We start from the raw sequence: 60,940 nt of genomic DNA, 5'->3' as shown, positions 1-60,940 counted from the left end.
CATTTATCGTAGATTATATACGTTTACATTACTTGGCATCACATTGCAGAGGAGTGAATCTATCTATGTTGATTCACGGATGAGTGTGAAGACCCCTGATTATTCTTTTTCATTAGCTTTTTATTACTTTTGCATGAAAACTCATTTAACTTGAAGTGAGGTTTCATTCAATTGATTTTGTAGGAATTATGGAGCAAATCGCATTTTCCCATTTTCACGAGCCACGCAGCATGGGCTTCTGGCCCACCTCTATTCTTTTTCATCTTCTTTATTTAGGGCCAATCGGTCCACAGTGATAATAAAATCATTTACACGAAGCTTTCAGGATGTGGTCTACATTTGCTTTACCCTCACAATAATTCTCTGATGTGTGAGTTTTACTGATGAGCATCGCACATAGTTCATTTTTATTAAACACACCATGCCTTTGTGAAGAATCTGTTCATAAGAATGATTTACATCAAAGACAGTCGTAAATAATATAAACACAACACATTGTTCCATGAGGGACTGGAGCTGTCAAGCCAACAGTGCAAGGAAGGACTTTCCTTTTTCTGCTCTTCTTGTCAAGACATTTTTTCAACATATTATGTCTGATATCCAGAGCATAGACCATATAGGCAGAGAAAATATATATCATAAAATAGTTATAATATAGTAAACAATAGTTGCTATAGAGAGAGTGCGTGGATATTCAGACGTGTCAAATTTAATAATCTGTAATGTCAGTGTTATGTTTATATTACCATATTTATTAGAAGTTACAATTATTTATTATATATGCAGTCTTTTTTTTTGCAAGTCTTACTTGCAGCACTGACAAACATACTATATTGTGTTCTATGTTATTCACATGTTGTTCTGACATTCTGATACAGTCTGAGGATTTACTTAAAAACTTGCTTCTATAAACCACTGTGGGGTTAGTGTGGGCACCAGATCCTAGGGCAGCAAAATGCATAGGCCCGGCCCTGACTATTATCTACCATCCATCCCGCTGCTCTCTGCACACTATCTATGCCATCTTTAGTCATTACATCAACCTCAGGTCACACGGTGATAAATTAAGCCACATAAACAGGTAGACTGTATTTAAATACATGTGAATGACTTACATTTCTCAGGCACACACACAGACGCACACACTTGTCAGTCACGCCCCACCCAGGGTGTCTGCACAGTTCCGGGCCGTGGGACAATTAGCAGTAATGGCAGGAAGCTAGTTAGTGTTATCTGCTGCCATGGCGGCCTCCACTGGCACTGACAGACTCTGGAGCAGGCACGTAGGGAGACAGACAGCCAGACACAGATCCTGGGAGGAAGGAGGAGGAGGTAGAGACTCCCAGACACACATTCATGTACATTCATGTTATTCACCTGCTGGGCTCCATCTTAGAAATAGTACTTCTGTACAGAGCATGCTTGAATAAATTCACATTTGTTTTTTCTTTATTTGATCATCTGAATTGTAGTAATGGTGCTATTGACTTTGCAGCAAGAAGACCCAGGATCGAGCCCCGGTTGTAACAGGGGCCTTTCTGCATAGTGTTTGCATGTTCTCCCTGTGTGTGTGTGGGTTTTCTCTGGTTTCTCCGGCTTCCTCCCTCAGTCCAAAAACATGCAGATTTGGGAATTAGGTGAATCAGTCTTTTTAAATTGACCGTAGGTGTGAGAGTGTGAGTGAATGGTTGTTTGTCTCTATATGTGGACCTGCGATGGACTGGGCGAACTGTCCAGGGTGTCCCCCGCCTATCGCCCTATGTCAGCTGAGATGGGCACAGCACCTCCCGTGACCCCTCCAGTGGAGGATAAAGCGGTGGATTATGGATGGATGGATTGTTGTAATCCATTAAAAACTATGTATGTATTTACGCCACAGTTCCTGGCTGCAGCTGAGACCCCTCTCCATTGTTTCAGCAGCATGTCGCACTTCCTGTATGCATGACACTACACATGCTTCGGAGTGTGTGGCTGGGTGGGTGTGTTCTTGGGGGGGCGCGACAACGATGACGGTATGAGTTGGGCTTGGGAGTGCTAAAGGATGTGGTTAGGGAGGCCCAAAAAAGACAAAACGAAATAAACAACAGAAACCCCTGAATGAGGCTCAGACACAACAGTCACGTAGGTTTAACCAGGTCCAGGTCACATCGTCAGACTGGCAGGCGCACAGATCTGGCAACGCTCTCTGTAATTGTATTTACATCAACATCCGGCATTGTGTAGTTAGACAGCACGCTGGGACAAACAATAGGTGATAATATTAAGCTGATTATGCATAACTCTATATTGGTTTTTAGCACTAATTACAATGATTTATTATTAGGTTTTACATTTTCTACATAGTTTAAGTTGACATTATTTCCATACAGCAGAGACTGAAGATAAAATAAGTAAAAGAATCACCCAATTGTGTGAATGGTTGTTTTTCCATGACCTCAGGCCAGTCTTTTAGCTGGGTCAGCTAGTTTTGGGCCACCTTGTTCTTACAATAGCCCACAATTTACAAAACTAAACATCTTTTGAAGGCTAACACACTTAGAAGGGAAGGGTGTGGTGAGGAACATTCAGCTGCCACAAGCAACTTCACTGATAAATGTTGGTAAAATGCACAAACAACAAATATGTCCTTGTTTTGAAGTGTCTGAAAAAGAGGATATTTTATTTGTGTAAAGTAATTTTTGGGCATCAAAATACAGTCGGTCTATCAGCTGATCTTCTTCAACAAATATAAATAACATTCATTCATTCTTTGTCTCCTACATTGACACAGGGCAAAATGTGGAGGATGCCCCTGAACAACCAATTCAGAGTGCCCAATTAACCTCTGCATGTTCTTTGGACAGCGGTATACGGAGAAAACCCATGCACACACGAAGAGAACATGAAAACTCTACACAGAAAGGTCAGTCACTCAGTCTGAACTCCTGTTCCGTTGATGGTTATGGTTCTGTTTGGTTCAATATCCGTAACTTTTCTAGACATCATTTTTATACAATAATAATAATAATTATTATTATAATACCTTTATTTGCATAGCACCTTTAAAAACAACAGTTTACAAAGTGCCAGTCTATAAAAATAAGTTTTAAGAAGTGATTTAAAAGAAGACACTGATTCAACAAGCCTTATCTCTAAAGTGCCTTGGGTGCCGTTCTTTTGGACTTCCACTTATACTTTGTACACTTTCTCTTAAGATGAAAAGGGCAGTCAGTTTTTTTTTATCAATTAGACTGAGAATCAGGAATGTAACGGCTTAACCACTACAACAGTAAAAGTTGTACGTGTGTGTGTGTGTGTGTCTGAGAAAGAGAGAGATGATGAAACCACGGTTTACCGTATGTGTTGAATGAGGTTTTCCCCTTTCCCCTCATCAAAGTCCCCAAGGCAAGAGCTCAGCTAAAGAAAAGGCCTCAGTCAACAGTGGAAACCGAGATAAGACCCTCCACCAAATCACTTAGAGCATGGCTGCATGGCAGCAAGATACGTGTGAGTTTACCCACGTTTTTTGTTTTTTTTACAGGAAGGTAAACATGTTGTACATTAAATGTGGTTGTTTTTGTTGTATTGGCAGCAATGTGGTGGACGGAGACAATAAGTGTTTTTTTGGAGCAGTGGAATTAACTTCCTTTACTTTTTTTTGGAGGGACTCTTTGTGTTTTCAGCTGTTGCCTTTATCTGAAAAACAAATATCTGACCGTGTACAGTGTCGAAATTTCCCAGGGTGAACTTATAAATATCGTGACCTACAGACTTTATCTTTTTGTAAGGTTTACTGGCAAAACAAAGAAGAAGAAACCAAAACAGAGGCAGAAGTTTACTTCATCAAAAAACAGGCAGGGAGGCAACCAAATCCAATAAACACTAGACTAGAAACCAGAGGTCAGATCAGGTAAAATATACAACCAGGAATGGTGGGGAGATAATCTGACAGAGGTAACGTGATACGGAGCTGGTACAAATAGAGAGGCACTAATGAGCTGCAGGTGAGGTGTGGAACAACAGGTGTGAGGAGTGAGCTCACTGCATAAGAGGTCACGACAGAGGCATAAAAAGAATCGGGGAAAAAAAATCACAACAAGAGCAAATTAATACAATATTATAACTAGAACTATTTCTGACTATTTTACTGTGAGTTTTTAAGTTGTTAGAGAAATGGTACGTGCTACATTTTTAAAAGATGTTTTTTTTATTATATAATAAATCTTAAGTAAAAATAATAATCATAATACTATTAATAATAGTAATCAGCAAATTCATGTGTTGCCACAGAATACATGCCCTTTAGCTGTTGACTGTTATGACTCCTTCCTCTCTCCCCTTCTCTCCTCCAACTCTCCACGCTCTTATGCAATGAACAAAACAAATAGTCACCTGTCTCAACTGAATATAATGGACCCATGTGTATATTTATATGTACCTTGACACAAATCTTCTTAACTTTTATCTAAAATCACTGACTGAAAATCCAGAGCTCGGCAGACATTCATGGCTGTTTGTTTTAACAACTGTCGGCTGAATGAAACGCCGCATGTGTTTAGAGGGAAACATCCTTGCAAAGGAAACACTAGTGAAACATCAGCGGCTGGCAAAGCGCTCTCAGCCTCCTGCAGTGTTTGGACATGGATTCATTCACTCATGTCATGACATGCACAATCATCTTGAACTCAAATAAACACTTTTTCATTCTGGTAAAATATGGTTTGAATTGCTCAGCCTGGGACGGCGTGGTCAACAACTTCCTCTTTATTTCAAAATGTCAACACAAATCTTGACTGAAGTGGCCCATTGTTACAGAAGCTGACTTGTTAAAAATGACATAAATTACACGTCATTTTCAGCTGATTCTCAGTGGAGGAGATGAATGTATAGAAGTAAACCTTCCACGCTTGAGCGCAGAATTTCAGACACAGCACGTGTCGTACAGTTAATTACTTAAATGTTTAGTATGTAGACAAGCTGACTGCGGTGCAGCCAACCATCTGTCTTCCTATTATTGTTGCTCCTGATTGTATTTTGTATTTCAGATGATGAGCTGAATGAGTGATGAGCCTAGTAATAAAATAAGAATAATACTACATTTTATTTATAGGCACCTTTCAGGTCACTTAAGGTCACCGTACAAAGTATAAAGACAGTATCAAATGCAAATGTCAAATATAATACAAGAAACAACATAAAATCACAGCAAAATGTTAAAAGAAGACAATATAAAGTATATGAAATGTAAAGTTGCTCCGTCAAAAAACAAGTTTGCTATAACTAACCAGAAATAAAACAGGACACTCAGTGACAATATCCACCACATTTATGTCACTAAAAGAATGCTAATGTCACATAAGCGCAAATAAAGGATAAAAACTATGGTAAAAAGCCATATATACATAATAAAAACACATACTTAGGGATAAAATATGACAAAAATTAATCTGTAATGAAAAAAAAAGATCCCACTTTTAACCTTTTACCTCACACAGCCACTGTGAATATTACAGGTTCAGGTGAGACAGAAGACGTCTTTAAACATTTGCAGTTAACTTTTACAAACATCAATAAGCTGGATGCAAGAAAGAAAGAATTGATGTTGTTGCACCACTTGAACTGCACAGCATCCTTTCCTCGATGAAGCAACTTCTTTTTAAATGGCATCACAAAGCTACAAATACTTTTCTGATCTTATTCACGCATTGTCAGCTCACTACACTGTCTCTCAAATGTTTCACATGATTCACATGATGCATGCAAAATGCTGTAAATCTATTTTAACTAGCACTCTGCTATAGTTGCTGCTGGATGTATCTTAGTCAAAGTAATGTAACATCAACAATCTGCAGCTGGATCTGTCAGAGTGGATTTAAATGCCCCTGATGCTCAGATTAAAGATCTGATGAGAGACTGAATGGTGACACCCAGGATTGTTTAGATTACCAGCTTTTAGATGAGGGATGTGGCCTAAAAAAAAACACCAAACAAACTTCTCTGAAGCTGTTTTTAAACATGCGCTGTGTTACTGTAAATCCAGGCGCCGGGGAAAACCTTGGCACAACATGGACAAACAGACTCCCAATAAACCACCACAGAAACACACTAAACAAACCATTTAACCATTTTGTTTGTTTGTTTGTTTTTAATAAAACCATTTTATTAAAAACAAACACCCAAGTTGTCTGCTGACTTTCTGCTTGTGAGTGTTTCAAGGGAAGGGAAGTCGACGGCAGGTTGAAACTCCAATGCAGGACCAAAAAGGGAAAATGGATCATTTCCTAAATTTCAAAAAGTCTTTTAAATTATTCCTTAAGAGGTTTGCAAACATTTTCAACAGATCCTTGTTCAGGGCGATGATCGGAAATGATGGGAAATTTCAAGTCATTCCGAGATACTTTTTGTTTTTGAGACTAAAGTCAGCTCACTGTCAAAGTGCATCAGGGCAAATGAATCATTTCCTGAAATTCAAAAATTCATTAATTCTTAAGAGGTTTGCAAATACTTTCAACGGATCCTTGTTCAGGGCAATGCAGACTATTATGATGGTAAATTTCAAGTCATTCCGAGATACTTTTTGTTTTTTTGAAGAAAGTCAGCTCACTGTCAAAGTACTGCACTGTGTGGGAGTCCAAGAACATCGGCAGGAGAGTTACGACTCACTCAAAGACACCAGGTTTCTCAATCCAGCCAATCCTGTAGTAGCAGCGGTGAAAACATCTACTGCATCTGCAATATCAGAGAAATGTGTCAAAAAAAATCCAAATCCAAATGAACAGGCAATTGCACAATGCAACATGGAAAAACAGGCAAAGTTACAGCAAAGCAAATATTCTTCAGTATTAAATGTGTGATACAATAATTATCTTGAAAATAAACTTTCCTTTATTTGAATCTGCCCTATCACACACAATAATTATGCCTGTCTTTAAAGTGTTGTCAAAAATTAAATAATTAATTCACTGAAAAAATGCAGGTGTCAACAAATGTTAACTTTGTAGAAATGAAAATGTGCTTCTTGTGTTGTTTGACTACTTTGGAAATGTAGCTAGCTAAAATCATTCTCGCATGTGCATATGCTGTAATCATCAAAGCAAACAAAACTAATCAAAACTATCAAACAATCAAACAATAATATTATATGTTATATGAATCAATTAAATAAAGTTGCTACTCACCATATAAGTTGTAAGATGGAGATGGATCAGGAATGGCAGGTAAATAGCTTCACATGTGCAGCTCAGGCAATGCTCTTCCCAGAATGCCAAAAATAATGCACGCTACTGTAATCTAATACATTTTAACGGTAAAGTGCTGTAAAATAGGAATACATTAGAGTTCTGTAAAAAAAAAAACAGTAAATGAGCTGTAAATGTTCTGTAATATTAACAGTAAAGCACTGTTTATTATAAAAACACCATAATACTGTTGAAATTCTACCATAAATTCACTGAAATGATTTACAGTGCAATTACTAGACTATAGGTCTCATGTGGGAGGACAGATGTTGGGGGGAACATGTCTTTCACTTGTGCGTGAGTCCTCTGCTATTTCACTATGAGTTTCCTGTACTGTACAAGAAGCCAGGAAAAGCAGAAAGCTGCTTCCACTCCTGTTATTAGTCGACCACATGTGGAGGCGCTGGACTTTGGCTCAGAATAGACACGACGCGGTGAAAACGCACACAATGCGACATAAGGGACGACAGCGCGCCGCATTGTTTGTTTTTTCACTTGTTTATGTGACAACAATGGCTGGCGTACACGACGGTTTTGGACGAGCTCAAGGCCTCACCTCACTCGCGTCTTGTCTGTGTATAAATATTAGCAAAGTTAAACATAGCGAGGAGCTGCGTCGCTGTCACTTTCACAGAAAACAATAGACAGAAGAGAGGAGAAGGGAAGTATTAGTTTTGTTTGGAGCCCAGTCTGATGTTATTTCAGTCACATAGATTATTTCACTAATGTGAGCATAAACATTGGGTTACTATTGTCATAATACTGACTGCACTGTAACAACATTCAGAGACCACAATGCCAGTTGCAGTATCTTGTCGATTGAGTTGTATTTATTTCGTTAAAATGTTTAAGTGATAACAAAAAAAATCAGCAGTACTTGCTAAATATGTGCCTGTTTGAATGGACAGGCTACCTGTCCAGAGTGTTACACCGCCTTTGACCCTGAGTCCTGTAAATATTCTACTCAGGTAAAAGTACTACTATTTTGATCAAATTTTTACTTAAGAACAAGTAAAATTACTTGTTTAAAATGTACTCAGACAAACCTGATTCAAATCAGCTCACCAGTGAGCTCTGCTGAAGCCTGATAATGAGCCATTTATTTGAATGGGGTGTGTTGGAGCAGGGAAACACCTAAAACATGCAGGACTAGGAGTGAGAAACCCTGCTTTAAATTGGCCGTAGGTGCATGTGATTGTGAGAGTGAATGGTGGTTTGTCTCTTATGTTTGTCCTGTGATGGACTGACTACCTGTCCAGGGTGTACCCCGTCCCCCAAGACCGTCATATGGAGGATGAAACTGAAGATAGTGAATGAAAGCGTCAACGAAACACTATCTCTAACCGTAACTTAGGCATTATCTATAACCAGTTAATGCCTAAGCCTACAACCGTAACCTATAAAACCAATTCAAATCTTAGCCTCTTTCGGGCCAGGTTTTGGTCTCTATCAGGACTACTGGTCCTGACAAGGTCAGTGTTTATGCCAGAGAAGATCCTAAAGAGGTAAAAATACATGTAGACAGACACACGACGATTGTTTTGTTCAGACAAATGGGGAGCGTGAGGGTGTGTCTTCTCCAGTCACGAGAGTCCCTGTCTGTCTCTCACTCCTTCCTGCCTGCCTCGTCCTAATGTCTTCAACTGCCTCTGTTTCTTTCAGCCTGCGTTACGTATGGATGTGCTTTTGTGCGCATAAAATAAGGTAAAATATATTATGTTATGCAGTTCACTGTAGTGTCTTATCTGTGAAAACAGGCACGCAAGAACACAGAGAATCTAAAAGGAAACAACCTTGCCGACTCCTTAGCTGCCACATCACTGACATATAAGCTTATATACACAGTGTGACATAAGCTTCTACACGTATAGCGTCAGTGTCACAAATGTTTATCTCTGTGCATGAGAGAGGGAACGTTATATGTTGTCTATTATATGAATAGTGTGGAGGTTTGGCTCAGACAGAGTGTCCTCAAAATTGTGTTTATTTATTGCACACAAAGACAAAGAGAGGAACACTGAACGTTTCTTTGTGTGTTTTTGCATTTGTTTCCTATTAAGGACCTTTTCTGGTATAAACACTGACCTTGTCAGGACCAGTCGACATCGAAAGAGACCGAATACGTGAGGGATACGGCCTTCGGTGGACTGAATGGAAGTCTTAAAACAGAAAATCTTCCCTGTCGTAAAAATGTAAAACCTAAATATTTATCAACTTTTCACAATTTTTAAATTTAAAATAAAAATAATAAAACAAAGAAATCACCCTTTCATACCCAAAAAGTGTATGAGCTGGTTCAGTCAGAATTTAATCAAGCATAATGTTCAACCACTAAAACTATTTTTATAATAATTTAAAGGTGCCATATGTAAGAATGTGGCCAAAAACAGTTACTACATTCAAATTCAAAATACGGAGGTCTTTTAAGTTTTCGTTTTCTGACGTAACTGGCAACCCGTGGTTGCTCGGCAGCTGAGACTCTACTGACTGCAATGTTTGTTAGAGGGCGGTAGGTGGCGCCAAATGCCAAAACATGATTTTAAAACATAAATATGATTTGCAGTCTGCAAAATATTTTTTTTTAATGCAAATATTTTGGCTGTACTGTTGTTGTTGGTGAGTTCAGTTTGTTATATGAACATTATTCCTGAGTCTCTGTGACATATTAGGAGGATTTTATGGCCAGTTGCTTTAGATTTATTACAGAATGCACCTTTAAATTTAAAAAATCATGGATAACAACAATAACTATTTTAGTATTCAAAATATTGTTTCAGTTAAAGAGCTGGTGTATTAAACATTACAGAAACACAAGATATTATTCTGATAATTAACAATGCCGTTAATTTACAGCAGCTGTGGCAACAAACCATATTTAGTGGTGGTCATATATATATATATATATGGCTATACTGTATATGTATATGGATATACAGTATATGGAGGGCCTCTATGCCCATCTACAAACTGATCCAAAACATTTAATATTGAGAATATTAATAATAAACAACATTGTGCCTGCGAAATGCCAGCATTTGCCGTTTGCCATTGAGTACAAGACCAGCTGTGACCCAGTTTGGACCGCAGCATCACTGAAAACACCGGTTATAATTAGAAGAAAAACTAAAATCAATCAAATGTGATGTATGCAGTCGGCAGTGTGCGCCCACCCTTGTTAATGGCCCTTGTTAACAGCCCTCATTTTGAGCACACTCCGTTTTAATGAGCCATAATAGCACCTCCTGATAATCAACCTGATAGGTGGCCCCCACCGGGCTCTGTAGCCTTTGATTGGCTGGCTGCACATTGTTGTGGATGCACTGATAGGCTATCTATGAGGAGGTGGGAGGGGCAGGCTGGAAGTTGGCCAATGAAAGTTACAAGACCCAAAGGAACGAAGCTTGACTGGCAGCGGCACTGACACCGCAAAGATGAAAGGGTTTTGATATAAACTGTGTGTGTGTGTGTTTGTTTACATTTGGAGACAAATTTCAGGAAGAAAAAAAACAAAGTTTACTGCGGAAGTTTGTTTGTTTGTCCTTTGGGACGACAGCTGCGTCCCTACCTGGCAAAAATTTGATGTTTGGCTCAGTAAAAAGTAATGTCGAGGGAGGTCATAATCATTGTGTCCTTGGGTAAGTGTGTGTGTGATGAGCTGCAGGTGTATCATGGTTGAATGATGTGTTGGAACAGGTGATCCTGGGAGCTGATTGGTCCTACACCAAAGGTTTCAGTAAACGAGGCCAAGATTCTCCAAAATTCAGTGGACTTCCCTTATTTCTTTGAACCACTCATGGCCAAATGTTTGTTTTTAATGAAGATTCAAATTGGTTTGCGTTGTTGAAAGTCTCCTTCTTCATGTTGTTATTCAGGTTAATCCTGCACAAACCTTTAGTTGACCTAATGAGGACCAACTATGGCCTGGTACTAAAGTGACCTTGGTAAGGGGTGGATTAAGATGGAAGGAGTATGAACTTGACTAATTATGGTTCCAGTTTAGGATACGTCTTTAATCAGGCTCTCTACAAAAAAAACGCATGTCAATGCAATAATTGAGTATAGGAAAACTGTGCAGATTTGAGACCATAAACAGCTCAGTGGGTCAAGGATGTCCGCCGTCAGGGGCCCTGGTGCTTCAGTCAGATCATGAGTTTGTCAAACAAGTATAATATGTCTTGGACTATTGCCTGTTTGTCTGAGTGTGTGCTTAAACACCTGCTAACCTGCAGGTTAAGACACTTTTTGTCATTTATTTATTTTTGAATAGTTTTTTTTATTGTAAAAGCTTTTCCAATGTAAGCTTTATTTTTCACTCAATTATTGTGAAGGGATGCCGTTTTTTATTTTAATTTTTTTAAACTCTACCCATTAAAATGCTATTGTTTGCCCACGTCAGGCAAAAAGGTTTATTGTCACATGCCTCTCTATAGTCAAGTCTTCTTCTGGGTCATTAAAAAGCTGAACATAGACCCGGCAGAATGGATTAATGTGTGTGATATTGTTCCTGCTGTTTGTAAGTTTCCCTGCTTAGACGAGACAGTAAATTAAATGTACTAAACTGTATCCAACTTATTATATCATGTCCTTCTGCAGTCATCCAAGTGTCACGTATAATCAAAGTGTCTATTTTGATTTGACTTGAAGCCTTGAACAGACTGAACTGCATGATTAAATTCTATTTTAAGTACTATTCACAATCACAGGACAGTGGCTGTTTTTCCTGAGACCTTTTCTTTGGATTAAAACGAGCTTGTCCCTGAGCTTTGTTCATTTTGTCATTCCTACAGGATGTAAACTACGTTTTCAGGGACTGTGGCGGCGTAGTGACTTTGGTGGCGTATGTGCCGTGTGCTCGGGAAGAATGTGACCCTTTTGAGAGAGGAAAAAAAAGATGGCATGATAGAAATATCTCTATCCATCTTCTCCTCTCTTCCCCTGGGGGCAGCTGCCTCCCCTGCTTTCATCCGGTATAGCCTGGAGGGAGAGGCAGGGAGCAGGGCGAAGAGAAGGGAGAGACAGACAGACAGACAGACAGACAGACAGACAGACAGACAGACAGACGGGGAGTGGGGGGGCTTTAGGAAGGTGGGGGGACAATTACGAAGACAAAGGGACCATGAGAACAATTGTGAGGTTGTAAAGATAAAACAGAGAGAGAGAGACAAACGTCACTCCCATCCTCACCTCCTGTATCTCAGTACATTACACACAGTGACTCTGTTGGAGCTAAAAGAGGAGGATGAGAGACCCCCCCCCCCCTCTCTCTCACACTTGTGCTCTCTCTCTCTCTCTCTCTCTCTCTCTCTCTCTCTCTCTCTCTCTCTCTCTCTCTCTCTCTCTCTCTCTCTCTCTCTCTCTCTCTCATTTCCTCTCATCTAAGCTGTAATGCCCCTATATAACCTCTGACACAGACACTGTCTTTGGTCATCATTTGGTGGCTTCTCTACAACAGGTGCAACACTGAGCCAAAGTCAGCTGGACGTTCTTTGCCAGCTGGGAAATTGAGATTGCATTTGTAGTTTGTGTTCGGTCAATTAGATAAGAGTTTAAACAGTCCGTCGGGTTGTGTGCTGCAGGGAGACCAAGGCATTCAGATTGAACAAAGAGCAGAATTCTGAGAATTTGAAGTCTTAAGAGGTCGGTGACCTGCAGCCAGGTGAAAATGAAGAACCGATCAGCTTTCTTTTTCTTGAGACGAGCCTTGCTGCTACTGGTGATGGTGGTGTATGGTACAGGTAAGATCTGTTGTCGTTTTAAGAATTTGACAGTTTTGTAATGCTCTGGTTATGTGCACACTGGGATATTCAGTCTGTGATGAAGTGAAAGCAGGAAATATGCCAGAAAATAATCAATATCTGACTGTTTTCAGCCCAAATCTAATATGTCCATGCCAGTATAATCAAAGCATATCTTTTTTCTTTTTCTTTTTTTTTCTTTTTTTAAGGAGTTAAGGAAATACAGTCGTAGAAAGACAGATGAATGGAGGGTTTTTGTCAGTCTGTATTTTATCATGAAATATAAAATCAATAAAAGAGCAAGGAGTTATTTTGCTATTTTGGTTTTCTATTTAGGTTTCCATTTGGCACTGGAAAATATCAAAGAAAATATTTGTTTTCCAAAAAGAGAGCAGATACAGAAACAAACTCAAGTCCTCTCTTCTCTCTTCATCTATAGATGCAAAGATAGACTTAATAGTCAAAAAGCAGGACGTGTTGGTGGGAGAAGAATTGGTCCTGCTTTGTAAAGGTGAGTCACCTCTTTTACATGTTCACACAGAAACTTCCTGTTTTCAGTGTTACTTAACTCTGCTTTCACCTCTTCTCTCCGCTGCTAGCTGGAGGAGAGGGAGAAATAACATGGCAGAAGGACGGGGAAGATATTGACGATGTAGACAAGGTGACAGTGGTCGATGAGACCACCTCCAAGTTCCACATCAAGACGGCGACAATCCGGGATGCTGGCAAATACACCTGCCTGTGTGAGTTCACCTCTGGACACAAAGACGAAATGCAAGCACAGGTGTATGTTCATGGTGAGTAACAGCTGGCTTCACACATATACCCAAAGAGTTAGTTGTGTTGTTCCATATATAGAGAGTTGAGAGAATGCGCGCTTACGTACTGACCAAACTCAATTTCAATGATATATTTTCCTTTGTCAGAGGGTCCATCATTTGGAGAAACCAAAACCTACCACGAGTTTCTTGAAGGCACAGATGGGGAGGTGCCGTGTGTGGTGACGGGCCAGCCAGCGCTGAATGTTCACTGGCTACGGAACAAGGAAGAAATCCCCACTAAAGGTACATGACCATCACCTATGGCCTCATGGGGCATCCGAATGGTATGACGTTTATTTTGATGATTATCATACATTCTCTCATACAAGACATACATCACACATCACATTTACTTGCATTTGACTCATGTTTATTCACATTTACCATATATACAGCTCATTCATACAGCCTAATCTCACTCATGCAGATTAAACAAACTCATGCACATTCTTTGCTACCTGCATGAGACGTCGTTGAAAACCGCAACTTACAGGAACTCACAGTCCATAATTCATGCTCAAGTCATTTTGTAGAACACACACATATATTATATATAACCTCAACCCCCTTACCACAGACAGTCTAAGGCGCGAAAGAGCACAAAGCAACAGCACACAAACGTGCTAGAGCGCGCCATTCTCCTAACTTCCTGCGCACACCCATATTTCTCCTATAAGAACTTGTAAGAGTTACAAGTTCTTATAGTTATAGTTCTTTTCACCTGTGCACTGAAATCCTCCCCTCATTTAGATCATTTAGTCTGTCTGGCAGCAATACAATTAAATCGATATTAAAGGTGGTGTTCAATATGGAGCTGCTGTGGTAGATGGATACTGATTATTTACATAGAGTAAAAATTTAATTCTAATTACCAATTGTGATAACATTTTGGATGTAGTCTTTTTTTTTTTTGTATTTTATTCTTCAATTTTTAATTTTAGTTTGGAGCCCACATGTGGTTATGAAGTAAACTAATGCTGTGTAAGGTCATTGGCTTTAATTTTCGTTGAATAATAAATAAATCAATAAATGCAGGTTTTGGTATCAAAAGAGGAAAATTTATCACTTGTCAATATTACCTGTGATACACAGGCTATGTTTATGCAAAACAAATTATTTTATGTCATGTTTTATAGTAACAAAGTTTGTATTTGCCTTTTTTCTCACTGCAGTTGGAGCGCGCGTTCGTCACATCAATGATAACACACTCCGTATTGAGGGTGTGAGGAGAGAGGATGCCGGGACGTATGCGTGCCACGCCCAGATCAGAGGACGGCCTGTCCATAACGAGCTCTCTGTCTCTGTTGTTGTCAATGGTGGGTAGCAAATCTACCAGTTTACTCAGCACAAGAGAGTTTAACATATAAACACAGAACACACTAAATCTAAAAAAAAGAAAGAAAGGACATTGTGGGTATTTGTGTGAATATAATTTTTTCTTACTCATTTTCCTCCTACAGCACCTTCTAAAGCGATTCTAAAAGAAGAGGTGAAAAAAGTGATGGCCGGATCAGAGACCAATGTTTCCCTGGTTTGTTTGGTGGACGGTCAGCCCAAACCAAATATCACATGGACCATGTAAGACCTCAGTTTATTGTTTATTTATTGTTGATTATGTATAATTTAGACATATTGATTACTTTCGTCAGCATTTGCATGAAATGTTCTTCTTTTCATTCCAATTAATGTCATACTCAACTGCAACTCTTGAAGTAAGACAACCTGTCATTAGCAGCAGCAAAACTGAGTAATAATGAGTTGATATTTGGACCCCTGAGTGTGCCCCAGGTTGTGTGTGTGTGTGTCCATACAAAGCGGAAGCAATTTTCTTATCAGTTTTGTTAATGTTCTGTGGTATCACTCGTCTCCTCCTTTAACTTTATCTGTCTCCTTCTTCTGGCCTCTTTCCTCCTCCTCCTCCTACTCTGCTTCATAATGACTGTAATTATTTGCATGGCATGTCGATGTCATATTAATATAGAATGTCTCCTTTTCCTGTTTTCAGGCCGAAAACGTTTGACCCCTCACACCACCTGTTCAACTCAGACCGCAGTCAGTTGACTATATTGTCCGTTGCTAGAGCCGACTATGGAGAATACGTCTGCACCGCCACCAACAAGATATCTGAGGACAGTGCAACCATCATGCTTCATGTGTTTGGTTGGTTCAGGTTTTATACTCACTTGATCACTGTATTATCTCTCCCCCTGGTAAGTGGTGCACTCCATATTTACTTTGGGTTTTGGGTTAATTTTTTAATTTCAGAGGCTCCAGAGGTGTTTGTGTCAGCAGAGCAGCAGAGTGCGTCATTGGGGGAGAGAGTGTCCGTGTCCTGCAATGTGTCTGGCCATCCCCAGCCTGAGCTGCACTGGCTCAGCAAGCACAATGGACAAACACTGGTAAGGGTGTGTCAAGACATCATAATATGATATACATACTGCGTGTACAGTGATACTGGTCCTCTCATCATAGTTCTTTTCCTTCTTTCTTTCTCTCTCTGTCAGGACTCTGCTTCTGGCCCCATTCGTGTGGTGGATGGTGTGTTGGTGATAGATGAGATAGTGCCCTCTGATGGAGGGCTGTATTCTTGCATGGCTGTCAGCACATCTGGAAATGCATCGAGAGATGTCGCAATACACAGTAAGAGTTTATTTCTCTAGATAGATAGATAGATAGATAGATAGATAGATAGATAGATAGATAGATAGATAGATAGATAGATAGATAGATAGATAGATAGATAGATAGATAGATAGATAGATAGATAGATAGATAGGGTAAAACTCTTCTCATCTCACACATCTACATTGGATATTACTTTAGATAATACCATAAGATGGTATTGCCATCATATTGTCTCCTACCTTATTTGTGTACCTTATTTTTTTTCCATGTAACTTAACTGAAATGTGCTGTGCTGTATGATGTGTCAATTTGTAACTTTTGATTTTCCTCCCTGACTTGCAGCTCAGCCCGGTCCTCCTCTGTACCTGTCAGTCTCACCTGGACTGACCTCTGTCCTCTTCTCCCTCAAAACACTGCCCATCAGTGGAGGAACTCCAGTCACAAGCTTTGTCTTGCAGTGGAGGCAAAGTGCAACAGAGACGTGGAGGGAAGTGACAGTACCCGCTTCAGGTAGAACATCTGCTCTGTAAACAAAGAAAAAAAAAACATGTTTTGTTGTTGATTGTCGTGATCTCAGTTCAGTTTTTGTGCATAATGCTGATGTGTTTTTTTATTCGCTTTTGTAGATTCCCTGACTATAACAGCCCTGAAGCCATACACTTTGTACACAGTGCAGTTGGCAGCTATGAACTCTGTAGGACTGGGACAGTTCTCAGAGACAAAAAGCGTTCGCACCCAGGGAATGCGTAAGTGATGCATGCACTGCCAACACATTGGCAACAATCACTGACATTTCAGCCAATATGTGTATTTTATTAACTCGATGTACAGTTACACAGTTCATCTGACTATTTTTTCTTTTTTGTCTGTCATGCAACCATCATCTTAATATTTCCATGACATCACCATCTGGTGCCATTCATCCTCAGGAGGTAAAGCACTCGTAGTAACTTCCACTCTACTGTAATTCACAACATGTTTAATGTAAATCAGCTGGTAATGACTTACTTCCTCTTTCTTGCTCTGTAGGTGAACCAGACAGTCCAGTCTTGTCGAACAACGCCATTAAAATACAGGGCAATACCTTCACTGTCCCTCTCAAGCAGACTGATGATGGTGGAGTACCTCTGCTGCACTTCAGCATACGATACAGACAGGTAAGAGTGTCTCTCTCTATCTTTCTCTTCTTTGGTCCTTTCGATTCCAGTCTTTCATCCTGTGTGTCCACCCTCAGATTAACCAGGATAAAGAAGGAGCTGAGTGGAAGGAGATGCAGCTGTCGTCTGAAGCCAACACTGTCTCCCTTGAAGACCTGACCTTCGGGTCAGACTATCAAATGGAAGTCACGGCCGTCAATGCTAACGGTTCCTCTATCCCCTCTACGTTGAACTTCACCATCGCAGAAAAGCCTCGTATGTGGCCTTCTACCTGAACATGAATTGATTCCTCGTCAGTGTTTTGTTGTATTTGTCAAATGTTCAGTCAGTTAACCATGACATTGCCATCCTTCTTTAAAGAGAGCAGCACCATGACCAAAGGGAGCGTGATCGGCATCGTCATGGTGATCTTCCTGGTGGTGTTCCTGATGGTAGACGCCACCTGCTGCTACAGAAATCGCTGCGGCCTTCTCATGTCCATAGCCGTAAAACTGTTTGGACAGAAAGTTCCGGGCCTCAAAGGGCTCGAGGATGGAACTGCTAATGGGTAAGTTGGACTGAAGGTGAAGCGATTGGGGGGGGAAAAAAACGTTTTTAAGGTTTTTATCATCATTTATGTGTGTGTTCTGGCTGCAGAGACGTGAAGCTGAACGGCATCTCCACTCTCCGAGACAGTATGCAACAGCTGGGGGTTCAGACGTCCGTCAAGGAGGGGGGGCAGCTCACAGAGGTCACCAGCGACAAAGCCCCCCTCACCAAAAACGAGTATGTCCATTCACTTTCATGAGCCTATATGCAAATACAATCACAGGCAGAAGCCAAATCAAATGTTCTTGGAAATACTGTGTGCCCCAGTAACTACACTCTTAGAAATAAGGGTTCCAAAAGGGTCCTTCTACAAAGGCTGAGGTTCTACCTGCTTCTGAAAAACCCTTTCCCAAATAAAAGGTTTTTCGAGGGTTCTTGGTAACACGAATGGTTTCAGTAAGAACCATTTTTAACTAGAGAACCCTTTAAAACCCCTTTCCTGAATAAAGGGTTTTAAAAGGGTTCTTAGTGGAACCCTCTAAATGTTCCACCTGGAGCCAAAAAGGGTCCTATATGAGGACAAGCCGAAGAACCTTATATGGTTCTCCTTAGCACTTTTATTTCTAAGAGTGAAGTAAAATCAACATAAACTCAGAACTAAACATTTTGAATTGATGTCTTTTTGTGAAGTCCTTTAATATATTCTTATAGCTTTATCCCAGAGTCTCACCAATAACATATTGCTTTCCCCCCACAGGAAAATACAAGCAGACAGAAGCCAGCCTACTGTTGAAGCATGAGGTGAAGAAGAGGTAAAACAAGAGACACCAGCATAAAATCATGTGAAAATGTACTGCTATATAATGTTCACACGGTCAAATGTCTGCAACAGAGTGAAAACTGACTGACTGTGTGTGGAAGTGTTTTATCCTGTCTGGTGTACAGGTTTAACTAAGAGTCAAAGGAAAAAGGAAATCTCCTTTACAGGGTAATCTTGGTGTCTGTGTTTTACAGGGTAAAATTGTTGTGACTGTTGAATGTTGTACACAGACACAAGGATTTGTCTTATTTCTCCTTTCTTTAACCATAAGAGTGTTTCAAAACAAATTATTTAACATTTAAAAATGTGTGGTGATACTTTTACTTTCATTCCATTTGGCTGCTATGTTTTGTAAAACTATACATATTTTGTTGTTAGATTAGATAACAATGCATATTGACCAGTATTATCAACCAATTACAGGGCCTTTCAGCTTGAACTAAAACTAACCTTAATGACATTTTTATGCACTGGTATTTATTTTTGTTATTGAAAAAAATATTCATGATGAGAGGCTTTGAAATTAGAGCCGTATTCGTATAGCCAGTTTTACTATTTGGCTTTTTTTTTTTTCCTTATTTTCTTTTTTAATTAATAATAATTGCAACTAACACTGCACTTAATAATAAAAACAAACTTTTATTATGAGGAGAACCCTTTTTAAAGTACCTGTAATAATAGGCAATTAAACGTCAAAGAATCTATTCTGTTATTTACAGAAATTAAAAAGTGAAATTTAGGTATTTAACTCAGTTGCAGCTCATGTTTTTTTGTTTAGCATTTTAGATCTTTTTTTTCCGTGTATATTCAACTGAGCACTGTAAATGATTGTACATACACTTGTCAAGTCTTTGTGTTTGAATTAAAAAAAAAACTGTCTGCAAAGGAACAAGTTTGACTAAGTCCTTGTCGTTGTTTTCAAAATCAGAATGGTTATAATATCTGTTAAGAAAGCCATGAATGATGACACTGTGCAGCTAATTAACCCTGCAGATAAGCACAAACTATAACCTGAAGTAAGCAAATCAAAGCACACTACTCAGCACCAAAGATGTAGTCCAAATTTCCCAAATTGTCTCCTACTCAAACAGATTTCAATTAATTTCAATTTAATTTAAAGTTTATGTTTCTGCCTCCATAGTCACACCTTCTGTAACTGTCTATTCACACCAGGGCAGATACAGTGGTTTGCTTTAAGCATAAAACTACACCACCATCCCGTTTTTTGCTGCAATGAAGATCAGATACTGTGTCATGGACCTTTTCCCAGCAAACATTCTGTTAATGAGTCGATTGAAGCTTGTCTATTTTTAATTGTTTAAAAATAAGTCTGCGGGATAGGCAGCGGAACAACAACAAAGTAAAGTATTAAAAGTTGAGATCCAAACAGGATTAATGCAGCGGTCAGTGGACCATGACGAACCAATCAGCTCTCAGCCTGTTGTTGTGGATCTGCCCTGATTTTAGCCGACAATGCTGTAATTATCTGTTTTGATACACACCACATAGATTATATTTTGAGACACTGAGTGATTATGTCTGCCACAGTGAGCTCTTATGTGTCTGTAAGCATTGGATTTCCTGAGGAAATGACTGATGCCTAACTCATTTTTGCCCCAAAAACAAACATGCACAGTGGATTTAGTTGTTATTTTTCCTGTTTAAACTGTTTTCCAAGGGGGTGGACGAGCTGTGTGGTCTTAAAAACAATGAGGAGAATGGTTATTTGAAGACACATTACTGTGCCGTGATGACTTTGATGAAAAGTGCACTTACGTATGCGTAAGTGTTGCAATGCAGGACACACTCAAAAAAGGCAGTCACATGCAAAATAACCCAAAGACAAAGGGCATGGGGATAAAATCCACAAACACCTGCAAACACTGCTATAATAATCAAGTTTTGGTAAATTTTCAATTGCTACTTTTAGCTGTTTCTATTGTACAATAGTACAATTCTGAGGAAGGAAACTATTTTTAAAATCTTGTATGTAATCTTCTACATTTCACATCACAAAGATATACCTGAAAAATAATTGTACAATAATTCTGTGCCTTGACACTTTTTCATGCTACTTTCTGTCATAAAAGGTGTAAATTATTTTGTTAATATATTGTATATTGTTAATTCTATTTCTTTTTAATGGGTTACATTTATGATTATTGTTATGTTTTCTTTTTTATCTCTCATTCATTCTATATTTTATACTATGTATGGAAGCCTGGGAAAGAAAAACACATAATATTAGAAGGTATTTCATTATAGTGAGAAGGTATCATCATTTTGACTTACTATGTCATAATTATTACTGACTATCTCATAATGATGACTTAATGTCTCATAATTATGACTTACTATCTCATAAGTATGACTTACTATCTCATAAGTATTACTTATTTATCATAGTTATTATGACAATTATGACTTAATATCTCAGAATAATGAGATACCTTCTCTCATAATCATCACTGACTAATAACATTTTAAAATGTTCAATTTCCACAGTGTAGGAAAGTCTCATCTAATCGGATCGAAAAAGCAGCTCTATGTTCCGCGGTGCTGTGTTTCCCTGTGGCCACGCCCCCATGGTTGATACGTTTCTGCTGACTACGAACACATGATGAGGCGTGTTTACACCTGCAGACTCTGACACAGACAACAGTCCTGTCCGTGTGTGTGTGTGTGTCAGTGACAGAGACGTCTATTGTCTCGGTTCAGATAAGGGCAGCGTGTCCGTGTGGCTATTGTTTCTCGGACACTGAGCTGAGAGTTGGTAAGTTCGTAAATCTTTGTTTTTCTCTGTTAATAACCTGTGACGTCAGGGACACTTTGTCGGCTCACTTCCTTAGCAGCGGATGCTAGCTTAGCATGCTAATATGACTGGGATCCCAGGTTAGCAGAACTAGCAGTAGCACCCGAGCAGGTTAAATGGTAAATGCTATCACTAGAGCTACCGAAGGCACGGTGACAAGTGTGTCACTGTTACAGGAACAGCACCGGCGTTATGTCGAGTTCTACGTGTACGCGGATAACGACAAACTCATAGTTTTATGGCAAGCGACGGCTTGAAGGCGATAGTTTTTGACATTTATTAGTGATGATAAGTTCCAAGAGGACAGTAGTTTATGTTTTGAGTGACTTAATAACGTTCTTCTTATGAACATTTCTGGAGACGAATTATGTGTGAATGCATTGTTTGCCAGAAGTGAATTCCTGAGCTAATTGTAATGGAATAACACGTACAATTAAAATGATTATGCCCATAATGGTCTAAAGTGCATTATATGAAAGTGCTGATTGTGGAGCTACTGAGATGTGCATTCCTTATTTTGTATTGTATTTTATTGCCACAATGAAAGTGGCATGTATAAAATACACATTGGTCAGGTGAAATTCACCTAAATATAACATGAGAACCACCATTTTATCCTTAAATACTCCACAAAATAAAATAAACTGGGTGCATGTTTCTGCCGAGATTTGCATTACCCATTTTATTTAGCTAGAAAGCTTGTTACACGTGAACATATCTATTATATGTAAGAAGACATATTGTCTGTTTCAGATTTTTCTTTACATTTTAATGACCAAACAACAGATCGATGAAATTAGACCTTGATTGACAGATCAATCAATAATGAAAGTATCCTTAGTTGCAGGACATGAGACTGTTTTATCCTCAGAGAATAGGTGCTCATGTATACTACTCATTGGTTAACATATGGGTTCTCTAATATTACATTTGTACATTCTAATGCTGACATGAGAGAGAATGTCCTTGGTGGAAAATAATGCAATATTTATCATACTTTTGTCAGCTGATACTCTGTATCATACTTTGTCAGCTTTAAAAAACGCCTGCACATCTGACCCCCAGGAGGAAAGCTTCATCTTAAACCACAGGCTCTAAGGAGCCAGATCTCTCTCTTTCCACCATGGATGAGACAGATGTTGAACGTGAGCTCTTGTTATTTCTCTTTCATTATTTTATTTGCCTTTGATTTTAAGCAGCTTCTTCTGTAACTCTGTTCTGTTTTCCGTTCTAGAAGTGACCCTGGCTCTTCTAGATGCAGCCACTGATAAAGACCCAGAGGTTCAGAGGCAGGTCAGAAAGTCTATGCTAACCCTGGGAAAGCTACAGCCGGATCGAGTGTTAGCCATGTGTCAGGACTACCTCCTGAAACACCCAAAGGTAAAAGCCCAGAATACACCCCACCACACTATCCATTTAAACACTTCAAAGTGCCTTGGTACTGCTGCTGTTATCAGTATTTCTTCTGCACATTACCAAGACTAACGTAAATAGATCTTGTTACCCTTTTCACAGAGGCCAGATAAGCATTAACCACATGCCCACAATTGTGCAGTCAGTAATCATGTCCTGGAATAGGACAAATCAATTTACTTACATGCAGTAATCAGTTGCTGTGGCTGTGCCATGTGATCATATTGTCCACATTCAGCCTAAAAGCTGTGGGGGAAGTCCCCCCTGCTTTTGATTTCCTGAAGCAGGATTTTGTCAAACACTTAAAAGCAATACCTATATGATGAAAATGTCTGTGCCTCTACAATGGATTTGTTTTTGACTCAATTAACCCCAGCAAACAATAGTCCACTTCTAATCTGTTAAACCTGTTTACTCTTTAATGGCATCTCAGAGCCTCTAGCATGTGGTTCACCACATAGTAATAGCATATAAATGCATGCATTACTACCTCACACGTATGCAATATGCAAATATTCCAATTTAACTAGTATTCGCTCGTGTTTTAATGTTTGTAAAAAAAAAAAAAACTTAATTTTCTTTATTTAAACTGCCAACATTTGACCTGCACTGGCTTAAAAAAATAGAAGAACATCAGCCTCCCTACAATACAAAAAATATCAGTTACAGTCACAGTCCCTGGACTTGTGATTAACAGATGATTACACTGAGGAAATGTCTTTGACACAGTACATTGAATTCCCTTTTGTACTGACCTGGTATTTTATGTACCATGTCATATTTTTCTCTGTATCGGTCTGTATGATTTGTTCAGTAGACTGTATTCCTTTTTGATGGAAGTGAAAACGTACAATGCTTTGTATTGTACATAATACATTCTTCTCCTTCTTGTCCTCCTTTAGTTGGTCGTGAGCCACAGAGTTGTGATTCTTCAGACTATTGAGCTGATTGCTGGCTGCAGGATAGAGGATATCAGTTCCCCCAGAATAAAAAGCATAATCTCTCTAGCATCAGATGAGATGACACGATCAAAAGTAAAAATGTGTCAATTATTTTTGTTTATTTGTATTTAGTAATTTTAAATAATCTCAGTGGACAGATGATAATAAATTATGTTATGTGATTTTCTCAGGAGGTCATCCCTGACTGGCAGCAGGCAGCCAGTAATATCTTGGTTGCTGTCGGTAACAAGCATATCAACGACGTCATGGAGGAGATACTAAACAAGTTTCAGCCAGGGATCCTTCCTCACTTCTTTGTCGTCCAAACACTGGCCAACCTCTCTGATTCCAATGGTAACAAAATGTTTGCATTCACAATATCCAAGAAAAAATACACACATTCTCAGGAAATCAGTGCTTTGTTCACAAACTTCGGATTATCTACAAGATATATCAATATACTACTGATTTTAAGGTCTAGGATTTCACCAGTTCATACCAAAAACTTTTACCATTTTATTTTGTTTGTTTTTTGTTTACTTTTTTACGTTGCAGAGAAGAGTGGTAGGTTATATGCTGTACTAATGTGTGCTGTTCTCTGTTCTTTAGTATATGGCATGGTACCCTTCCTGAATGCTATTCTTGGCACCATGTTGCCCATGTTGAGCATGGCCAAACATGATAACATGAAATGGGTCTTCTCTTCTGGTAAGAACTACTGTATTTGTTTTTTTCTCTAAACTAATTTTTTCTTCTCTCCAATAACATTCATTTTTCAAAAAAAGCAATTTTCCTCTGCCTTTCTGCAGTATATATTCAAAATATTGTTTCTTCTCTACATAATTTCCTCTTTTATTCCTCTCCCTTCAGCTCTGTGTCACTTCAGCGACAGTATATTAGAGTATCTGGCCAATTTGGACAAGGCTCCAGATCCCACAGTCAGGAAAGACACTTTCTCCAGTGAAATCTATGCTGCTTATGAAATTCTCTTCAATAATTGGATACAAAGCAGGGAGTCCAAGGTAAGGTCATATCAATTTTGAAGGTTAAACGATGTCTTATGATAGACAAAAAACCATGTGGCCTCAGTGGTCACATGTTAGGCATTATTGAGGGAAGTAAAGTTATTATAGAGGCCATCTAAAGCTTGACCTTTGGATACACAGCATGTTAATGATGGCTGTCCTTTTGGAATACTTTAAAAACTTCGCTGTTAAATCAACAGCAGTTATGTTATTTAATTCTTTATTTCACTTCCTGATAAAGTGATTGATCCACATTTTTTTTTATACAAAGTTGTAATGCATGAATGAGTTTAAGTGCCCTTTTTAAATGACTGATGTTACTTGTTTCTAAATCTCTGTCACAAACACTGCAGTGGAAATCAGACTTTTTCGGGTAAAGATGTCAGGGTATTAAGACCTTTTGTTGCGGCGTACAAAGATCTGTGTTAGTTTGCAAAACAGACAAAGAATGTTTCCTAATATTTAATTATCTGAAGGAAGTCTCCCTTAATGGTGCTTAATTGTTTTGGTATATCATCATATGACATCCTTTCTCTCTCTGTGTGTGTGTCTGCGTGTGCGTGTGCGTGTGTGTGTGCGTGTGCGCTCTAGTTGAGGTTAACAGTGGCCGAGGCCGTTGGCTCGATGTGCCATCTGATGGCCAATGATAAACTGGAGGAGCAAATTCCCAAACTCATTCCTGCCATGCTTTCCCTATACAAGAAACACAATGAGCACTTCATCATCAGCAAGGTCTGTATGTAATGTAGTATGAGTGAGCTAGATCATTGATTTTAGGTTGTTTTAACAACACGTAGACAATCATTATCTAAAGACATCCAGGCTTTTCCTGGGACAACTGTTATTTCAGCTTGGGCTGTATAATATACAGTTTATTGCTAGTATTTCAGCTCTGGTACGTCTTCTCCTTAACTCATTTACAGTGTTGTCTTATAAATGGAATATGATCGACCTAATTTCTGGTAAAAGCGTTTTTCTAAAACATAACTCTATAATCAGATCGGTGAGTGTGTTTTTTTGTTTCTTCACTCAGAGTCTGTGCCAAGTGCTTGATGCCTCTGTCAACATGGGCAGCAGAGTGCTGGAGACGCAACTAGACAGTCTGCTCCTTGCACTACATCACCAGGTAAACTTTACTTAAGTAAATACTGCACCTTTAAATGTGCATGGACCAGGTGACTGATGCTTCATACAGATGTTAATTAAAGGTAAAATGGGCAAAGGTCATGGTAGTAGCAATTTCCCTCCTTTATAACAAGATCTACTGATGAAATTTATTAAATATAATGTGCATATGTTTTTCTTCAGAAAAGGAAAACAAAATTAATGCTTTCAATGCAGATTGATTAGCCTCATTTTGACATAAAGTTGAAAAAGCATAGTTTTTCTGTGTATAATGGTGAAAAGTCAAACATGGTGGCCATGCCACGTGTGATTTTTTTTCATTGTTGTAAAACATGTTTTTCATGTAGTACAGCAAATGGAGAAGTTGCTCCATTGAAGTACCAGAGAATATTTCAACAGAACAGATCTTTGCTGTTACCTTTGGGATGTTGTCAAGTCAGAACGTGAAAAAACAAACACTGGGCGTGCCGGGTGACAGACATTGCACAAACCACAAGCATAAAAAACGTATTCATACTACAGGATAACAGCTGTACCTGGATCCATCTGGTCTGACCACTGATAGTTGCTGCTTCCCTGTGTAGCACTTTCTATCACATGACTCAGTTTGCTCTTATACATAGTGTAATCAAAACTTTGTCTCTTCCTGTCTTGAAACGGAACAGTTCACCATATTGAAACCACAAAACTGGGCCTGGATTATTCCTCTCTGTCTGAACTTCACCTCTTCACTCTCAGATGTGTCAAATGACTGTCAGAGGATCACTGTTGTCAGATGTTTTCATATCCTTGTGTGTCAGCTGACATGTGGCCTGATGCCTTTACTGTTGCAACATTTGACCACAGTCACTCTCCCAGTGATGTGCGTGCTTTATAGGGACTGTTGGGCACAGATAATTCCACTAGGAAGTTACAGCACCAGCAACATTTAAAGTGGGCCCACACTTAAACACATGTATGCAAATGTTGGCTTTGAAAATTTGGTCTTTCAGTCTCAGTTCTTCTTTCCAGTTCCAATTTCATAATAAATGGGGGTCTGTTGTTGCACTGTAAGCACCTCATGTTTGACCTGATTAAATAAAAGGAACATGTGTGATCAGTGATAACCAGAACTTATTTTGTTCTAACAGTGTTTGACAGTGTGTCATTTCCTTTGTCTCCCCTAGGCGTCTGCCCCCATTGACTACAATAACCCCCCAACTGTCAAGAACCACAATGAAGTCCTGCGCTGCTTCAGCTTACTAGGTACTGAGGTTCAGCGGTTGGTGCTTGTGTTAATATCTGTCTAATGATCATAGACTGTTGCTGATGCTGTTTAACTGCACCACAGTAATATGGTAATGTCTGTGGTGAATGACTAAGTTTGAGTGTATTTTCACTGAAGCTGAATGTTGTCAACAGCACGAGGCTTTTCTATTTGTTTTAGTTCTGTGTAGTCACAAGAGTGGTAATGAGCTCACCCATTGGATAATCATATCAACTGTGACATTCAGACAACTTAAGTCTCCTTCTCTCTTGTTTAGCAAACTCCTTCCCAGACCGGCTGGTTATGTTTGAACTTCAGAAGTTAGAAAACAGTAATGAGCGGAGTAGGATGGGCTCCCTTGCTGTCCTTCGCCACCTCATCAACTCCACCAGTGAGAAAAAACGCACACAAAAGAGACACACTTCTCAAATCCACTTATCCCTTATTCTCGAAGAATAATTGGTCATTGTGCCCAAATTATATCAAGTACCATTGTTTAAAATTTGTTCTGGTTATGGTTTTGTCCTAAATTGATGTGTGTTTTAGCTTCTACAATGGAGAACAAGAAGTTGCTGATTCTGGCCAGCATCAGACAACCGATGGCTGACCATAGCAACAAGGTAACACATAATGTACACACAAAGACAGAACATCAGCCATTTCCTTCTAGTATTAATTTATTTGAATAAAGATACTTTTGTTTTTACCAAACAATCTGGATGTCTGTTGACATTGTCATTCACTGTAATTCCGTTTCTCTGTGTCCCAGGTGAAGAAGCGCGTGGTCCAAGTGATCAGTGCGATGGCTCATCATGGTTATCTGGAGTTAGAGGGAGGGGAGTTACTCGTTCGATTCATAGTTCAACATTGTGCCTTACCTGACACATACCAGGTAACTGCATCTGTGTGATTACTATTCAACTCACTTGGGTGGCTTATTTGATTGTATATATTATGGGTTGCATGGGAAGGTTACAGCAAGAGGGAAAATAATTTTTCCATCCTCTCAAAAGAGCACAAAAGTTAAGGAAACCAATTACTGTACGCAAGCACAAATACTCAAAACACTCGAAATATGTTCAGACTTCACTTTACAATTTGGAGGGACTGCTGGTGATATGTAAAGTATCTGATCTGTTCTTTGTGTGTCTTCAGCGTGACGAGAAGCCCACAGATCCAGAAGAGGTGACAAATGAGTCCCTGAGGACGATGTGTGACAACACGCTTCATCTCCTGACCACCACTGTGGGACGCCTAGCTGATGTATGTATACTATCGCCGTCTGTCTGATTTGCGAATTTGTTACCATAATCAGTGAACTGCTCTTGGAGTTCAGTTGTTATCACTTGTTTTCTATTGTTTATTTAAAATCTATGTACATTGCTGCGATACCTAACACATATATTTTTTGTTTCTAGGTGCTATGGCCCAAGCTGCTGTACTATTTGACCCCTTCCCAGTACAGCAATGCCACCACTCCTCTGTGTAAGAGTCTGATCGTACTGGGCAACAAGAAGAAACAAAACCAGGAGCCCAGCTGTAACATAAACTTTACACAAGAAGGTAGCTATTTACTGACAAAGTTAAATGCCAGTACATAATCATTAAATGGGGCCTACACTTGCTATAGTCAGTGGAATAATCTTAAGTGAGTCACTGATAAGTCTCTTCTGTATGATCAACTCTTTGGTAATGTTTCTTACTTTTTCTCCTCCAGCTAATCTCCCCTCTCCTCAAACACTATTGATTAGACTGCTGGTAAGTAAAGCGAACTGTCTTATGTGTGTGCCAATGTTTGTGGAGTTTAGAACCCAACCCATGTTTTAGACAAACTACTTTTTCTGGTCAATAATCTTTATCAGTTGTCAGGGCTGATTTTTCTCTTCTTACTTCCTGTGATGTTATCCTCATGTGTGTTGTGTCCTCGGTTGGGTTGGTGGTTCTAGGTGAATGCAGCATTCCCGTTCAATAGCAGAGGTCATGGAGCGCCGTCCCTGTCTCTCCTTCAGATCCTCGGTATCAACATTCACCCCAACACAGATATTCTCTGGGAGAAAGAGATACCTGCTCTGCTGAGTATACTAGATGGTATGCAGATATGAACGTTGTCATATCAATGCTTAATAATGTCTTTAGAGTAAGTGATGCACTGCTACTGTTTACTACTGCCACAACTTGAAGACCTGACTTTTCTGCAGTGGTAGCAGAGTTCATACTCTAATAAGAGGGAGTAATTTTTTATTGTGTCCCTCTTTCTTGTTATTTATCATGTACAGTATTTACTTTCCATTGTAGCATAATCTGAATTTGTGTACTATTGTTTTCAGAGTCAACATCACAGAGCCTGGACAAGAAGCACTGGGATGAGAAGCTGCTCAAGGTGAGCTTTTACAAATGGGGATACAGTCTCATTAACATCACACTATGTCAGTGTTTTGTTATTCACTGTGTCTTTTTCTTCAATCCAGTTATTGTCTAAAACCCTGGCTACTATTGATGATGACAAGTGGGTGTGTCAGTTGGCAGCAGAGGCAACGCGTTATCTCTCCACGTACAACAACGCCTTAGAGGAGAAGGTTAATTGCTTTCAAAACCTTTTATTTCCTACACAAGTCAAGAGTTAGTCGATTACCATCAGCTTCTTTGGTTTAGTTACAGATGTGCCATGTGACATTAGATTTTTTAATGCTATGTTCTCAATAAAATAAAAAAAGCTGATGATGTTTTAAATCTCAAAAGGCAGAGGGAGCTATTTGTTTTGTAAAATGTGGAATAATGGTTAGTGTTGGTGGATCCTTAACCCTTTCATGTGGCCCACTACCTCACACAGTTACAAAACATTGATAAGGAAAATAAATAAATGGACGACCGGTGTTAAAATCTGAATTAAACATTTTAAATTGTATTTTTTTTTACTGTCTGTTGTAGAATTTCCTGTATCGGTGTATAGGAGTGACTCTCCAACAGTGTTTCAACAAGGAGGTGGTGAAAAAACAGCTGCAGGAAGTCCTGCTCACAGCACGACACAATGACGCTTTGGAAAGAGAGGTACACTGCCATGTTGAAATTATTACATGTTGTTACGGTGTTTTTAATTTGAGGACAGTTAAAATCACATCTGTTGTTTTTCTGTCTTCTTTCAGGGAGTTGCATTGGGTGTTGGTCTGTGTGCCAACAGCCACCTCGAGGGAACTCTGGCTAAGCTGGATGAGTTTGGCAAATCAGACGCCTTCAAGAAGTCGCCAAGCATTTTCAACCTGCTCAAAGTACTAAGAAGTTTTACTTTGCAGATATCAGGTATTTGGCATTACCTGTTCCACTGTCTGTTTTCATCTCTCCCTTCCTTTTCCTCAGGAACGTAATGATGTCGAGGTAGAGAAGGTGAAGAGCACATTAATCCTGTGTTATGGTCAAGTGGCTCTAAACGCTCCTCCAGAAAAGATACTAAATCGCATTGATCAAGACATCCTTCGCTGCATCAGCAAACACTTCAATACCAAGGTAATGAAAATGCTATGGAAACATCACATGGAGACACCTGCTGTTCGTGTTACCTCTGCCATTAATAGTGGTATATTTTTTATATTTTAAGGTTAGATTACATTAGATATTGTATGATTATTTGCAGTTCATTGATCAACAGGTCACATTACGAACATGATTTTTCTCTGTGTGATTTTTGTCTAATGCAGAAGGAATCTCTTTACAGTGAGTCTAACGGTCACATTTTACATGTGGTTGAGTCAGCAGCAAAGTAAATGTTAGAACTTTACTTGCAGGTATTGGCTGTGTTTTGATGTGAGCTCATGACTTTATCACCTCTATTTCATACAGGTTCTGGGGATAAAAGTAGAGACAAAGGTATCATCACAGGAATACACAGGCTCTCTGTTGCTGTCCTCTGATATTTGCCAGTTAACGTCTGCTGTTTTCCTCATGCTTTTCTTCTTTACTCTTTTTTTAATTGTCCCACTGTGCCACACAATAGTGGTGATATCATCATTAAACACTTTAGGAAAAGACCAGTTCAAGAAAATACTCCTTGATATAATAATACAACTATTTTCACTTTGATAATTTAGTTGACTTAATCAGCTTTATTTATTTAATTCTTTATTAGCTATCTATCAGGGTGGTGGAGCACAAGTTTATTTTACGCGAGTAAAACCTGTAACATTGGTTCATCTGCCTCAGTGAAATGTGGATAAGTATGATACACCTCTATAAATCTTACTACTCAGTGTAGTACAGTGGCAATGATCAGCTTCTAACTGTTTTGTTTTCTGCTGCCCTTTAACAAACTAGTTTGACTTAAATTTAATCATGAAGCTCTTTTCTGAATGACCCACCACACAACATGATTTACACACTGGATTCCAGACATCCTTCCTTTTTGGCGAACTGTTCTTTAAATGCTCACCAACAACTCACCCTTGTAATTTCTAATTTCTGTTCAATCGCTTCTGTCACTTCTTTGACAAGAGCCTGCTGGTGATTTGCTGTTGAACCAATCTCCTCTAATCACACAACTCTGATTTCTAACGTCTCCATCCATAGGCATGGAGGATCAATCTGTGACACCGCACATTGATTGATTTGATTGATAGACTGAGTAGATTGATTGACTTTTATATCGCTGGAATGATTCTAGATTTTGTTTTGCTTGCTGAGCTATTTGTAGAGTTGCATCTGGTAAAGGAGCTGCTTCGCCTTGTTTTGCATTCCTGATAAATTGGAAAACGCAATTATCCAATTTTATTCATGTTTAGCCTACTCTTGACCCCAATCTTTGCATCTGTGTCTCATCATTTTTCCTGTTTTTTTATGTGTCTTTATTTCTACCTCTGTGTGTGTATATGTGTGTCTGTGTGTGTGTGTTGCTTTTAATCCAGGACCTGACTATGAAACTGAGTTTGATTCAGAGTGTCGGCCTCATTGCCAAAGCCGTCAGTGAGTGTGTGAAGAAACAAGGCTACGTCTTCTCCCGCAAGCAGGAGCTCATCACTATTATGCTGGTTTGTATAAACACAAATTAACTGTCCATTCAAAACATTTAATAGATGTACATATATTTGCAATGTAAAGAATTTTCTCTTCTGTTAATATCCACCCTGCACAGGATTTTATAAAGGCAGAGCCTGCTGATACATTACGGACTCCAGTACGCCATCTTGTGATGACCACTTGTGCCAACTTATTGTATCCTTCACTAAACCAACTTGATCCTCAGTGCTGTCTGAAGGCTTCAATTTCCAGTTTAACTGAATAAAGTGTACAAAGATGTTACATTTCATTAGCCCATGCTTAGTTTGATGATGCTTAATAATTTAATTTATATATAATTTGCATCACAATGGTTTCCAATGATGAATTCCAACCACTGAACTTCACACAGCAGACCCTAACCAGATCACATATACAGTATACAAACACAGTATACAGACTAAATCCACCTCACGTCATTATCTTTGACCTGTAGTCCTTCAGACCACTGGATCCTGTGCTCAGTGAGAATGAGAGCTTTGACCTGCTAAAGGTGTGTGTCAACAGTGTGTTTTCTTTGCCACCTGAGACACACACTCCAGAGAAAACTAAAGAAGAGGACATACTAGACCCCAAGAAGAGAAAGGTAAAAGACCACCAATAAGGTAACACTGTATTGGTTTCCCCTCATATCCTGTACATTGTCTCATGCAGTTATACATGCGTTTTACACTCACCAACCCTCTTCACCAGGATTTGTGAATTGTCTGGTTTCTCACACAACAAAGCTTTGCCTAATGCACGTATTGGATGTTGTATTTGACCAGTAATATGTCCTGGTAAATCTGCACAGGCATTATACAAAGACACGATGGCTGCACTGCAGGAGCTGCTGAAGAGTGTATTAGCCAAGGAGCCCACGCCTGATGGCCTGCAGAATGTCTTCAAGGTAAGGCCTGGTGTTTCAGACACACTGGTTCTTCTCCTATTCATGCCAAAATATTTGTATTTGTGCAGATACGATTAAAGAAACACAATTAATCCCCAAGTGGGGAAACTTATTTGCCACCAAACTGTTTGTACATACATAACCACAAACCATATAAGCAAATTAAGAAATAAAAAATACATTAGCAAAGTGATCTACATCAGTGGATTAAAGCATTAACTAAAAGAGTTAATCAAAAAACCTTAATGCTGCTGTTAACAAAGTACCTTCTAAAATCTTCAGAAGAACACTGAGGCCCTCATTAAAAAAGAGCTTTTAAAGCAGTTAAAGGCCTTTGAGTAGCAGAATTGTTAGTAGTTTGGTCTTCATTCTCTTTTCTTCTGAGATTGCCTCAGTCTGGGTTAATGTGAAATACTTTTTTAATCAGTTTGTTGATTCTGTTTTTTTTCAAAACAGATGCTGCCTCCTTAGCAAATGCACAGTATAAAAGAGGGTCTGAGCCAATATCTGATAAAAGACATGTAAATGCCTCTTGCTAATGTCAAAGGATCTCAATTTCCTCACAAAGAAAAGTTAGACCACCCTGTTCTTCTGAAATATTTTGTTTTGTTGTGAGAGAAAGTAAGAATCATGAAGTTTCTCCATCAGCATCAGTTGAATCCTTCACTTACTCCTCGCTGTCTCTTCTCTCCTCTCTGCTTGGGTTGTTTCTCATGAATGTCCTAACATTAATATTGCACAGTTTTCTGTTGCCTGACACATGATGTGTATTGCTGTTGTGTGCAGCACATTGAATCATGGTTGAGCTCCGGACAGGACCACCAGAGAGAGAGAGCGATCACAGCGACTGCTCATGTTCTGTCCTACTACCTGGATAATCTGACTGTCAAGGTAAACACACATGCACACATGTTCTCTGGATTCACTCTCTCTTCAGTCATGACTTCTACATATTAAACCATGCTGATGTTCTTTGTTAACATTTTGATCTGTTATCATGTTTTTTCCAGAACATGGTTTCATTCCACAACTTTGGAGCTCTTCTGGGTCGACTGTCTCCACGCTGTTCTGACCCTCACCCTGCTATACGCCCTGCTGCTGTTGACTGTATATACGCGCTGCTTTATATACAGCTACGTTATGAAGGTTGTTTATTAAATTTCTCTATCTCAGTATGTCAAGCTTGATGTTTCCACCAAATTTTACATTATAAACATATCCTGGGTTTTTTTGTGTGTAGGTTTTGCATTAGATTATAAGGATGAATCTGTTGACGGTCTGTTGACCCTAAAAAAACAACTAGAAAACCCTGACCACTCTGTTCTCTACAAGACCTGCTCTGACCTCACCAAGGTACAACTTCCTTTGACTCAACTTTTCGCCAGTCATTCTTATCGTCAAATAATCATGTTGTTGCATTCGTTGTTACAATGTTGTGTTTTTATGCTTTAACTACTTCACCGTAATTAGCAACCTGTACAATTGGTTTGTGTGTGACTGCCTTGTTTCCCTGTGTGTGTCAGGTGATGAGTAAACGTCTGCCTCAGCAGCAGCTAGCAACGTTGGTCTTCATGTTGTTTGAAGGGCTCGTCGACTCTCAGACAAACTGTTGCAGAGCTTCATCTGTCATCCTTAACACACTGCTGAAAAACAGAGGAGCAGGACTGCAAGAACTGGTAACGCACAAACATCAACACGCTCATTCAGTACTTTAAACACAGAATTTTGTTTTAACATCAGCATAGGTCAAAAAGATAATACAATATGCTTATATGGTGCACACACACCACCATTATCTGTGTTGTTTGGTGTATGTGTCAGGTACCAGAGATGTTGGAGGTGCTCCACACACGTCTACAGAGCATCACAGAAGAGCAGGTCAGAGCACACATGGACATTATTTAGTACCCATATTCATCATTCCATGGCTTTGTTTCAATCACTTCTGAGTACTTGTGAACAATGTGGGACCTTTTTTCCATGTTGTTGTGTTAAAAGCCACACAGAATCTACTGGAGCTTATTGTAATTTAACTATCAGCTTTTATCTTTAATCTCAAGTTTTTCACAGTGGCTTACTCAAAGAATAAATTCAGTGTTGTTCTTGTGTTTAGGTGAGAGTGGCAGTAGGACAGACGGTGCTTATCCTGGCTTCACAGCATCTACAGACTGTCATAAATACGCTAATTAACCAACCACTTCCTTATGACAGGTATAGAATGTTTCTATACACAAAATATCCAAGTAGATAAAATCATGTATTGAACTAATCCTCCTGTGGTTAATTATTTTTGACAAATCTTTCTGCGCCAAGAAAATGGCTTAAACGGTGTATATATGCAATGTAGTAAAATTAATATATTGATATTTTTATCTGCCTGTCCAGCTGGACCAGTGAGATGTGGATGGCCTTGGGGGCAGATCCCATTGTAGCCAATCAGATCATAGAGATGGTGATGGAGAAGCTCCTGATCATGGCGCCCTACATAGACAAGAAGGAGAATATGATAAGAGGAGGGTCAACAAAGATGGCCACAAATCAGCCACTGGCCGTAAGTTATAAACACTCACAGGCACACAACGACATGCACATAACTTATGATAGAAATAAGTAATTATGTTAAATGATAAACTGCAATGTAACAAGTGCCTTTTAAAAGTTGAAGTTTGCTTCAGTTATTAGCCTTTTCTCAAATTGCATCACAACTGGACCAGCAGTTCCATACCAAACACAAATGACAGAATAGATGTGACGCTACTGTTAACATGTGCACGTTTGTCTCTGTGTGCTTTGTTCCCAGATGACCTGTGGTCTTAAAGAGCTGTTATTAAATGGCCAGAGTCAGGAGCCGGCTGTCAGCCAGTTTCCTCAGCTCTTTTCCTGTCTCATTGTCAGAGTAGGAGCAAGTGTCGGTGTCTCCGCACCGAGGGATAACAACACTAAATCCACTTCCCCCATCCATGTAGCAGGGTAGGCATATTTGCCTTTTTATGTCTTGTCAATTGCAGTTTAGTTTCCTGCTTACATATTTTTTCTAATCTTGGGTTTGGGATCTAATCGATTGGTCAAAATGTATTTTTCTTTTTTTTGGTTCCAGGGTTGCAGCTGATGCTCTGAAAATCTTGTTGGCACGAGCCCAATTAGATGAGGTGATGAAACGGATGGATGAGGATAATACCTGGGACACAATGAGGGAACCAAACACACACATTACCGGAATTACACTACTAGCGAGGTAGACACACTCACATAAAGGGCTGTGCCTGTGTCTTTAGGGTAAAGCTTTAAGTCCTCTCCTGTATTTTCTTTCTCATGCCTTTGTTGTTTTTAAATTGTATATAATTGTATATAATATAATATAATGTAAAGCAGATATTTCCAAACAGAAGAAACCTCAAGAAGGTTCTTCTTGAGGTTTGCAGGTCCCCAAAAAATATCAGCCCTCTAGGTTTCTACATTAGTTAGTAAATATGAATGTGGTTGTGATCATCTACAGGGCAATGGCTAAACATGCTGGTCCCAGGTTGCCTGCCATCCTGGAGTGTCTGTGTCCCTCCCTGAACAACATCTATGAATGCCAGAGAATCACCGTCACTGCTTTTTTCTCTGAGGTGATAACCCACCTTTAACCTAGGATTGTTCTGTAAATGCAAATAACAAAAAAACTGTCAAATAACTAAGCTGTAACTGACTTGGATTTTGTGGCTCATCTGTAAATATCTGTGTCCTTTTTTGAAAGAGTTTATTATGAACAGTCAATATTGTGACATAATACGTATTTATTCTCCATATCTTTATGGCATTGCTGACTACCATGGTTTGCTTTTTCTGTCATTTCCAGCTGTTGAACCATCATGTGGTGACGGAGCTGATGTTGATAGATGTTTTAATGAACAACATGATGGAGAGGATATCGGACCCTAGTTGCACTGTCCGCATGTTGGCTGTGCGAGGGCTGGGAAATATCGCAGTGGGGTCTCCCGAAAAAGTACAACACACACAGGATTGCACATCATTTATGTGCTACTATATATGCACACACACACACCTTTAACTGCTCTGTAACTCACAGCTTTCTCCCTATTGTTTTTCTTCCCCCTCCAGGTGAATAAATATGCCAAAGAGCTGCTAGCAGCCATGAGTTCTGGCATGGAAGAGAAAGATGATCCAGGTAAAATGACGGCAAACTAATCGCATCTTGAGTTATTGCAGTGATTGCTGAAGACATTGATTTTATCATGTTAGTTATTCCATTATGTTCAGCCACTCATCCTGCTTTATCACTGATTAAATTATTCCTCTTTATTTTTGTCCTGCAGGTAAACTGATTACTCTTGAGGCCATGTCAGGTCTGTCCAAAGTTCTCCTGTACCTGGACAAGAAGAATGTCCACTTACTGGTGGTGTACATCTTCATGAAGATTAAACCATTCTTGGAAAGTGTAAGTTTCTTGTTATATTTCCAGATTAAAAATAAACACAGTTGTAGTTTTTAAAACTATTATTAATAATAGTGTACTTATTGTGTTTCACAATGTTTTTATATGGCAACCCATTTTTTGAAAGATGACACACTACCGTTTCCGGATTCAAAGTAAAATCATCTTATTTGTCCTTTATATTTCTGTAACACTCACTCAATATTATTTTGAATGGTAAAACGGCCATCTCTTAGTCATATTTGTTTTGTGCATGTTATTGAAAACATCCATTCCAATCTGTAAAAAAGACAAAACGGCTCACTCTGTGTCAAACACCAAGGAGAAGAAGTGCAAGCTTCAAAAACAGGAAGTGAAGGGGCCTGTCTAATGTTAATTGGCAACTCGTTCCAGAGTTTGGGAGCCATGGCGAAAAGACCGGTCCCCTCTGAGCTTCAGCCTAGTTTTTGGTACAGTCAGAAGCAGCTGATCAGCAGATCTGAGAGACCACGATGGAGCATAACACTGTAGCACATCTGAGAGGTAGGGTGGAGCAAGGCCATGGAGACTTTAAAAAACTAAAGGATTTTGAAATGGATCCTGTAATACAGAGCCAGTGAAGTGAGGCCAGGACCGGTCTTATGTGCTCATCTTATAATAATGAAAGTCCACCTAGGCAGGCCAGAAAAACAGTCAGAATGTGATAGGTTCATACAAGTACATTTATAAGAACAGTATGATTTTGTTAGAAGTTTTTTTTTTTTTTTTTTTTTTTTTAATTCTTATGCTTATCTGAACAAGCAGGCTTGTGCTTACGTGCAGCTATTGTTATCAGGCAGTTCATCCTTATTCATCATCTCTTCTACTCCAAATATATGCGTTGTGCATTTGACTTATATTAATATTACTAATATTATAAGTCGATCAACTCGTACATTGGGTGCAGTTTTCAGAATCATGGAATAATGTGGTGGAAAATGAATGAGCTCCTTCATGTGGCCGAGAGGTGTACTGCAGATATTACACTTACGTAAAAGGTGGAGAAAAAAATTATTTGGTGAACATACAAAATTAAAACTCCTGACCCATGTCTGGGAATGACTCGTTCAGACAATGTGATGCTAAATGTATATTGTAGATTCTGAGTTGGTGTCCTCTAGGTGTTTTCCAGGAGGTGGCGCTGTATCTCTGAGTATTAAAAAAACAACAATGACACCGTCTTTTCTACTCATTTAGGAGAATGATGAAATCCGCTGTGCCTCCATCCACCTTATGGGAAACCTGTCCAAGTTTGGCTCTGGAGAGCAGGTGTTTAAAGACCAAATCCACAATGTTCTGGTCAGTCTGCTGCTCCACCTTGTGGATCCCAATGTACATGTGGTTAAGGTAGGACATTTACACACACACACACACACACACTTTACTTTCTATGTACATGCACAGACTTACCACTACATGGTATTTTCCAGGCATGCAAGTTTGCGATGCGTGTGTGTGCTCCTGTGGTGGGATCGGATCAGATCACTACCATGTTCCAGAACCACCTCCACGATGACAAGAGCTTACACTATGGAGAATTCATCAATGACCTCACCAAGTACCTGGTAAGATGCACACAATCACAAACACGAATATGGCTGTGTCGTTTCATGATCTGTGCAAAAGTCTGCATATTATCAACTCCTTAAAGGTCCAATGTATCAAAATATTAGAGGCTTTTCCAGACATAATGGGGGAACTATGGTGGCCTTAGCATACCAGAAAGGATGTGTTCATTTGCAAATGTTGGACTGCTGTAATAAGATGGCTAACTCTGTACAGCTTTTGTGTAAAGAACATAAAATGCTTTTTTGCTAGAGATTCCTCTAGTTATTTGATGTTTGAGTGTGAGGTTAATGTTTTTGTAGATCCAGGACTTTCCAAGCATGCTGAACTTCTACCACATATCGGTCATCCAGTTCTTCAAGAGCAACTGGCCTGAGGTCAGAGCAGCAGCTGCCATGTTCATAGGTATGACTGCAACAACACCTTATGGGGGAGAAGCTTTATAATAACACACAGGCCACCTGCATACAACCTTATTAAGAATGTTCGTCATACTGAGCTCAATGTCACCTGTAACCTGTGCTCAGTTGAGATGTGGTGTCTTGTCTCTGAAATTGAATGGAAGCGTGTGGTCTCTACTGCCAGAGTAAAAAAGGGAATGTCAGCTGTGTGAGCGGGGATATGTGAAAATTAAATTGTCCATTGTGTTGTGATCTTAGATGTAGGTTCTTTGTGTAAAATCAATATAGGAGGTCTGGACGTTTTCTGTGTTGTTTGAATCCACACGTAATTTCTCAATCTGTTAAAAACATTCCAACAACGTGACACCATTAGGCACCATAAAATAAAACTTCACGCAAAATAAGATCTTTGGAGAAGAAATACAGTACTCTGTGCTATAATGATGTATATAATTATTTCTATCAGAATATATCTAGAAAATGCTGGAAGGTTGTGTGCAGTATTGAAACAACAGAATATTTTCAGGAAAAAAGGACAATCACACCAGTTTATTCAAGGCATGTTTGAGTTTTATATACACATTGCTGATATAAGACCAACTTTAACTCACAGAATTTGACGGATCATAATTTAACATGAGCAAGGCCAACAAGCTGCACATCAATGTTTTTGACCTGATAGTAATCTTTGTTTGTCTTAATCAGGGTTTCTGCTCAGCAACCTTTCAGAGGAGCATTTCTCCCACCTCAATATGGGAACCATCACTAAAGGTGACTGAACGAAAAGGCCTCTTTATTTCCTTCTTCCTCACACACACGTTTTCCTTAATTCATCCTCCAGACCGTTCACAAATTCTTCAACCGCTTCATTTTCTTACAGCTGATGTTTTCTGTCTTTTAACCGCTCTGATGTCTGTGATGTGTTCATGCACAGGTTTAGTGATGCTGCTCCAAGATCCAGATCCAGTGGTGAGAATGAAGGCTGCTGAGGCCATGGGACACTTCCACTAAAACACACACACACACACAGATCTACACACTAGTATTTTTTACACAAACATGCGGATCCCACCGCTGAAATGTTCAGTCATTTATAAATAAATAAAATATTATAAACCACACAACTGAAATGTTAGGAAACCTGTGCGGCCAGAAGCCAAACTGTCACATTTACCAGTGTTACAATTTTCATATGTCTATATTTAAGCATTATCAGCTTGTATTAGCTTCTTTTGTTACTTTAAACTGGTACTTGAAAGGAAGTGTTAATATTTTAGTGACCAAAGACTGTGCTGCTCTTAATAGGTTGACTGTAACATTTTGTGTTCAGTCTGCGTGACAATGCCAGAAATAGACTGGAAATAGACCACGCTTCAAAGAGTTTTAGAAAAAAGTATAGTTTAGTTTACTTAGATCAGCGGTCTCAAACTAAAATGACCTGTGGTCCACTTTTAGAGTCTGGTCTGTTTAGGAAGACGGAGGAAAAGAATTCAAACTTTTTGTGGAAATCGGCTGGTCAGATTAAAATTGAATCACCATTTATCAAAATAACGTTATTTTATAGAATTTTGATATGAAACAAGAGGTAGTTCACAATAATAATTAAAAAAATATATATATATATATGGTGTAAGGTTAATCTGTAAATAATGATGGGGGGGGGGGGTTTGAGACATGTGATTCAGATATTATAACAGGAACCCACATTTAAAGTATCTGACCGTGAGTGTTTGTGTCCTTTAATCAGCTTAGAGCTATATCCCCCACCTTTCATCACGGTAAACGTCAAGATGTTAGATGTGTTTAGATACAGTATGTAAAATGTATTTATATGATTTAATTTTTAAAAAAGACAGCTAAAATGATAAATGCACAAGAAATACTGTACAGCAGAAATTAATGTCCTCTACGGTTCGCAGCTGTGATTTAAAAGAGCCTAGTGTTCAGTTAGTCCGGATCATCTCGCCAGCAATGACCAGTTTGTCCTAGTCTCTCACAGCAGGACTGATGGTTACTGTTGCACCTGCTGTCGGAGCTTCAGTTGAAGTTTTAACAAAACCATCTCGCGTCCAATTGTAAACCATAAATAAGCTGTTTGTAAATCACTGCCACTCACCACGCAACCTTTCAGCTCCTAAATAAACGTCACACAGACTATTTTCATCGGTTTATCAGAGTTGTATCCAGGCAGCCACACATTTATTCACGCATTATTCTGCACCAGCCATACAGACCGATGTAAACAGACCGTGTGAGTTGGTCAGAACGAACCTGTTGACAGTTTGTGCCAAATGAATGAGTTTCGTTTTTGATGTAAGGCCCTCGCTGCCTTTTCAGTGTAATAATTAATGTAGTTTTAACAAACAGTTGAGGGTTTACAGGCCTCCTAATGTAAATATGAGCGTTAGTCTTGTGTGAATGTTTATTTATGTTGGGAACGTAAACTGGTTCTGAAATGTGTCCTAAGTGGAATTAGTTTGTTTGAAAGTGTCATTCATGGGTTTTGTGTTTCTGTTGCACTTTTGAGTTCCTGATGTCGTCTCCACAGCCCACGTGGAGAACAATTTTAATAATAATAATGAGTAATAATGTGGTCGTTATGGGTAAACAAACACAGGTCAAACAAAGATGCTCCTTCAGCAGCTTTAAAACAGGGACTCGCGGCTTCTAGCACTTTCTGTCACAGTTTAATTTTGGGTGAAAGGAAATCGCTGTTTTTACCACTGATGGTGAATTTTCATGTTGATTTTCTCTTTAATTTTTTTTACCATGTTGAATGTCGGTGCGATGTCGGTATGTGTGACACGTGGAGGTACGGCTTCTCCGAAACGATTAATGTGTGAATGTGTTAAGAGTGAATGTGAGTGTTAAAATGTTCATGTTTCACAACAAAGTGGATGATGATGATGGATGTCAACATTATGTCAAATGAAGAAATAAACATTAAGTCAAAGATGATTTTTCATGTAAATGCTTTCATTTTAATATAAATAGCGGAAAGACGGGTAATGCGATGGCAAGATGGAGTTCATCTAAACCCCACTTTCTCCTCTCTGTGCAGCTAAAATCTTTCCCCTGCTTTTTTTTATCTTCAGTGTGTTCCTCAGTGTCTCCACATGGGTGCAGTAGAGAGCCATGTCAGCTTTTCTCTCAGTCTGTGAAACCATGAGAAATATTTCAATGAAACCACCACAATATAATGCTGTATTTTATTAGCCAGCAAAGTAATTTGTCATTTCATGTGACACAGGTCAAGTCGCACTGGTCTGTCTGCCCTGATGCTGCTGTGTCTCTGTGGGTATGTGTTGCCTTTGTTAGTCTGTTCTAAGTGCAACAGTGTATATATGAGTCTCTTATGTAAAGATCCTCAGGTCACAGACAGACGGCAAATAAAACCCCTGTGTGCATCAGACACCAGGAAAACACCATATCAACAAATGATTTGAGCTGTGTGTTGGGTTTTTACAGTATCTTCTGTTAGTGCAGCGTGACGTCTATGTCCATCTACCACCGTACATGAGAGCCAGAAACATCCCTACTTACATCATCTCTAGATCATGAGTAAATTACAGTGTTTAATTCTCCCAAACCAAAGTGCAGATCCTCTCAGGCAGTGCCGTTTGACTGAATCTGAATAAAGCTGCAACTCTGTTAGGTGGAATTGAACGATTTTGAATAATTATCTAATTGCGGACAGGAATTGTGATTGCGATATGATTCGCGATATTCGAGGGAATGATAATCTGTCCATCTTTATTCTCATTTTCACTTGGAAAATAAAATATTTAAAAAGCCAATGAATCTAAATTCATATTTTGACAAATATGGCTTGAACAAATATTGCGCTTTCTGCGATTTGATAATTGCAGTAGGCAGTATTCGCGATTTCTATAAAATTTCAATTCATTGTTCAGCCCTACCTTATTTATGTGTCGGAGAACCGGGTTTAATTCCTTAACCTTCAGTTTCTCACTTTACTAGCATCACTTTTATGCTTCCCCCTTCCCATTAGTCGTGATTAAATTAACTGGACACAAAAACTGTACTGAGGAACACAGAGAGAGTCGTGAGGATCTAACTGTCTTTAAACTCATCTAACAATGGTTTAAATGTGACGCACATTTGTTTATAGTTAAAAGTTACACACTACAGGTTTAAATCTGTAACCGTGAGCCACATTAGTGCCACCTATCCATACATTAAAGTATACACCGACGACAGCCACTGTTTCTCTGATTGTAACGCTGCTTTGTGAAAATGAAAAGCTTGGGGATGATCACACCATCTGTTTCCTTCACACACCGTGGATTCATTATCTCAAAACAAATGCTTCTTCTTCTTTCTTTTCTTTTTTTTTGCTGAGGTCAAATAATGGAGCTTTATTTTGACAAGTTTAGAACATACAGACGTCACCTTTTGCATACATACACAATGGTCTTTCAAAATAGAACCCCCCCCCCCTTCCCCCTCTCTATTATATTCATTTCTACAGTATACGTGTAATCCTGATTTTTAAAGCCCATAAAGCAGTGATTGAAATGGCTCCTTGTGCTTTTTTCACACTGCACATCTTTAGCCCAGGGTTTCCTTCAGCAGACTTTAACTGTCTCCACGCTGAGACTTTACTGATATAGCTTCTGCTGGATATTTAATGCTACATTATTCTCTAAATGCACAGGGTTTTAGACAAAGTGTTGATTCTTGCTTAGCTTAATTTTGCCAAAGACATAGAAGGAGCTCATAAAAGTCCAACTAAAAGCCTCAGAAACATTCTGCACACTCCGGGAAACTAGACATTTCCACTTTAGATTAGTTCGTTTTTGACAGATTAATCTTTCACCCTGGGATTAGTACGCTATTGTTGGTGAGAATTACGCTTAATTATTATCATTCTGATTCTATTAGATGTTATTATTTGCACAATGTTGAGTCGTAAATACCATTTTGGTCTCATAAAGGACAAATCCAGTCTGGTAATTATGGCAGTGAATTGATTTTACTGTGTGGACAAACGATGACATAGTGTATTTCTCTGTATATAAACTTCTATTTCTGTCCACAACAAGAAAAAAAACATGAGCCACACTGTTGTGCTCAGTGAAATCTCCTATAGTTTATTTTTTGACACATACACATTGTTACTGTAAACACCAAATCTGTATTAATCCACTTCTGAAAATCCCCCCCCCCCCCCCTCCAAACAAACAAAAACAGTATTTATTTCTCTTTGAATAGCATGGTTTGAAAACTACAAGTCTGTTTTAGGCATGTACATACATATTTCTTTAGGAATAAAAGTATATATTTATCTTCTTGGCTAAACATTTGAATCATCAGGAGCTCGGGGTCAGAGCCTACTAAGAGATGGACTACTAACGCACAACTGGGTTTAACCTTTTCATAGAAATTCTTCACCATATCAAAAATACAGAATATTATCAGCCTTTTTCCATTCGGTTTAATGTTTAACTGCGGTGCTGTTGGAGCACTTTAGGGAAGTAGAGTGCAGGGCAGAGATTGCTTTGTGCCCTTTCGCTAAATGACTTTACTCTCTGTTTTATTGTTTGATGATGCACTGATATTAAGATGAAATCGGCCCTGGGTAAACGGTTAAGTGCAGTGTGAAAAGGGCTCTTTATGTTTGTGAGCTTTTTATTGGTGGGTTTGGGGCGGCTGCAGCTCCATTAGGAGGAGTATTCATACTCCTCTGCGCTGCGTCGCCCAAAGTCCATCCATCCCAGATAATCTCTGTCCTTTATCCTGTGGCTCGGGGACAAACCGCTGGCTCTGCTGGTGAGGGATGATCTGGTCTGGTAGGAAGAACCTGGAGGAGATGGAGAACGGGAGGAGAATGAGATTTATCTGATCCTATTCTGACTGTAGACTGTAAGACATGCTGACTTGTTCCGTTTCTTTTTTCCCTTTTTTATGTGTTTGAGAGACATCTGAGGTGACAAAGAGATTAGGAGACGAGGAGGGCGCGTGAAGGAGGGAAGGAAGCAAACACAAGTGGGAAAGGCGGAGGGAGGGAACAAGGATGGAGGTATGGAAAAATGAGGGGAGGAGTGGAGAAGCTTGGGGAGGGGAGGTGGGAAATAACAGATGGTGGGACTCAGGAACAGCACGAGGGAGCGCAGATTATAAAAGGATGCAAGTCAGCAGGAGAAAGAACACGATGCAGAGGAGTGAGCCCAGTGTAATATATATATATACGACTTTCACCATCTCCGGGACTCGGGGCTGCTCGTCGCTGCTCACCTTTCCTGGAGATGAGTCTGGCCAGCAGTTGGCTCAGGCTGTTCTTTGAGTCTGTGTCTTGGTTGTAGTTGGAGAGCCGCCCTGAGGGGGGCGCTGCAGCTGAACGAGCCAGGCGTGTGTGGTTGGGCGATGGGGGAGGTGGGCTGTCTGACATGAGAGCCTCAACCTCAGCTCTCTGTGACTCAATTAGAAAAAACATACATATATATATTATTATTATTATTATTAGGGTATTTTGTTTCTTTGCTAATACTAAAATTCTGAATTTGAGCATCTGTGTGTCTTACGGTGGACTGTGAGGACAGACTCAGAGAACCACTTGACAGAGCAGCCAGGAGAACACACACACAGATCCCCACATTCATGACTGGAGGTGGAGAGAGAAAAGAAGAGAATAGAAAATTAGACCACAAAGTCAAAATAAATCCACTGGTGGACTTCATTTTCCTTTTCTGATGATTTGTTCGCCGCTGTTTCTCCTCTGCCCTCTCTTCTCTTTCATTGCCTCCTGTCGGTTTGTTAAATTTTTGTGTCCGAGGGCCGGAACAATTGCAGGTGGTGGGGTCAGGACGCAGGAATCAATCATTTCACATTTATTGGAGTGTACTGGTGGAAACAGATTTACCTCTGATAGTTAACCTCAGGCGCACGCACACACACACACACACACACACACGCACACACACACACACACACACACACACACACACACACACACACACGCACACACACACACACACACACAGAGGGATGGTCGTAGGGTGTAGTTGTGATGACTTAGCATTTGCAGAATCCATAGGGAAACACACCAATTATCTCTAAATCTTCATTTTTCTTTGTGTGGCATTTATTTTAAAAGGGAAATCGAATGTTAATACACCAGTGAGTGAGCAAATTACACGAATGTCTCCTTTCTCTTTATTCACTCACTCACTCACATAAGAGATGTGTGATGTGCAAGTGAGTTGTTTGACACATTTGTTAACATTCAGGAATTCTTATTAATATATAGCGGTGTAATTATTTATCAATGAATGAGAATGAGAGTGAAAAACAGAGTTAGTTTCAAAATGTTAGATTCAGATTCAGATTTTACCCCTGAAGCCCCTCTCTCTCTTTCTCTGTCTGTTACTGTATTTCTATTACAACTTGATAGATAGATAGATAGATAGATAGACAGACAGACAGACAGACAGACAGACAGACAGACAGACAGACAGACAGACAGACAGACAGACAAGTTTCCTTTAGTTATAGTTTGCGATCGACAGTACAGCACAATGTAAATGAATTCTCTTTGGGAGTTGTTTCACCTGAAAGATCACTTTGTAATTTGGGCTATACAAAAATTTGATTAAAAAAAATAAATAAAAAAACAAGTATATACAGTAGACTTGTGTGTGGAGTCTATCTGTGTAGAATTAAAGGCTGTAGCTCGACACAACAGCGCCTCTGTATAATGTCTGTTTAAAGAGACACTGTGTGGTTGTTAATAGTCATTCTGTTGATGCTAATATAATTCCTGTTAGAAGCTGGTGATTGTCTCTCATTCATTATTCACTAGGCTGGTAATGGCGTGTTATTATATCGTGTGTGTGAAAGCCCTCTCCTCCTGCTGCTCCTCCTCCTCCTCTTCATCAAAGAGAGAGAAAAAAAATATTGTTTGTCTACCTACCCAAAAATGTTGTTTTTTTTGTCATTTTTATGTCTAAAAATATGTATATTTGCAGCTGGAGCACTTCATGTTCTGTTTCAGATGTTACATACTGTAATGTTCACGTAGTTGCAATTGATGGAAAGGGCAAAACTACACTTAAACACTCAAAACAGACTATTTAATAAAATAAAGTACTAATAAGTTCTGTTATAACAGACAAAAGCTCGTATCAGTTTAATACATATTTAAATCTTACCTGCAGTCATCGTTGGTTTGGACCAGGAGAAGCTGAGTCCTGTGTCGAGGCCGTGAGTGAATGAATGAGTGTAAGTGAGTGAGAGGAAGAGGGAGAGAGAACCTTACTTTATACTGACACACAGGAAGGAGGAGGAGTCTCACAAACTGATGCCACTGACGCAACAGAGGACACAAAGGTGCTCGCACAACACGCACACACACACACACACACACACACGCACACACTAAACCGGGATAGGTGTAGCCCTATATGAGAAGGTGAGAAAAGGTTTGGACAAAGGTGAGAGCTTCAACTGTGGCGCGCTCTCGCTACACCTACATCAGAAAGTTATAGTGGAACGAGCCCTGCAAACATAAATAAAAAGCGTGCACACAAACAAATGCACTCAAGCTGCGGTTTCTAGAAAGGAAGAAGAAGAAGCTGGAAGAGCTCTCGAGTGATACGTGTCTGAGCCTTTTAACGGACACAGACCCTCACAAATGCACATACTGGGGGGGTGCAACCAGCAACATGCAGCTGATGCAACCAGTGTGTGGTTCAGACAGAGTGAAGCAGGTTTTTTTTGTCTGAAAAAATGAGGCCAAAGATGAATCATTTTCAATCACCAAAAACAATGTGACTTCATTGTGAAGGTTGCATGAGGCACTGATTGATTGGTAGAGAGAGAGAGTGGTGATTGGAGTGGTCTTCAATGGGGCATGTTGGTGAAGGTACACAGTGGTGACGAGGAGGTATGGGGTTAAGGAGAGAAACATAAATACATATTTCAGGAAGAGGGAGGAGCATAGGGTGACCTATAAGAGTGGGGGTAGATTATATACTATGCAGAAGTTGCAATGTGAAGGAGAAAGGAGACTGTAAAGGTGATGCCAAGGGAGAACGTGGTGCAGTCTGTAGGATGACTTCGGGTAACCAGGAAGAGGAAGGCGGAGCCAAGGAATAAATGGTGGAAGCGGAAAAATGGAAGAATGTTGTGCACAGTTCAGGAAGAAGTTGCGATGCACTTCGAGAGGTAGTGAAGAGTGACCAAAGGCAGCTGGTCCAGGTGACATACGCACCTGTGGAGGTATGGAGATGTCCAATCTTGGAAAGCGAGAATATGTCTAAGGAGAATGGAGAAGAAGTAGTGGTGCCCGATCTTCAAGAACAAGGCTGATGTGCAGAACTGTAGTAATTACATATAGGTAAAAAGTGTGGGAAAGAGTTGAAGAAGATAAAAACCAAAGATGTGATTTTTGGTTGAAGAGAGTGCTGATGTGAAATGTGTCTTTGTGGATCCAGAGAAAGTTTACGATGGGGTACCAAGAGCAGAACTGTGGTATTGTATGTGGAAATCAGGAGTGGCAGAGAAGTATGTGAGGGTGGAAATAAAGCAAAAGGGGAGAAGATTGAGATCATTTGGTCACATGCAGGGATAGTGATTATATTGGACTAAGGATGTTGAAGATGGAGCTGCTCGGCAGGAGGAAAAGAGGAAGACCACACAGGAGGTTCAAGGATGTTGTGAAGGAGGACATGAGGACAGCTGGTGTAACAGAAGAGGACACAAGGGAGAGGGCAAGATGGATCTGCTGTGGTGAACCCTAATGGGAGAAGCCAAAAGAAGAAGAAGAAGGACCAGCAATATCTTATATTTTCCACTTTATCTATAGCCATTAGACAGAAGTTTGTAAACTGCTCCTGCACCAAAATCTATAGAGGAAAGTTAGTGTTTTAAACAAATTAGGACACCGGAGTTTCTGGTGACTCGTGGATGATAAAGTGGTAGAAGATGAATGGATGGAGACCGGCCTCATTCTCATCCAAATGCCAGCGAGTACAGCATTTGACAGACAGCAACTAAGACTTTTGCACATTACTGCATGTGTTCAGTGTTAATATCGTCCATCAGATCTTGTTGTTGATCATTTTATTTCAACAATGTTTTCCAATAACTGAAAAAAATAAAAATTTTACCAATCAGATGAACGATATTTCAACAAGAAAAACACACACTTGTTGAACACACTTCTGAACAGTTTTATTAAAAACCTTTATGCGGCTGCAAGGTCACAGGTATAAAAGCAGTATAAAAATCTGTGGGACCCCCGGTTGTGCTAGAAAGTGAAAGAAACAGCATGAGTGTGCTTATTTGACAAAGGCTAAAGGCATACATTAAAATATATAAGCCGCACATGTGCACAATAACGCATGTGGTAATGTAGTTGGTTTTTAAGAGGTTCATTAGAGCTGTTAGGACTAGCTTTTAACTCGGTGCCGCTGAAGCTTAAGCAGCTATTACTCAGCAACAATGCCATGTCATTTCAAGAGTTTCTATGTCAACCTTCAAGCCTCGGTGCCATTTGAGGGAGAAAATAGCTTTGATTATCTTCAGATTGTGCGGGGCGGTCGTGTTGAATGGGGACACACATCTGTGCCGCATTCACTTTCCAGAACGAGGCTCTTGTTCCTGCTGTGTCTACCTAAATATCGATTTGCTCGCGGAGGTTTGTCTGAATTATTTCAAATTCCTCACTAGTTCAGCTGCAGGCAAGGTCACAGGAAGAAAAAAAAGTACTTTTCACTTTTGTGTGGTAGAAAACCTGAAACTTTGCACTCAAAGCTGGCATTCTGATTTTTAATTAACAACATTTTTTCTTATGAATATTTTTTTATTTCCTTTTACTCTCTTTATCTCCTTTTACCACTATGTTGTCTTTAAGAATTTGTACTGATTTCTTTCTTCCTCAGTTTAATGTTTGTGTGTGTGTGTGTGTGCGTGCGCGGCGTCTTAAATCTCCATGTACCTTTGAAAAATGTGTGAAAAGTGCTTTATAAATGAAACTGCCCTGCAGGACTCAGACCCATATTAGCATAACTACAGTTTATATGTTCCTGTTTCACCATGAGCCCCGATCGGTCACAGTTATCTCTCATTATGATCTGCAGAGTTTGCATCGCTCAACTCTGCACATGCATCATTTGAACAGCAGGTTACCATAATGCATGTTAAAGCAGTATATTATGGTAATAGTTATAATAGGCGGTATAGCTTTTGCATATTAATAATATGGCACAATGTTTTGCTCATGTAACTGCTCATTATGACCATTATGAGCCATATAAATTATTTATTAGTATGGGTGTATTTGTGAGGACCAAAAAAACAATACAGATTGAGGACATTTTATGAAAGTGAGGACATTTTGGTTGGTCCTCACAATCTGTCACCCCTTAAAGGCAGTTTCTCCAGGGTTAAGACCTGATTTTAGGGTTAGAATTGAGTTTAGCCTTGGGTTAGGCATTTAGTTGTGATGGTTAAAGGTGCCATATGTAAGAATGTGGCCAAAAACGGTTACTACATTCAAATTCAAAATACCAAGGTCTTTTTAGTTTAGTTTTCTGACGTAGCTGCCAACCCGTGGTTGCTCGGCAGCTGAGACTCTACTGTCTGCAATGATTGGTAGACGGCGGTAGGTGGCGCCACATGCCAAAACATTATTTCAAAACATAAACATGATTTGCAGCAAAATATTTTTTTTAATGCAAATATGTTGGCTGTACTGTTGTTGGTGAGTTCAGTTTGTTATATGAATGTTATTCCTGAGTCTCTGTGACATATTAGGAGACAATACTTTGTCTATGAGTGTCCTCACTATGAATGCTGTGCAAACGTGTGTGTGTATGTGTGAGGGAGAGAGAGAAAGAGTCTAAAAAAGATCTCTTTCCTGGTTATTGTTAGCTCTACTCCAGGCTAACATTAGCCTGTTTCCTAACACTGTCATTAGCAGCTGCTAAACTATTGATTGGACTTTCCTCCCGAAACCTGTCGTTAGCACCTGCCTAACTTCTGAGACGCACACACACACTGGTTTCCATGACTTCAGAGGACATTACATTGACTAACATGCATTTCCTACAGACTTAACCTTAACCATAACTACTAATGGCCCTAATGTCGTCGTGTTAAAATGTAGTCACTTACGTTATGGGGACTTTTTGTCCCCATAAGGAAGACAAGTCCCCATAATGTGATTGTGTAAACAGATTTAGGTCCCCACAACATAAGGAATGGCAGTTACACACACACACACACACACACACACACACACACACACACACAGAGACGAACAACATTCTCGCCTGACTAAGTCAGACAGTATGGGGCATTGCAACATTTAAACACACAGTATGTCACTTCTGGCATTAATGCCGTCTTTCAGTCAAAGCAATAACAAAATAAAGACCCAGTTTGATCATGTTTGAAGGCAACGTGTGATTATGCTCTGAAGTTCTCATGTTTTATCAGGAAAAGCTTCTGCAGCAAAACACACGACATAGAGTAATAGTGAATTCATGAGTGACTAATATATGTACATATATATATACAGTACTGTGCAGAAATCTTAGGCCATCAATAGATTTGTTGTTTTAGCAATGCTATAACGACATTAGAGGATAATTATTTCTATTTCACTTTACTGGAACACATCCAGAAAATATGTATGCAGTTTTTTGTTGGTTTAAAAAAAACAAACAAACAAACAAACAAAAAAAACATCCTCAACAAGTGTCAAGCACTGGAGTGGAACCTTAATTAATGTCACTGGTAAATCATGTGTTAGTCCTACTATTTCATTTAAAGGCGCCACATGTAAGAATGTGGACAGAAACGGTTACTACACTCAAATTCAAAATACAGAGGACTTTTAGGTTTCGTTTTCTCCACCATTGTAGCTCAGGCGTAACTGGCAACCCGTGGTTGCACGGCAGCTGAGACTCTACTGACTGCAATGATTGGTAGACGGCGGTAGGTGGCGCCACATGCCGAAACATGATTTGCAGTCTGCAAAACATTTTTTTTAATGGGAATATTTTGGCTGTACTGTTGTTGTTGGTGAGTTCAGTTTGTTATATGAACATTTTTCCTGGGTCTCTGTGACATATTAGGAGGACTTTACGGCCAGATGCTTTAGATTTATTACATAATGCACCTTTAAAAAAAAAAAATCTGCTGTAAAAAATGACGCCACGTTTATTCACGTCGCTTCACTTCATTCCAAATTCCAATGATCACAGAATTCGACAAAAAAACAGAGCTGGTGGTGCCTGAAACTTTTGCACAGTACTGTATATATATGTACAGTATTCCTATATAATATTGCCCAGTAAGTTATAGCAGAGATGAGTAAAGTGAAGGACATCATACTAATGTTGACAAATTGAATGTAAGTACACAACATTATTAGTCCCATTGATATTTCAATGTAGACATTTTTCCCCTCTACATTTCTGCCTCTCCTCTGGAAAACAGTTATTGTTTACCTGTTTCACAGTTTGTGAAAAATCTAATCCTCGCTATTGGTGATATCAAGTGTGCTTTTGGCTTATGGCCAAACAGAACAAATAACTGCAAGTCGACTAATCCACTCTCCTCCCAGAGGACTTCATTTCAGAGGTCCGTCACCAAGCCTCATCAGACAACCTCTGTCTGCTGTTTGGGCAAAGAAGACGAATGTTAAAGTCCAGATATAGGAGTTGTGTTACGGTCTGATGAAGATATATATTCTCCGTACCGCTTTTATCTACTGTTTGTCACATGCCGTGAACAGTAAATCAATAGAAAATTCAATAACATTTACCAGGTCACACTTCTTTGCTAAGAGTGTCTTTGCTCACATGGACACAGTCAGTCATGCAGCAGCTGAAACAAAGCTGCTCTGTTATGATCGCTGTTATATTCATATTCAGTCCTCACATTTTATTTCCTCCACTCCTTATGTCTTAATTTTGTGTTGTTACGACTTTGATTGATTGATTCTGCAAACCACTCCTTAAAGGAGGCTAAGCGTAAGTTTGCAAAAACAGCCTCATTGATATAATATATCAATGAGCATATTATGCTCACGTTTGGGCTTGTAACGGCTGCTAAGGAGCATCCTGGGTTACAGTGAAAACAGTGACAGAGGAGTATTTTACTCTCAGACCAGATGAACACTGGTGAGCTCACTTTCTTGTTTGCTTGATAAAACTTTGTTTTGCTTTGTATGCTTTTGTGGGGTTTGAGTGCAATTGTTGAGGCCGACCTGTGCATTTTTAGTTTCAAGAGGCTTTACACTACGTCTGAGACTCTGCAGCAGCATGTGTGCGTGTCATTGTGTGAGTGGAGAGGGAAGGAAGGATGAGAGAAGCAGCCACTGGTGTGCTGTTATTGACAGAGTCCCTTCTCTAAGCAAACTATAGCTCACTCACTGCTTAATACCATTGATACAGGATCACACATAATGCCACATCTTTTTGATTATTGTGGAAAATCCAACCTAAACCAAGGCTGTCGCCATCAAATTTCAACATTTAAAAAAAGTTCAAAATATACAGCCTAGAAGTCCATCACACTATCTAATTACCGTGTGTGTGCCAGCAGAGGGCGCAGTGAGCACAGCTTAAAGGTGCCATATGTAAGAATGTGGCCAAAAACGGTTACTACATTCAAATTCTAAATACTGAGGTCTTTTAGGTTTCATTTTCTGACGTAACTGGCAACCCGTGGTTTGCTCGGCAGCTGAGACTCTACTAGATGGCGGTAGGTGGCGCCACATGCCAAAACATGATTTCAAAACATAAACATGATTTGCAGTCTGCAAAATATTTTTTTTAATGCAAATATTTTGGCTGTACTGTTGTTGTTGGTGAGTTCAGTTTGTTATATGAACATTATTCCTGAGTCTCTGTGACATATTAAGAGGATTTTATGGCCAGTTGCTTTAGATTTAATACATAATGCACCTTTAACTACAAAAGCACTCGGAGAGCGCAGACCTCCGCCAAGGCAGCCCAGCCCCCACCCACCCCCACGGATCATGCCTGAATTTAATCACTTGTTCCTGGTCCCATTGCGGACATTTCCTGGAAATTTCATCCAAATCCGTCCGTGACTTTTCGAGTTATGTTGCCAACAGACGGACAGACAAAGGGTCAAAAGGTCAACAATAAGACAGTGATGTAACTCCTTAACCCAATGGACTTGACACAGTAGCAGGAACACAGTAAATGAAGGATAAATTGATCGACTTAAGTGCTCATCACTGCCCTATAGGACTTACTGAGACACTGAGACTGAGTAAACCTAACAGTAAACTTGCATTTCCCATGCCAATGTTTTGTCCGAGTGATATGTAAAGCTATGCTCAAAATAATTAGCTGGATTTCACGGCAAATAAATCTACATTACGCAATATAAACTAGCTTCTCGATAAGATCATTTACTTCAAAGTCAAATATGATTATTATTACACAAGAGCTGAAACAAAAAGCTCTTCCTCTACCATATTAAAGAATGTAAACTGAAGTGGCATTAGTAATTCTGACGAAAAATGGCCTGAAACTGTGCACATCACACTTCTCCAAGGAATGCGTTCATGTTTGATTCTCCACGTGTCCCCGTCCCTCTCGCTGTAGTGAGTCACGGCACTCGAATGAATTGCGTTGTTGTGTTGTGAGGGTGGACACCTCTTCAGTGGATGGACCCTCTTTTCTCCTCTAATCATCCGACTCGCTCTGTGTTAAAGGTCAGAGGCACCGATGAAAATAGAGAGGGAACGTAGGCACGGACAGATCGATCAAAATATAAATGAAACCATCTGAATATATTATCATGTTCTTCACGTTTGATGCTAGATTCCAAGCGAGGCGTAAATAATATAGAACTGTTTTAAAAAAAACTCATCACAACAGTGTTTGTTAACACTGACAATCACCATTTTATTTAAAATGCACGTCAAGGACTTGTTCATCAAAGATCTGACAACAAGCTTTGCAGCAACGTAAATATTAAAGCTCTCTGATTGTTCTGTTTTTATTAATTCAGATTCACAAGATGAATGAATGCCGCTAACATTATGGGATTATGATTATGATTCCTTATTCATTGAAAATTGTGGAGTCAGAGTAGAATTAACATTAATGAGCTAGAACGAGGCTGTTTCAATGCTTTATAATTCACTTATATGGTTATGACTTCATAAAGCAGATCTAAGAATCAGTAATAACTCATGGGCTGGGCTAAAACTTAATATACAGTAATACTTAATGTAAGAAAGTATTGTTGGGCAATTGGTATTGAAGATAAATTAAAAAAATATATCAAAAACCATATTTAAAAAAAATGTAATCAATATGCAACGCTACTCGTGCCACTTTATTAGGTTTCCTCCTCTGTACCTGATAAAGTGGCAGGTAAGTGTATGACGCTTTGAAATGAAACATAATCGTCTGATGTTTTTATGTGAGGCAGCTCAGGAGCCAGAAGAGAAAAATTGCAATGAATGTAACATGAAATAATGAAGTTTAAGTCTGAAGGTAAAGTGCGTCTCCCCCTGACATTAGAACTTCTTGACCTTTCATTTATTAGTCTTGAACATATTGTCCACGGGTGTTGCTGCATGATATTGTTTGTTGTTTGTGGTTCTCAAAGGAAATAAAGGCAATGGATTTTTTTTTCTCTCTTAAATCTGGCAAATGTCTTAACAAATGTTTATTTTTTTTTTTTATTTTTTTTTTCATATTTTAAAGGTAGAATGGAAACTTTGGCAGCTTTTTAAATAAAAATAAAAATATGTGTGTGTGAGTTCAGGCCCAGTTTCTCTGGGGAAATAACACAAGTTGAGATTTTACATTTGCGTTGTACAGTGTGTGTGTGTGTGTCTGTATGTAATGCATACAGTAGTGACAGGAAGTTTGGGACAGTTGTTTAAACAGAGGAGAAAAATCCACTCCTGAAAGGCTTTATGTTTATTTACAGTGATACGAGAGAGAGAGCGGTGCATTCTCTCTTGGTATTGGTGCAGCTTTCTAAAGTTGTCTAATCCAGGGACAGCAGGTGCAGATCAATCCAGATTATGAATTCATCATCTGGATGCAGTCTAGCCAATCTTTTAAAGGAAGTCCCTGAATATGATGGTGGACAATGTGTGTTGTGATCAATGTCACTGTCACCTTTACCTCTACCACCTTTATTCTCCTCCTCTCCTCTCCTTCTCCTCTGCTTTTGACAGTTAGTTTAGACAGTTATATTACCAGCCTCAGGCTGTCTGTCACTGGCTGCTTGAATGAAAAAAAGTGTGTTGAAAATCGAGTGGTGAGAGGCTGCTCTCTCTCTCTCTCTCTCTCTCTCTCTCTCTTCAGCTCTCACCAAACATGACTCATAAACAGCGTACATTCAGAAAGACAACACAAAGACTCCGGATATTATGAGCTATCACATATATGTGATGTTACACTGTACGTATTGTGCACTTTTCCAGTTTGCAAAGTATGGTTCCTTGGAGTATTTAGATGTGTATGTTTTAGGTATTTGTACAACTTTATTGTTATGCTTTCTATGACAGTTATACTTCATACATTTTATGACACCGTGCCATTGTTTTCCAATATAATCTCTCTTTTTGTTTTTGTCCTGTTCAGTATTATTTATTTTATGTCTTGTGCAAATAAATGAATAAACACAATTAAATTTAAACTATACCAAATTTCTAATGATGAAATGATTACTTGAGAGAGCCCGGTAGCAGCATCACAGTCAACAGTAGATTGGTCTCTGTAGGCCGTTTTGTGTGTGATCCATCATCACACGGATAATGAAATAACAGCCACAACAGTTCACTAGCACACACACACACACACACACACACACACACACACACACACACACACACACACACACACACACACACACACACACACACACACACACACACAGGCATACACACACTATGTTACTCACAGCTTTCCTTATATCCTTATTGCTCTCTATGGTTGTGAAATCAATACAAGTCCGAACACCCACTGAAAGGTTTGAAGAAAATGACTCGGGAGAAAACGGGACTGGCTGGATGTGTGTATGTGTGTGTGTGTGTGTGTGTGTGTGTGTGTGTGTGTGTGTGTGTGTGTGTGTGTGTGTGTGTGTTTGTGTGTGTGTGTGTGCGTGTGTGTGTGTGTGTGTGTTCCTCTTGAGGCAAAGTGGCACCAATAAAGAGGTGCCACAAACATACAAGTCAAAAGGCGATGCTGGAAATGGGAAATGAAAGCATGACACCTTAAAGACCAGCTGAGGGGAAGGAAGAGAGAGACGAGATAAGACATGATATCACCTTGTGACCACAGAGAGACGTTGTTGTGTTATTGCTGCACTTTGTTAGAGTGATGTTTCTGATTAATGCCTCCAATCCCAAAAAGGGAACCCAAGTTTCTGTGTGAACCAGCCGAGCCTTAAACCTGGGCATTTGTCACTGATTGTTTTTTTTATTATCAGTATGTTTTATTCACATATTTGTGAGCATGTCGATTATTCCAGTATTATAAAACGTCATGGAGGAATTTAGAGCATATGCAGCTTTTTTTTTTTTTTTTCTCAAGTTGATTCAACTTAAAGGTGCATTATGCAATAAATCTAAATCAACTGGCCATAAAATCCTCCTAATATGTCACAGAGACTCAGGAATAATGTTCATATAACAAACTGAACTCACCAACAACAACAGTACAGACAAAATATTTGCATTAAAACAAATATTTTGCAAATCATGTTTATGTTTTGAAATCATGTTTTGGCATGTGGCGCCACCTACCGCCGTCTACCAATCGTTGCAGTCAGTAGAGTCTCAGCTGCCGAGCAACCACGGGTTGCCAGTTACGTCAGAAAACGAAACCTAAATGACCTCAGTATTTAGAATTTGAACTTAGTAACCGTTTTTGGCCACATTCTTACATATGGCACCTTTAAAATGTGTAGTTTTAACTATAGCTATAACTATACTATACTATAGCTCTAACTATTAACTATAGTGCATAAATGTGACCTTTTCAGCTCTGCATACAGTGACACACAAGAAGGCAAGGCAGCACATATAGTTACATATAGTACTATAGTAATACATACTGATGTCTAGTGCTTGCTCATTGTGTGAACTGAACATCTCTATGATGTTGTGCCTTGCGATAATGTATGCAGCCCTGAACAAGAAACACTGAGTTAAAAAACATATAGTACAACACATAACTTGCTAAAGTCCAGTAGAAAGGAAAGTCTAAAGTCTTGCACAGAAGAAGAAGAAGAAGAAGAAGAGCTCTGTGTGTGTCTTCTTCAGTGTCTCTTATTGGCTGTTTCAGTAAATCTGTTCAAAGTGTTGCCTTCATACCAGCGCTGGATACACCGACCAAATTAAATTCTCGAAAAGAGTCGGACAATAGACGCAATAAAGTCCCCGAAGCTATTTTTTCAGTGATCACACCATAAAAACTCATAAAGTGAACCCATCCAACCTGAACACACTAACTAGTTGCAGTCGTTCAAGTCCCTATAGATTATTAACTAATCTGACCAACAAAAAAGAATGAGCAATGATGAGTTACATGTTATTTCTGCAAGAAGCAAAGATGTCAACACATTATCTGCTGGTCTTTATCTTACATGCTGCTAAACTTGTGTGAGTGACTTCACCTTTGACCTCATCAAATTGTGAAAATTGTTCACTGTAGTGATTTATTCTTCATATTGACAAAGAAATCCAATACAAAATAACCAGTAGCTACTGCCCCCACACTATGGTGAACTGACATTTTTGTTTTGATTTTTCTCCTGAGAGATTTGAGCTTTTTTACAAAAACAGAATTTCCATGGCAGGGATTGGCACCATCAGCCTCGTGAACCTCGTGATGATGAATGAATTAACTGTCATGGTCCGTCATTCCACTCCTTGTTTTAACTCTCTCCCTTGTTGTCTGGCCGATGACACTCACCTGTGTTTGATCACCACCATTTACCAGCTGCGTAAAGACCTCAGCTGTTCAGCTGCTTGTACATGTTTGAAATACATGTTTTCCTGAGTTTGGGAGGATACATATAAATGAGAGTTTTCTTGCTTTACTGTGGATCTTGCTGTAGTGTCTTCAGTCTCCTGTTCGTCACCACCCCAGATGCATATTATCGTGAACGTTGCAAAGCAATTGTAAGTTTGTCTGCCTCTGCGTCATCGCAAGAATAGCAAAAGAGGAACTGTGTTTTACCTTAAAAACGCAAAAGTGATTGACAGTTGAGGTCACATGACCCTTATTCTCACAAACAATCACACCTCAAATGGAGACTGATGTGTTTTACTTGTCAAAGTTATTTATGTTTCACACACACTTTTGATGGAGGGTCATGGAGGAAGAGGAGACTGCTAAAGGCTCAGGGGATGAAGGAAAACAGGGAGAAAGAGTGGCTTAATTGGATGCGAGCCGCTCTGCAGAGACACTTTTGTTTCATTAAGAACAAAGGCAGACAGTGTTTGTGTGTCCGTCTTACAGTGTGACTAACAATCTTCCTGAATGTTAAAACAGCCGCGTCTGGGAATTATCCTCGTGGTACAGAAAGACAAGTGTCTGATGTTTTTGACTATTGTTTCATTCATAACTTGTGACCAATTAGCTGATGACTTGTGCAGAAGAGGAGACGGTGCGTGGCGAAGGCATCGGGAAAAAAGAGGAGCAGCAGAGGAAGAGAGCAGACTCTGGGGAGTCTTTGTTATTGGAAGCTTGAAAACAATAAGAGTGCCAACATAAACCCTCCCCTACAAAGTATAGTTTATTAGTAGCTTGCAGGCCTATAGTGTATTATATACGTTGTGCAGAAAATAAATGAAGCAAAGCCTCTTTACACACAATACAACACATTAATGAGAGTGGTTCCTGAGACAGACAGACAGAGAGGTAAACCACATAACAGCACCATCATTTTAGTCGTCCATTTTTGCACCAGTTGCACATCAGTAAATACATTTACTGGAAAAATCATCACGCTAATGTTTTTTTCTTCTTCTTACAGGTGCTGCAGACACAAGCACTCTCTGTCCTTCACTGAGATTCAGGCAGTCCACGTTTTTGTGTTTTAAAGGTAGGATTTCGACAAAGGAGCGCACAGAAGACTGTG

The 60,940-nt window shown here is 39.4% G+C and overlaps 3 protein-coding genes across 3 annotated transcripts; 2 read left to right on the top strand and 1 right to left on the bottom strand.

Annotated features, from left to right (window-relative positions):
- Window positions 1-12,879: 12,879 nt before the first annotated feature.
- ncam3 (neural cell adhesion molecule 3) lies at window positions 12,880-18,342 on the top strand (the record flags this gene model as incomplete). The annotated part of the gene is made up of 15 exons (XM_083898746.1): window positions 12,880-12,952; window positions 13,392-13,463; window positions 13,552-13,749; window positions 13,879-14,016; window positions 14,946-15,089; window positions 15,234-15,351; window positions 15,779-15,933; window positions 16,039-16,172; window positions 16,278-16,413; window positions 16,741-16,908; window positions 17,025-17,144; window positions 17,428-17,555; window positions 17,642-17,810; window positions 17,916-18,102; window positions 18,192-18,342. 15 exons carry the CDS (start codon window positions 12,880-12,882, stop codon window positions 18,340-18,342), a joined length of 2,091 nt encoding a protein of 696 aa, XP_083754872.1.
- A 4,496-nt stretch (window positions 18,343-22,838) lies between these two features.
- On the top strand, window positions 22,839-41,019 carry mroh1 (maestro heat-like repeat family member 1; the record flags this gene model as incomplete). Its single annotated transcript, XM_083886486.1, has 44 exons — window positions 22,839-22,860; window positions 22,950-23,095; window positions 24,031-24,162; window positions 24,261-24,423; window positions 24,679-24,777; window positions 24,940-25,091; window positions 25,686-25,826; window positions 26,128-26,220; window positions 27,386-27,464; window positions 27,743-27,856; window positions 28,012-28,085; window positions 28,235-28,357; window positions 28,621-28,728; window positions 28,884-29,028; window positions 29,183-29,223; window positions 29,412-29,553; window positions 29,793-29,845; window positions 29,934-30,041; window positions 30,394-30,513; window positions 30,609-30,731; window positions 30,820-30,966; window positions 31,300-31,326; window positions 32,358-32,480; window positions 32,585-32,664; window positions 32,953-33,094; window positions 33,302-33,397; window positions 34,184-34,288; window positions 34,408-34,543; window positions 34,638-34,750; window positions 34,921-35,073; window positions 35,219-35,275; window positions 35,511-35,608; window positions 35,783-35,948; window positions 36,198-36,367; window positions 36,495-36,632; window positions 36,894-37,008; window positions 37,239-37,385; window positions 37,502-37,568; window positions 37,717-37,838; window positions 39,051-39,200; window positions 39,284-39,418; window positions 39,722-39,824; window positions 40,526-40,591; window positions 40,755-41,019. 44 exons carry the CDS (start codon window positions 22,839-22,841, stop codon window positions 40,829-40,831), a joined length of 4,911 nt encoding a protein of 1,636 aa, XP_083742612.1. The 3' UTR covers window positions 40,832-41,019.
- Window positions 41,020-45,504: 4,485 nt separating this feature from the next.
- ccka (cholecystokinin a) lies at window positions 45,505-46,443 on the bottom strand (the record flags this gene model as incomplete). The annotated part of the gene is made up of 3 exons (XM_083895042.1): window positions 45,505-45,644; window positions 46,079-46,253; window positions 46,366-46,443. The coding sequence occupies 3 exons, from the start codon at window positions 46,441-46,443 to the stop codon at window positions 45,505-45,507; spliced, it is 393 nt and encodes a 130-aa protein (XP_083751168.1).
- Between the last annotated feature and the right edge of the window lie 14,497 nt (window positions 46,444-60,940).

Source organism: Microchirus variegatus (assembly GCF_963457635.1).
Source record: "Microchirus variegatus genome assembly, chromosome: 1".
In the NCBI taxonomy this organism is placed as follows: domain Eukaryota; kingdom Metazoa; phylum Chordata; class Actinopteri; order Pleuronectiformes; family Soleidae; genus Microchirus; species Microchirus variegatus.
Note: the sequence above shows the minus strand (reverse complement) of the source record. Positions and strands in the feature narration are given on the sequence as shown.